This window comes from Bolinopsis microptera, chromosome 9 (assembly GCF_026151205.1).
Source record: "Bolinopsis microptera isolate Bmic1 chromosome 9, MBARI_Bmic_1.0, whole genome shotgun sequence".
Taxonomy (NCBI): Eukaryota; Metazoa; Ctenophora; class Tentaculata; order Lobata; family Bolinopsidae; genus Bolinopsis; species Bolinopsis microptera.
Genome location: NC_087080.1, coordinates 14,478,605 through 14,539,552, shown reverse-complemented (window position 1 = coordinate 14,539,552; position 60,948 = coordinate 14,478,605). Strand labels below are relative to the sequence as shown.

At 38.7% G+C, this 60,948-nt stretch overlaps 5 protein-coding genes and 1 long non-coding RNA gene across 9 annotated transcripts; all 6 read left to right on the top strand.

The window, feature by feature from the left end:
• Positions 1-274: 274 nt before the first annotated feature.
• LOC134821223 (putative sodium-coupled neutral amino acid transporter 10) lies at positions 275-7,367 on the top strand. 2 transcript variants are annotated; one of them, XM_063831922.1, is made up of 9 exons: positions 275-488; positions 967-1,084; positions 1,409-1,454; positions 2,348-2,438; positions 3,304-3,457; positions 3,653-3,819; positions 5,057-5,275; positions 5,440-6,468; positions 6,499-7,367. In XM_063831922.1, the coding sequence occupies exons 1-9, from the start codon at positions 402-404 to the stop codon at positions 6,673-6,675; spliced, it is 2,088 nt and encodes a 695-aa protein (XP_063687992.1). In that variant the 5' UTR covers positions 275-401; the 3' UTR covers positions 6,676-7,367. The 2 variants fall into 2 exon arrangements, with proteins under 2 accessions (XP_063687992.1, XP_063687991.1); XM_063831921.1 differs by having other exon boundaries at positions 5,440-7,367.
• A 2,077-nt stretch (positions 7,368-9,444) lies between these two features.
• On the top strand, positions 9,445-11,919 carry LOC134821015 (uncharacterized). Its single transcript, XM_063831680.1, has 5 exons — positions 9,445-9,523; positions 9,670-9,842; positions 10,822-11,055; positions 11,310-11,428; positions 11,592-11,919. The coding sequence occupies exons 1-5, from the start codon at positions 9,445-9,447 to the stop codon at positions 11,797-11,799; spliced, it is 813 nt and encodes a 270-aa protein (XP_063687750.1). The 3' UTR covers positions 11,800-11,919.
• Positions 11,920-25,217: 13,298 nt separating this feature from the next.
• LOC134821014 (uncharacterized) lies at positions 25,218-26,898 on the top strand. Its single transcript, XM_063831679.1, has 5 exons — positions 25,218-25,296; positions 25,444-25,616; positions 25,852-26,085; positions 26,340-26,458; positions 26,628-26,898. Exons 1-5 carry the CDS (start codon positions 25,218-25,220, stop codon positions 26,833-26,835), a joined length of 813 nt encoding a protein of 270 aa, XP_063687749.1. The 3' UTR covers positions 26,836-26,898.
• A 4,867-nt stretch (positions 26,899-31,765) lies between these two features.
• LOC134820977 (uncharacterized) lies at positions 31,766-33,320 on the top strand. Its single transcript, XM_063831643.1, has 4 exons — positions 31,766-31,906; positions 32,140-32,270; positions 32,617-32,804; positions 32,989-33,320. Exons 1-4 carry the CDS (start codon positions 31,821-31,823, stop codon positions 33,055-33,057), a joined length of 474 nt encoding a protein of 157 aa, XP_063687713.1. The 5' UTR covers positions 31,766-31,820; the 3' UTR covers positions 33,058-33,320.
• A 1,400-nt stretch (positions 33,321-34,720) lies between these two features.
• On the top strand, positions 34,721-35,300 carry LOC134821256 (uncharacterized). Its single transcript, XR_010161000.1, has 2 exons — positions 34,721-34,784; positions 34,969-35,300. It is a non-coding gene; the product is annotated as an uncharacterized LOC134821256 (long non-coding RNA).
• A 2,338-nt stretch (positions 35,301-37,638) lies between these two features.
• Positions 37,639-40,361, top strand: LOC134821222 (uncharacterized). 3 transcript variants are annotated; one of them, XM_063831920.1, is made up of 6 exons: positions 37,639-37,725; positions 38,032-38,097; positions 38,915-39,118; positions 39,149-39,263; positions 39,405-39,508; positions 39,937-40,361. In XM_063831920.1, exons 1-6 carry the CDS (start codon positions 37,660-37,662, stop codon positions 39,985-39,987), a joined length of 606 nt encoding a protein of 201 aa, XP_063687990.1. In that variant the 5' UTR covers positions 37,639-37,659; the 3' UTR covers positions 39,988-40,361. The 3 variants fall into 3 exon arrangements, with proteins under 3 accessions (XP_063687990.1, XP_063687989.1, XP_063687988.1); XM_063831919.1 differs by having other exon boundaries at positions 38,918-39,263; XM_063831918.1 differs by having other exon boundaries at positions 38,915-39,263.
• Positions 40,362-60,948: the final 20,587 nt, after the last annotated feature.

Genomic DNA, 60,948 nt, shown 5'->3' with positions numbered 1-60,948 from the left:
GGCATTCCCTTTTACTTACAATTATTATTGTATAGAACATTACTGTATTTGTAGATCCCATGTGCACGTTTTCAACGGAACGCGCGAAAAGACGATTTTTATTTACGTGTCGTCACGTGCGCTGAAACGTACGAATATTATTACAATTTGTAGAAATTAGGCTGCGGCACTTTTTACACGTATGCAATTCGGGAGTTTTACACCCTAGTCCCTACTACTTACTAGCTTTATATTTCACGGTTTTAACCTATAAGTATTAAGTAAACTTACAAACTACCGCTTAACCGCCTTACTTTGTATAGGTAACATGAATAGAAGAACGAGTTGAACGAGGTTTGAATCCATCTGAAGACTGAAAAGTGAATCCTCTTGTAATTTCTGATCCCAGTCCTAAAAGAGCCATGTCTACAAACTGGTCCTCAGTTATAAACATGGCGAACAGCATCATTGGTGTTGGTATATTAGCGCTACCCCTCTGCATCAAATCGGTAAGTTCATTGTTTGTTTATTGAGTGACTTTAGAGTTTAGGTGTGGTTACTTGTCGAAATTCTGGGTCAAATATTTTCAGAAATTAGTTTTCCGTATCCCTATATCGTACTTTTTAAAACTGTTAGCAGGGTTAGTCTGAATTTGGCTACAACAAGTTAAACGATCCTATAAGTTAGTTTGGAGTCGATTACAAAATAAACGAAACTGCTTATATTATTACATTTAAGGATGTTTCAAAGCAGTCCTTCAATTCTCTATCGTGAAAGCATGTAAAATTCTACTTCATCACTACAACAAATAATTCAAGGAAGAAATATGAGGATATATGATAGTTAGGCCTAACAATTGTAAAACTAGTCCAAGTTACCAGCCTAGCCAACACACGCACTCTAAAGTGAACCCCAATTTATAGCAGCTTACTTGTTTTCATGCCTCTGATTACCCTTAAATTGCCTCTAATTACCCCTTATTTTCAGTTGGGATATTTTCTGGGCACAGCGACACTCCTCATCTGCGGTTACATCACAATTAATACTTCCTACCTCCTTGTGCTGGCAGCTTACAACCTGAAGGCTAGGAGCTACGAACAACTGTGTAAGGCATTGGGAGCGTGTTTTCGTTTAAAATATTATTTAGTTATTTGGTGTGCCATTATCAGATAGCAAACAGAGGCACCATACATCAAAATATAATGAGTTATGCGATCCTGCAACTTTTCTGATTTTTATTGCAACATTACACCCAGATATACACGAAATATAAGGCAAATTATGCGACCCTGCCGTAACCGCCGCAACTTAATACTGCTTGTTGTCATAATTTATTAAATGCTGACAAATGTGTGCATTTCATGTCGCACAGAATATTCAATTTGACACAATTTTAAAGGTTCTATCCTCCTGATCGTATTTTTCCCAGCGATGAAGACATTTGGAGTGAGAGGGAAGATGGCGTGCGAGCTAGGGTAAGTTACCAGATTGTAGCATTTTTACTTTTTTTAGACCCCTGAATGTCCACTTTCCGTAACAACTCTTACTCAAAGATACTCGTGTAGAAATTACACTAGGGTATGGTAAGCATTTCGAAACCACCTCCCCTTATGTCACTAACGTAAAATGTGAACAATCTTACAGACATTAGTTGCAAAGTGCCAGATCAGCTCAAATTGTTCTAAATCTGAACAAGGGATAAATAGCTGTGAGGTATTTGAAGATACAGAAAATAGTGGAGCTTTCAGCTTTGTTTACTTGATTGAAATATCTCTCAGCTTTTTGGGAGAGTGCTCAGTGAAGTTGGCCCCTGCAAATGTTTGGGTTTCTAGTAGTATTATTATTATAAAACAGAATCTTACCGACGAAAAATGATTCTTAAAAATACCTTAATGCGGTAAACTGTACCCTTGAAAAAGATTTTCCCAACATCTGTTGCATGCAGCTATATCTCTAATTTCGTTCAATTCATGCGAGTTGTCCATTTGCAATGTAGTATGGAGAAATAAAATACATACCGTCCTGATTGAGAAATGCATCACATCAAGAAATACAATTAAACTACAGTTACGGAACTACTACACAGCTTAGCAATGTAACGCTGAATATTAAAACTCTCCTCTCAAAATTAACTGCAGATTATGTAAATAAGAAAAGATTACAACTATAATAGTTACACATCTAATGATTACAAAAAGCTTAGTAGACGAACTTTATTAATAGAGTTTCATAAGAATTAACTAATGATATTTCATAACTTCTATGTAGCTAATAACACAATTCCAACATGTAAAAAGTTAATAAATTAATATATAAGTTAATATAAATAAGTTAATATAAATAACTAATAAGTTAACCCGATCTCCAGGATTAGCGGAATGTTATACGGGGTGCTGGTTGCATTTCACGGTGTTATTGGTGACTCCAGTGGTATGATAGCTGAGATAATCGGCATAGAGGTTAGTTCAATCTGATTTTTTAATAGTTTGTCGTACTGGACTGATTTTAAGACAGTTGTTGTAATCGCCCATTTTAGTTTTTACCTGTTTTTTCGCGATTAAAATACGTATATTTGTTGTTTATGTACAAATTGAAAAGAGGGCGTACTTTTGAACCACCAAATTTAAATCGTCCACAATAACAAGCCTCTCATTCAATATTGAAATACCACAAAGTTTTGAGAGGATTTGTCTGTATACTGGTTAATAATCTATTACATGTCATATACACTGTATTTTATCACATTGATATGAACGGAGACATTTTATTTGTATCTGTTTTAACATATCTGTTAGTTGATGTGGAAATTATGATACATCCATTTTAAACATTTTAAATTATATAGTGTAAAGTTTCAGTATAATGAGAAAGTATAAACATGCATCGTAGCCGCAACTTTTGTACATTAATACACTTTTTTGATGAAGTGTTAACAGTGCCACTAAAATGTGAATTCAAGAATCAATATTTCCCGGACTCAGACAGCGAATGAGTGTTATACTTTCAATAAAATGTTTATAACATTGGTAGAATGTACTCACTGTAAAGAAATTAAATTAATTGATCAACTTTAAGGTTCAAAATCCAAACAAAGTCATCGTTATCAAATTTAGAGCCAGCCATTTGGAAAATTAACTCGCAGCTGGTACAATTTTTCCAGATGAAATCAAGCAATATGAATTGTCGGGGCGATCGTTGAAAGTTGACACATTAAACAACGAGACGTGTAATGAAACTTTTTGGATTTAAAATATCTTGAATTCCTACGAATTCGACTACAATTAAGTCATTACATAATTAACTAAACTAACAACAAAACCTCAGAACACAGCTAACTGGAGACTAACAGTACAGTTGTTGGCAGTGCTGACAATAGAAATACCTTTCTCTTTACTCCGGAATCTATCGTCTCTTAACATGCTCTCTGCAGTTTCTCTCTTCATCTACTCCTCCTTCACACTGTTCGTCTTCTCCAATGGTAAGTTTACAGCGCATGCAGCTTACAGGGGTTATAGTCACTGTTGACAACTGTTCAGCTGATAAACTTGCGTCAAATTGTTATAAAGCGCTTCCGTGGTCAATTAGTCTTTTGAAGCACCGGCCGGTGAATATGACTGGGGCAAATAAAGTTCAAAACAAATAACCCGAATATATAAACTAAAGTCTTATGTAGGAGTGGGAGAGTGGCTGCTAGCGACAGAAAGTAGCGGGGTTCAGATGGTAAACATGAGGGGACTCCTGAAATCCTTCCCGATAATAGCTCTAGCGTTTAACTGCCAAACTACACTCTTACCAATCTATAACGAGCTTCCCAATCCTACTATCAAGAGAATGTCTAAGGTAAAGAACTTGAATTTCTAATAAAAACACACTCTTACCTTTTTAAATCATTAACTATTGTGGATAGATACGAGGCACCGGCGAGTCGCGAGAAGAAAATAAAACGTTTTACAGTTTAAGTAGTAAGTAAAATAGCTAGATAAACTATTTGACAAGAAAGATGACCAAGAATTTATCCTAGTCATTCCTCAGAATTTATTTTATCATTAAAAACATGTCCAATTTGTCATTGATGGCAAATGTAATTTTGCATCCGATTCCCGGGTAAGAACGATTTATCAATTACATATTTCTAATATGTTTAATCGTCCAATTATAGGATTAACGAAGCGTAAAAGAAACGGCTAAACAAATGGAAAATTCAGACAGCGGAATTGCCTATCAAACCCGACTTTTCACAATTGCAACTTAGACGTTAGACCGACCATCACTACACCATTGTTTGATAATCGACCGAAAAAATGGCATAATTTCTCATACCTTGGTTAAATAAAGCCTAATACAAACATAACAATTCACGGTAAACGGGGAATTAGACATGGTATTAGTCGTATTTATAAAAAGGTGGAAAGATTTGGTATTCATGAATACCAAAATTTTCCAACTGTTTAGTGTTTATGAATACGACTTATATCGCTTTCATCTCGGATCAATTTCAAGCTACAATTATCTCGTCCGTCGCACCAAAAACTTGTATACAAGTTCAAGCCTCCAGTAGGAAGAGTGGATTGTAATCAGTTTAGAATGTTAAGATGTATTCACAGCAGGTGAACGGTTGCGCCTTATCATCGCCTTGCAGAACCATAGGCAAGTAGCTAGCCTTTCATACAAGACTTAAGGAATAAGGACCGTGAGATTTACACGATATAACCTATTTAAGATATTTATCTTCAAACAAGGTGTCAGTGCAGGAGAATGTAGAAAACGAATGACGTATATCACATGTATATTGTATACCATGTTTAAATCGTAATCATTTATATTTCATTCAGCAAATTACTACGCTGCAATTAATGCTAGTCGTAACTAATTACATCCAAGATACCTGTACCACATTTGAATCGTAATCAATAATTTCACCCAACAATTTACTACGCTACAATTAATGCTATAATAAAATAAGGAACTTTGAAGCCTGATCAGTGCAGTACAACTGTCATTAAATCATAACCACTAACTTTCCCCAAATATCAAAGTATTCACCTAAAAAGTACATACATAAACTTCGCTATCCCAGGTAAGCGTATACGCTATTTCATTTGTCGGAGGACTCTACCTTACCATTGGAGTCTGTGGCGCTCTAGCGTTCGGAACAAAAATTGACGGAAATGTTCTGAACAACTTCCCAGTATCTCCCATAATTGTGTTGTTCAAGTGTGGTTTTCTGCTCTGTATTGCGCTAAGTTTCCCGCTTGTTATTTACCCCTCCCGGATATCCCTCAATTCTCTTTACTTGGTAAGTGACAAAGAATATTTTAAAATGTACATTTCATTGATTTGTCTGAGAAGGATGGGAAACAATTAAAGCCCTTAACACGAAGAATTTATACCTTAACCTGAATATGATCTCGCTGTTTACATTTCGCGGTTACAAATCACTATAACACGGTAACCTCCCAGGGAGACAAAGGAGATCCTAACCACATGACGAGCAACATGTTTAACGGGATCACTGGTGGTCTCATCTTCTCCAGTCTGGGCATGTCCATCATGTTCCCCAAAGTCGACACCATCCTAGCTCTGTCCGGGGCCACTGCTGGTTGCCTAATCGGCTTTATTTTACCGGCTCTTATATACTTGAAGGCATCTGATCCTGGGGACAGCTGGAGGGGTTTCGCTAAGTTCGTGCTCGTTATGGGGATGTTGACGACTGTTGCAGGAGTGTTCAACATTGTGTTTCCTCAGGGTGCAGCACCTCAAATCTCCAGTGACTCTCTCAATCCTAAACACATTATAAACGGTGATCAGCAGCTCGGACAGAGGATACAACTCGATGTTCCTAATCCGGACCAGGTTGAACCTGCTAAAGCTGAACAGTTGGGACATGGTGACATTGTGGCCATGCTGGCAAAACTCCAAGCTGAATTAGACGAGACGAAGCGGGAGCTTCGAGCAGAAAAGGCTCTACGGATAGAAAACGAGATAAATGAATTAAAGGAGCAGTTAAAGGCTCAAAACCTGGCTGTGGAATCTGAACAGAAAGTTGTGGCGGTAGAACAACAGCCGCAGGAAGTTGAGGCCCCGAAAGCGCCAGACCCTGTTCCAAAAGAAGAACCAACTCCAGAAGCTGAAGAAGCTAAAATCGCTGCAGAAGAGCAAAAACCAGCACAAGCTGCCCCAGTTCCTGCTCAACCTGAAGCTAAAGTGGAACCTGCCAAAGCAGCTGAACCAGCTCCGGTGGAAAAAGCGGAACCAGTCAAACTTGAGGAACCAGCTAAAGTTGCAGAACCAGTAATACCAGCTGAGCCAGTGGTTAAAGCTCCTGAACCGGAGGTGAAACCTGCTCCTGAAGAAAATAAGCCGGAAGTTGCCGCTCAACCCAAAGTCCAGGAGCAGCCTGTTGCGGCCGTTCCCCAACCAGCTCCAGAAAAAGCTGTTGAACCTGTGAAAACAGTTATAGATCAACCGGTTGTAGAAGACAAACCGGTTGTTGTAGAACCTGCACCTGTAGCAGCGGAGAGTGCAGAAGTTATGCAGGAAAAGTTAGAACAGATCAAGAAACTGGAGAAAGAGAAGGACGAGCTGTTGGCAGAGAATAAAAAGGTAGAAGAAAAGCAAGTTGAAGAGGTGAAACAGGAGGTGAAGAGAGATGATAATAGTAAAGAAGAACTTCATGAGGTTAAAAAGGAAATTTGAACAATTAGAACAGTAATATGAAAATTTATTTATTAGGTTGCTCTAAACGTAAAGAAAATGAGAGTGGGAATTCCTCAAGTGCAGAATACGTTGCACATGTTTGGAGTTATGTTTTGGAAATGTTTACTTGTGTTCAGAGTTTCACAATTGTATTCATTTTAATACTCATAGTGAGGGTTAAAAACAGAATAAATTAACGTTTTTGTGATTGTTTTTAATGAACTGGTCTCATTTTATTGTTTTGGGGTATTAGTTTGTCTTTTTATTTTCAGACTAAGGTACTTCTGTACAGTTTTTATTCTTCTGACCGCATATTTCATGCTACCTTTAACAATTATATTAGAAACTTACTGGAGAATTTTATTTTACTCAGTAAAATTTTTCTGGCGGATTAAAAGGATTTGTGATTTAGATAACCAATCTGAACACTTTTTTTCCGCCAAATGTGCTATCAGTTTAAACCAATTTCGGGAAATTCTCTAAGTCTAATTTTCACATAAACTTTTCGTTACAGTTACACTTACACAGGCAACGGTGTTTTAAATGTTTCACAAATTGTTTCAACATTTAACCAACGTTTATTTTTAGATTAACGATTTTTTCTTTGGCAATAAAATTTTTTTTACTCAAGGTGATCCGAAATATTGCGCTTACAATACAGTTGTGATTGTTTTATCCTTTTTGTCATATTATATCGTTTTTTCATTTCTATTCAGTATTCTGCCATGTCACACAGTCACGTGTGATGACAATTTATAAATATAGATTGTACTAAAGCCGTAGTACATACATATTACATTACACTGAATCGAGCTATATAAACATATAATAGGCGGCGCAGACTGGAGGAAATTACACTGTGTAAGCTCCAGTGTAATGTAATATGTATGTAATACGGCTTTAGACCTAAGTGCCAAAAAGCAGTTATGCTATGGGCAAGCCGGACCTTAATTTGGAAAATAATTGAGATCATAACGAGAGAGAAAACGTCTTAAAGTCGTGGGGTGGATAAATAAAGTTATACAATTTAAAACAATCCGCGTATCGGGGTTTTTTAAAACAATTCGGAAGTTAGGATGATTTAATTAGGATGATTACCGATAATTTTTTTAGTATAGTGACCAAATTGAGTAAAATCTTCGGAATTTTGCAAATTCGTCAATATGTTACGAGAAATTCGTGAATTGACTAATTTTCGCGAATCTCGATTCGGCAACATAATCATATTGATATTGCACAGCCACAACTGACAATCATAGGGTTAAATTAGCGGACTTTTTGTTTTATATTTATGGCTTGGAGGGCCGATTGGTAAAAATGTGTAATTAGCACTAGCAGCTAGGTCCCAGCAATCGATCGAGCTTACACAGTGTATAAATTTCCTCCACTTCCAGTCTGCGCCGCGCGCCTATATAAACATACGCGGCGCAGACTAGACTGGAGGAAATTACACTGTGTAAGCTCCAGTGTAATGTAATATGTATGTACTACGGCTTTAGACCTAAGTGCCAAAAAGCAGTTATGCTGTGGGTCGACGTTATTAGTTATGTTCACATAGCCATGTGCCTACGCGTACTGCGCGACGCGCTTGTTTCGGCGGTCGCGCGCTACTGCAAGCGAGAGGGCTCTGGTTAGAGCAATCAGTTATGAGACAAGCGATGTGTGACAAGCCGGACCTTAATTTGGAAAATAATTGAGATCGTAACGAGAAAGAAAACGTCCTAAAGTCGTGGGGTGGATAAATAAAGTTATATTTAATTATTTAATTTACGCGGATTGTTTTAAATTTTAAAACAATCCGCGTATCGGGGTTTTTTAAACAATTCGGAAGTTAGGAATAGGATGATTTAATTAAGATGATTACCGATCATTTTTTTTAGTATAGTGACCAAATTGTTAATTGAGTAAAAATAAAATCTTCGGAATTTTGCAAATTCGTCAAATTCAATATGCTACGAGAAATTCGTGGATTGACTAATATTAGCGAATCTCGATTTGGCAACATAATGCACAACTGACAACTATAGGGTTAAATTAGCGGACTTTTTGTTCTATATTTATGGCTTGGAGGGATTGGTAAAAATGTGTAATTAGCCGTTAGGTCCCAGTAATCCTTACAAAACTTTCTATTCCTTTTACTTCTGAATTTAGGCCCCTATCAGTAATAATGAATAAGGTTTCCTGGGATTAATTAAATTTGACGAAACTTTCAAAAAATCTAAGTTTGAGTTTGACCCATATGGCATATCTATAATCTCTGAAATTTTCTGAAATGGGTTGCTAGTTGTGGGCAGTTACTTCTGAGCCACCCTTGACTATTATACGATACCATATTGTAATTTGTACTTGTAGTACGATGCACTACTAGTCTAGTAGTAGTAGTAGTACTTAACTGTAGTAGTACTTAACTGGGCCGCGTCTCGCATCAAATAATTCTTCTCTTCGGTAGATCAGCGAGATGCACCACTGGCACTGCATGGGCCTCACCGAGCTGCGAAGGATTGACATCGTGAATCAATATACTATTCTATTACCATCTTTAATGCCTTTAATATCTGATTTGTTTTATTCGCGTTAGCACTTAGCACGTGTTGGTTGCATTGTCATGGCGAACAAAATCGCGCGCGACAAATGTGCTGAAATCCCTGAAATGCACGCGGGTCATATTTACTTCCACCTTTGTTAATTCGTTGTATGCTATCAAATTACCTACGACAGTTATCTACCACCAATCTTACTATACTGAAAATATAATATCTTCAACTTTCAATGGGATTCCAAAGAGCAATCCAAACTGCTATTCGGAAATGTTCTCGAACAAGACGACCAGCCGAGCTCAACTCTTTAGGTGCTTATATTCAAACTGTGTTGACAATTTTCGACTTGAAGATTTTGGTCTCTTATCAGTCATCAGTCATGCTGCACACATTCTTATTTGTTTAGCATTTGATGTTTATACTGACTTAGTGAGATCTGACCAACATTCTTACTCAGAGCAAAGAAGAGAAGTAGCTCTTCAACAACTGGGGCAACTGATCGAGGAAAAGGACACTTATAAATGCCAGATATGGTTTGAAATGAACGAAAAAGGTGTTCTAAAAGACGAGATTGAAATTTTGACATCCGAGAATGACCTGCTCAGAGAGAAAGTAGAGCTCCTCGAAAAGGTGAAAGGGTTATTTTTATATCATTATCAAACCACCAGTCACCATATTAAATATATTGCTCAACAATTGTTATAGTGTTCAAGTATAAACAATCATAGGATAATCATAAAGGTTAATCAATCTGCTGTCGAACCTTATTATTTCTGAAAATACGATGATTAGTACAGGGTGGGCCAAAAGTCAGTACCCATACGTTGGCCTTTATAGCTCAGTCACTGAGTGCCCAATTTAAATACTTCTTTCTGGTATGACTTAGTACCACCACTGGTTCGAGGAATTTGTCAACTCGAAAAATATTCGCGTTCATTTTTTTCAAATGGAGGTTCATTTTCACATTTATTTGATAGTCTGTATAGTCGGATCAAGCTAAATGTTATTGAATTGTGTTTGGCCATTCGAATTACGTTTGTCCTGAAAGAATTAGAACTGTAGCTTCTCAGATGACCGAGATACGAAGCATAACGAGTTTATTCATTACGTGTGATCAGGTGATTGGTTTACCTAATCACGTGATTAGGTGACCCCCGTTAACCACCCTGTTAAACATTATGGGAATTGTTAAGGGTGCCCAATTAAGGTGTCGTGTCACGGTGTCACATAATCACCCAGTCAATTTTGTTAACGAGATACAGAAAATGCTTGATAACTTCGTCATTTCTAATCCGTTATGCCTCATGTTTTCAGATCATATGCAACATTTGATAATCTACCGTCTCTACAAAAATGAGGCGTTCAGCATGTTCAGAGAAAACAATATAGGTGTTTTAAAATTGAATGGGCGTGGTCTAAAATATTCGAATTTTCAAATTTTGACGACGGAATCCTCGAACCAGCAAGTACAGTATGCCATCTGATAAGCAACAGCTCTCAAATATAAAACACGTCGGAGCTATTAAGGCCAACGTATGGGTACTGACTTTTGGCCCACCCTGTATAAATACAATTTCATTGCAAATGCAATAACGAATTTATTCCTCAGGAAAAGTGGAGCCAGAAAGACATCATTTTTGGTCTAAGACGCCAGCTGGCTAAAGAGGAGCGATCCTTCGAAACATCGAGATCACTGATCCTACAGTCACGACTGAATAGACAAGAGGATTTAACAGCCGCTACTAAAAGAGCAGATGATTTAGCGCGGGAGTTAAACCTGGCTGTGACGAGGGCTAAAGAAGATTTAGCAGCTTACAAGGATGAAATTGACAATCTCAAACAGGTGAGCTGAAATAATGTAAAAGTTGATTGAATTTTCATCTCGGAATCTGCAAGAATGATTGGTTGGATGGTTGGTCTGTATAATGGCTTCAAAACAGACAATTTTAAATGCTTACCTAACTTTTACCTTCCTCGGACTTAATTTGAACGGAGATCAATTGGACGCTGAAGGATCTCATTTTAATGTCCGTTCAAATAATGTCCTTTTACGTTAATTTACACTAACAATAACTTAAATGATTCAACTTATTACAGGATTTTGAGATGAAAGCGTCATCTATAAACAAGGAGGTAAAAGATGTGGAATGTGCCCTCCAAGTCCAAGCTGAATTCCAAGATGCTTCAACTTGTACGACCGGCAGTACATCCTCCAGGTAGGAATGCAGGAATTGGAGACAAAATTGTGAAACGAGAATGAACCCTGATTTCCATCGGGCCAGCCACTTAATTGAAAAATGTACCGTTGGATTTTATTTTGATTCAATTTTGAAATTAAGGTAATAACAATTTGAATTACTAATTTCGGTACTCTCACAGAAGGATCAGCTGCAGGGCTGCCAACAACAAATCTAAAAGGCACAGGAGTGACAATTCTTCAAGACTGGATGAGCACAACCTCAACCATCTACCATTCCAGTGCATATCCAGTTTGAAAATCAGCAGATCAAATTGGGAGTTACCTATGCTGACCCAAGGATCGAAATTTCTTGCAGCCTACTACGCGAAGAAAAGTGGCGCACATTGAACAGATTTTCTACGTGGAGTGCCCTCGCCCAAATAAAACAAAGAAGGAGCTTTTTATTTTATATTTTAACTTCCTTTACTTCTCACGGAGCTCTGTACTATGTTAACAGTACTGTGAACGGTACTGTGAACGGTACTGTGACCAGTACTGTGAACGGTACTGTGAACGGTACTGTGACCAGTACTGTGAACGGTACTGTGAACGGTACTGTGAACGGTACTGTGACCAGTACTGTGAACGGTACTGTGAACGGTACTGTGACCAGTACTGTGAACGGTACTGTGAACGGTACTCTGAACGGTACTGTGACCAGTACTGTGAACGGTACTGTGAACGGTACTGTGACCAGTACTGTGAACGGTACTGTGAACGGTACTGTGACCAGTACTGTGAACGGTACTGTGAACGGTACTGTGAACGGTACTGTGAACGGTACTGTGAACGGTACTGTGACCAGTATTGTGAACGGTACTGTGAACGGTACTGTGAACGGTACTGTGACCAGTACTGTGAACGGTACTGTGAACGGTACTGTGACCAGTACTGTGAACGGTACTGTGAACGATACTGTGAACGGTACTGTGAACGGTACTGTGAACGGTACTGTGAACGGTACTGTGAACGGTACTGTGAACGGTACTGTGAACGATACTGTGACCAGTACTGTGAACGGTACTGTGAACGGTACTGTGAACGGTACTGCGAACGGTACTGTGAACGGTACTGCGAACGGTACTGTGAACGGTACTGTGACCAGTACTGTGAACGGTACTATGAACGGTACTGTGACCAGCACTGTGAACGGTACTGTGAACGGTACTGTGACCAGTACTGTGAACGGTACTGTGACCAGTACTGTGAACGGTACTGTGACCAGTACTGTGAACGGTACTGTGACCGGTACTGTGAACGGTACTGTGACCGGTACTGTGAACGGTACTGTGACCGGTACTGTGAACGGTACTGTGACCGTTACCGTGAACGGTACTGTGACCGGTACTGTGAACGGTACTGTGAACGGTACTGTGAACGGTACTGTGACCGGTACTGTGAACGGTACTGTGACCGGTACTGTGAACGGTACTGTGAACGGTACTGTGACCGGTACTGTGAACGGTACTGTGAACGGTACTGTGAACGGTACTGTGAACGGTACTGTGAACGGTACTGTGACCGTACTGTGAACGGTACTGTGACCGTTACTGTGAACGGTACTGTGACCGGTACTGTGAACGGTACTGTGACCGTTACCGTGAACGGTACTGTGAACGGTACTGTGACGGTACTGTGAACGGTACTGTGAACAGTACTGTGACCAGTACTGTGAACGGTACTGTGACCAGTATTGTGAACGGTACTGTGAACGGTACTGTGACCAGTACTGTGAACGGTACTGTGAACGGTACTGTGAACGGTACTGTGAACGGTACTGTGACCAGTACTGTGAACGGTACTGTGACCGGTACCGGAAACGGTACTGTTCACAGTGTGCAGGGTTTTGGGAGAAATAGTTGTGACGAGATTTTTTAAAATTCATTATTCATGAATCATGTTATTGTTCATATTCTTCCAAAAAAAAAGAAAAAAAAAGAAAAGAACAGTACCAAACACTGACTACAATTTTGAATTTCGGGACCCGGTATTCCATTGTTTCACTTTGTCTTGAATATTGATTGTTGATGATGATGCAGTTTCAATACTTAAATATTTTATAAAATTAATATGGTTGTTAGCGTTACGTTACAAGATATTCCTATAATTCATTTTTCAGTCTGAGTTTGATCATATGTCAAACGTGCGCACCTTTGTGATCTTGGAGTTGGATTAACGGGTGATACTCGTAAAATATTTGTTCAAATAAGTCCGTCGACAATTGTCGACTTAAGTCCAAATCCAAAATCGGCGCTCGTCTTGGTAGGTTATAAACCTACAATTAGGAGTTGGAATAAAACAATAATTAAAATTTAACGAATTATTTGCTCTGAATAGAAATTTCCCCAGAACTGAATTATTATAAGAGACTAGTGTAATTCACTAATTCCCGTGCCTACGCCTACTATACGGCCGGGACTTCACTATCGCAGTTGAAATGCAAAATTAGTATAAATCCGCCTATTATATTCAAAACACACATTACATTTTCGTACTTAAAACGGTGCGAAAGTATGAACTCGCTCGATCTGTAAACTGCAATTTAATTCTGAGTGCCCCTCATATATATTTTACAGTAATACTTGATCGCTAGCCAATTTCCTTGTTTTCACGGTCCGTTTACCCAGCATAGTGATAATTACCGGCTACTTTAATTTTTCTCGACACTTTGTCCCTCTTTGTTGTGATATGTTTCAATCTCTATTGCGACTTGTTAACCAGTTATTAGCTTCAGCCCACTTATTATCTTCTTGTAGTCTAAATAGACCCTCTTGACTTTATAACCTCATGGTTGTGGCACTTAATTCTAGGGTGTTTTAGTCATTATCAGTTAATCTTCCGATTTTACGGTCTGCCATACGTTCACTCAGCACCTGTACTGATTACCTGTATTAATCACTAATCTCCATCTCTTTGTTTTTCCCAGCCGCTAATCTGTAGCTCACTTTTAATCGACCCAGTTTAGACCTCATGTCATTTAGATCTTCTATGTTGAGACAAGTTCTCAGATAATGGTTTTATAATTACGGTACTGAGCAGTACTATTTATCACAACTACCTATTTATATAGCACACTTCACAATCGACCCATCTCTAGACCCAATCATGCAAATGAGTTTATGTCACCATCACCTGCAACAAGAGTACGTTACCAGCATCACGGACAAAGGATAGGACAAAGAAGACACTATCTGCCACACTTATAGAGCCTGGCAAACTCTAATCAAAGGTAAGTCTGGCAGTGGTTCACACTCTGTTGATATCTAAATGAGACTTGATTGAGGCCTCTCAACTTCCCTAGTTGAGTGTGTCCCACAACCAAGCTCATTGCCTAGAAGTCCTGCATTATTATAATGCACCTGGACATATGTGGCAAGTATAAGCTCTTTAAACCAAAACTAAAACCAAAACCAAAACTAGCCAATTTAAGGTCCCCTGCCAAAACCAAATTACCTAATATAAGTATCACATTTGGGTCACAAAATGATCAATTAAACCACTTACCACCGGCCGATTTGGAAATCCTTAATCATTTGGCTTGGTCATAGTTTTGTTATGTTGCCATTATATATAGTATATTATCGCTTTTAGTTTTACTAAATCGCTCGCCCAAATTTTAAGAAAATTCTTGATCTTGTGAAGAGGCCCTATGGGCATGAAATTGATCTAAATCGGTGTATTTTTGGACGCTGATTCCGAATCACCCCCATGACGTAGGGTAAAAATGCTTCCCTGGAGAGTTATGGGAAAAAACCGTTTTGGTCACGTGACAGGCTAGTAAAACATGAATTCGATAGTTTAGGGCTCGGGTTAGGGTTAGGGTTGTGGTAAGGGTTATGGATAGCTTCGGGGTTATGGTTAGGGTTAGGGTTGGGATTAGGGTTTATGTTACTGGGCCGCGCTCAGCCTGTCATTCCGCCTAATCTGTAATCTCTATTCGGTTTGTTTATGAACATGATAGCCTGAGGTGCCCAGGTAAGGTTTATGTAAAACCGTTTTGTACGGCTGCAAAACCATAAAAACCAAAGTCACGTGAAATTTTTGGCGAGCGAATTAGTAAGAGCCCGCCATTATATTTATACCAACAAAAAAGACAGCCCCATAACTTTTAACCGCTTACCGTTTACTTGATTAAGCTGTTACTAAAACTAAAAGATAAATCGTATGATTCTTACAAATATAAATTGTACCATAAGTGCCAAAAAGCAGTTATGGGTCGAAGTTATCGGTTATGAGACATCCAATGTGTGACAAGCAGGACCTTAATATTTGGAAAAGATTAATTAGTTGAACTTGAAATCGCAACGAGAGAAAACGTAATTTAATAGGTCGTGGGTGAATTTTATCACAGTGAATCAAAACGGGGATTTTTGTTAAATTCCTAATTGTGCAATTCGTCTCCATCATAGTAGGTTAGTGTGCACTTTAGGGGTCGTTCACATATTACGTAATCAGCCAAGGGGGAGGGGGATTTCCAAATGATTACGCTAGTGTAATTTTGACACAATAGCTATTAGCTATGTGTAAAACTGAAAAAGTGATAACATAATAATATTTGAACGACCCCTAAGTGACGCAAATTTAAGGTCATTTATGTCATGTAATATTATATGCTTGAAAGTCTTATCGGTAAATTAAATCATGCCAAAGCTGATATTTAAATGTGCAGTGCACCTGTTTTAAAATGCGACTTGTTAGACCTTATCAGTTTTCCCTTGTCTTGAAGACCATAGATTTCAGGATTATTGCGAACTTTATTATTTATCGTTAATAGCTCGGATTAATGTACATTGGTTTCGACTCCCTGCTCGCTTTTATTGTGTCAATTTGAATATATTTTAGTTAATATAAGTCTCCCAATGGCATTATCGTATAATAGGGGCTACAGACATTATGTGGCTTTCTGATTATCTTTTCGATAGCAAACCAGTAAATATATCATGTCATCATGAAAACACTTTCCACTGTTTTGACACGTGACTTATGAAATATTAGTTTAAAAACTAATAGAATAATTTATTTATTAATAACTTATCGATGTGGATTCTGGTGGGGAGGTGAAGCATATTTTAAACACGTGACAGAAATTCACCAATCGGATTCCACTATTGATCAATCAGATCACATGTCAAAGAACATGCCCCACCAGAATCCACATCTACGACTACATGGTATATCACTGATAATAAACTGCAAATAGCCTTGTATATTGTCCCCAGTCCTCATATATGCTGAACACTCATAGTCACTATACTAGCAGTTTATCGAATACTTCCTCTGTGAACCATCGCTTGGTACTTTACACTTATTGTAGTCAGTAGTGGGATGGTGTAGGACTCTCTCCGACTGAAACTCCCAAACTCCTGCATATTCTAGAAGTTTTATTTTTAAATCCCAAGCTTCTTCATATCATATTATTATTATATGCGTTTCGACTTTGTGTCATAAAATTGTATATATCCCTACAACATTGTCAAAATCCCTAAACTTGAAGTTGAATAAAGAAATAAAGGTGCACAATTATTTCAGACACCTCAAAATGGAAGAATATCTCAAGAACGGGAAAGAGATCTACGATACGTATTGTGCGTCAACAGAAACACGCCCGATCATGCTACCTAAAGCTCCACAACACACGTATATTGACGTATACCCAGATGAAGATGAGCCTGGTCCCAGTTTTAGAGATGATAAAAAACGTCAGCTAGATTATGAGACCGAAGTTGTAGTTTATAGAGCACTGGAGGGGCTTATAGATGAAGATATTAAAGTTCTACACAGTTTTGAATATACACATCATCAATATCGTTTGTGTAATAAAAGTCATGTTAGAAAAGGGTGTACGGCTTGCCGAAAAACACCTAACAATCGCGAGGGAGAGTGCGATTTTTTGATCATAGGAAACAACTATTTTGTCATCATTGAAGTGAAGAATATGACAAGTTTTAGTGAAGCAAAACAGCAGAATCCTGGATTAGATGAACAACAGCATAAATTAGGATTGCAGGGTTCTTACAAGAAAGCAGACTTGCAGAGGAAAAGAATGGTGAAATTGATCAGAAGTATTGAGAATAGCACAAATATCTCTCACTTTACAGCTTATCCTAACTTTACGAGGAAATCCAGGGCAGAATTCAACTTGAAACCTGATCAGATACCATGGATTATATTCAAAGAAGATACAGAAGATTTTGCATCTTGGTGGAAAAGCAACGTTGCGGATCCTCACATGGAAGAAGCTTTGAAACCTGACTTTCGAGCAAAACATGAAAAAGTCAGGAACATGCTGCTTGCTATTTGGTGCACGGATAATAAGGGCCACTGTGATAAATTCAAGTGCAGTTTGGGATGGTGTATACAAGATATTGATGATAAACTGCGCAGTGGAAATTTTACGTTCAAAAAAACAAATCCAAACGTAATTCCAGCCCCAGATGTCATTAGAGAGTACTTAGGAGTGAACAACGTCACTAAGAAGCAGTTTGAAGCGTACAATTTAGAGGAACGGTCAGTTCTTTTTATTGGGCCCGCAGGAACGGGCAAAAGTATCATACTGATAGCTAAAGCAATACAGCTTGCTAAGTCGGATGCAAATAGAAAAATCATATTTTTCATTGCTAACGACGTAGCTGCGAGAGGGGTTACAACTGCTTTTGAAAAAACAAGTGTACACCACTGCACACTACCCAATACTGAAACAGTCGGGATGACCACGTTGCAGATTATTGAGATGATATCCTTCAAATTATTTGATAATCAAGTTATCTTAATTCATTGTCCAATACATGAGATTTTTACCTTGCACGGTGGGAAGGCAGAGGGCTTCCTCTTACCGAGTTACGAAATCAACCGACGGTTTTCAGAAATACTAACTTCACATCTTGATTGTGATGTGTTTCTAGACGATGTGCAATTTATTTTACTTCCGAATGATGGGGACATTGAGGGAACGAATCCCATTATGAAAATGTTAGATTCTTTGATGGAGGCTAATCATGGCAATCGTTATATCTGGATAACTCACGACAAGGCACAGAGTTTTGAGTGCATGGTACGGCCTTCATCTATTCAACCATCAAATTCCCCTTTTCACACATTTATTTTATCAAAGAATTTGAGAAACACCTACGATATATCAAACAGTTTATCAGTAATAAGGTACCAAATAGAAGACGAAATAATGAGACGAAGAGAGACCATCGTTAAACAAACATCAGGTCATTATATTCGGGGACCGAAAATCAACATACATGCTTTTAAGAACGGTGACTTTGATTTGATAGGCACTTACCTAAATAAAGAATTACACAAGCTGAAGCGGGGAAATGTCCTTAAAAAGTTAAGTACAGCTGTGGTATATCATGTGTATACACAAATCACATTGGACCCACTTCATGAAATGATAGAAACACAACTAGCAAAATATAGGCGTGCTGATAACATATTATTGGTATATTGCCATGACGCTCCTTCAGGAGAATGGCCATCAGTTATTGCTATAATTGAGTTTGATGGACTTTACCTGAACTCTCTGTACTTAGCCATGTCTCGAGCTAGAGTTTACTGTTCAGTTTTGCTATATCAAGTACATCAACATAAGACAACGTTAGAAAAGATGGAACAATTCTTATCAAGTGATCTCAAACAATGTGCTAATATTACGAGACATTATTGAGTATTTATTCCAGGTGCACACTTATAAAATAACACACTTATTAAATAACAGACTATATTTTATAGTATTTTTTATATAAATTAAAACAGCTTTATTTCTCGTATGTAATATCTATTTCTCGTATACTGGTATATAGTATCTTAAATATATTGATCAGATTCACTGCTGTTTAAATTAAGAATGATTCTGTATTAATTGAGTATTGATTCCATGTTGCAGGTACAAAATACAAATCAAACTCCCAAAATATGCAGTTTTTATTCATTATAAAACAGTTAAGTTATGCAGGAAAAGTTAGAACAGATCAAGAAACTGGAGAAAGAGAAGGACGAGCTGTTGGCAGAGAATAAAAAGGTAGAAGAAAAGCAAGTTGAAGAGGTGAAACAGGAGGTGAAACAGGATCAGGTGAAGAGAGATGATAATAGTAAAGAAGAACTTCATGAGGTTAAAAAAGAAATTTGAACAATTAGAACATTAATATGAAAATGTATTTATTAGGTTGCTCTAAACGTAAAGAAAATTTGGGGTATTAGTTTGTCTTTTTATTTTCAGACTAAGGTACTTCTGTACAGTTTTTATTCTTCTGACCGCATATTTCATGCTACCTTTAACAATTATATTAGTAACTTACTGGAGAATTTTATTTTACTCAGTAAAATTTTTCTGGCGGATTAAAAGGATTTGTGATTTAGATAACCAATCTGAACACTTTTTTTCCGCCAAATGTGCTATCAGTTTAAACCAATTTCGGGAAATTCTTTCATTTTCCCATAAAATTTTCGTTACACTTACACAGGCAACTGGGCAACGGTGTTTTAAATGTTTCACAAATTGTTCCAACATCTAACCAACGTTTATTTTTAGATTAACGATTTTTTCGGCAATAAAATTTTTTTTACTCAAGGTGATCCGAAATATTGCGCTTACAATACAGTTGTGATTGTTTTATCCTTTTTGTCATATTATATCGTTTTTTCATTTCTATTCAGTATTCTGCCATGTCACACAGTCACGTGTGATGACAATTTATAAATATAAATTGTACTAAAGCCGTAGTACATACATATTACATTACACTGAATCGAGCTATATAAACATATAGGCGGCGCAGACTGGAGGAAATTACACTGTGTAAGCTCCAGTGTAATACTGTAATGTAATATGTATGTACTACGGCTTTAGACCTAAGTGCCAAATAAAAATGCAGTTATGCTGTGGGCAAGCCGGACCTTAATTTGGAAAATAATTGAGATCGTAACGAGAGAGAAAACGTCTTAAAGTCGTGGGGTGGATAAATAAAGTTATACAATTTAAAACAATCTAATCCGCGTATCGGGGTTTTTTAAAACAATTCGGAAGTTAGGATGATTTAATTAGGATGATTACCGATCATTTTTTTAGTATAGTGACCAAATTGAGTAAAATCTTCGGAATTTTGCAAATTCGTCAATATGTTACGAGAAATTCGTGAATTGACTAATTTTCGCGAATCTCGATTCGGCAACATATTGATATTGCACAGTATGCCAACAAAATTAACTTGCTCAAATTATCAAAAAACATGGTTTTTTGGCCTATTTTTGGCCCAAAAATCGTTTTTTTGCGATTTTAACCGCGCTAACTCAGTCTAATCATCTTGAAACCACTTTTAATCGATTCTACGGTCAAAAATACGTCTAGTAAGGTGTATCTGGGGTCCCTAGTAGGTAGTGCGCCATTGACAGTGAGCCGCGCGTGCCGACTGTAGGATGGTTTTTTAGCGCTAATTTCGGCCAGCACAATTTTCTTCAAACAAATAGATATTTAGTATTTTACCAAAACCCATAATCATGGGTAGAGTGGACCGCTGTCAGTGTCTCTCTTTCCCAAACAAAAGGAAATGATATTACTTTGATTGACCGTTCTCAAATGCAAAATGATACCGAGAATGAAATCGGTCGCTCGCTTTTCCCATTCATTCACGGCTTACGAATTGTAATAAGTTTCGATTGATTACATCAATCAGATGCTGTAAAAATCTCTTTGGGTTGCGTTCGGGTCGATACCTAGTATTTCGGGGTAAGGGTGGTAGTTATTAGTATTACTTATTGAATTAGCTGAAGTTTATTGAATCTTCATTGCCGAGTACAGCTGCCTTTGGGTAGTTTTTCTTAATCTATTACAATTGTAAATGAATGGGAAAAGCGAGCGACCGATTTCATTCTCGGTATCATTTTGCATTTGAGAACGGTCAATCAAAGTAATATCATTTCCTTTTGTTTGGGAAAGAGAGACACTGACAGCGGTCCACTCTACCCATGATTATGGGTTTTGGTAAAATATCATCTCTTTTTTATTATAATGTCAGGGTACTTTATAAAGTCGAAATATAAACTGATATTTTCATATCATTAATAAGGAGGAAGTTTCAACGATTTCGAAATCTATCCTTTAAAAACATTTCCTTGTGTTTAGGGAAGCATATCGGTCGATCACTGACTGAATATGCCACTTAATACTCATTCAAGTTGGCATTAAATTCATATATAATGACATTCAACTGTCGTGGCAAAGCAAAATTTGTTGGAAATCACGAATGAGCAAAATTCTCACCTTTCGCACGTGCAAACTTTGACCAGACGTTGCGTGCGCATCCAATATTGAATCGCCGTAAAATTTTGCATGTAATTGTTTTATATATAGCTTAATAAGCATGCAAAGTTTCAAAGTATTTTAAGAAGAACTGTAATCACAACGGCACTCTAAAGTTGACAGAAAATGACGAAAACAGCAATTTTCAGTGATTTTAGCGATTTTCTATCAATTTGGGCGTGTCCCAATGTGTGCAACTTTTCGATTTTCAACTTTAAAACTAGCCTAATACACAATTTATACCTATAGGAAGCAGAACTGAGCTCCACAACCCAAGGCATGGCCCAACACTAGAGAATACTAAATCGCAAAATTGACGTTTTTATAAAATAATTCTTCAAAAAAGCACAAACTTCAATGACGAATATCTTTATGAAGGAGCAAGCTAGAAAAACTTTTCGGTAGATTTTCAGAATGCTTGAACAATTATCTAAGATAAAAATTTCCTCAGATTTTGAATAAAATTACTCCTTAATGGTTTAAAATTAATTTTAAAAGTTATTACTTTGTCAAAAATCAAGTTTTAAAAACGGTTAACTTGATGACGTCATCAAGGGGTGTTTATGACGTCATATAATTTTTTTATACAATGTAAACTAAAGTATAAACAATTATTTGCAAGACCTGTGGTCGGAAATGGCTGTATCTTTTATACTTTAGAATCTATGGACAATTAAATACAGGCTACAATTGACTGGCAAAGCGTCTATCCCTGAATATATGTATATATGTATCACGACAATCTATCGTAAAACAGGGGTTCTAGAAAACCCACTTCCCGATGCTCCTGAAACCTGAAACTTTTTTTGCAGTCGATTTGGTCAACGTCTAGACGCCCTGAAAAATTTCAGATCTCTAACTCAATTTTAACATGGTTTTTAAGGCACCTGAATATGGCGATTTTGTGTTTTTTACCGAATTTCGTATAACAGTGCTGCAGCGAGTATTTTTACTATTTTATGCAAATTTCTTAAAAATCTCAACATAACTATTTTTATTCCTGTCATCTTTGACATCAAATTAGAATGTTTTGAACTAAAAATAAATCTGCTGAACGACTTCCGATGAGTCTTAATGCCTGAAAAACTCCTGCCGGAGGCGGCGGCCTTCGGCCGCCGCCTCCGGCCGGAGTGCACGCTTCGCGTGCACGAAAGAGGCTTCCGACGAGTACCAAAGGGGTTATAATAGTAAAGGGGGTATAATAGTAAAGGGGGTACAATAGTAAAGGGGGTACATAGTATACCCCCAATAAAGACTTAGACACCGCTCGTGCTTGCCAGCACTGTGATTCTTCCCGACCTCCGATTGCAACACAAATTGGTAAGCTTACTCATAGACTTACAAGGAAGGTGTCCGAAAAGTTTAAAGCCTATCCAACCATCAGAAATTATGTTACAGCTAAAAGCAGCGTATTTTGCCCCATTTTGATCACTATATCAACTCCGATATTCACCAAATTTTTCGGACAGTTGTAAAAGTCCTATTGGAAGGTCGTCGCCAATTTTCAGAATGATCTCATTCAAGGAACTGAAGATATATCCAAATAATACGACAAAAATCAACGAATTTGGTCAAATTTGGTCAAATTACGCGACTTTTACTGCTAATTTTGCTCCAAAAGCCGCGCACCATCAAATATGGAACCTAGGCGACACTCACTGATCTTTCCAAAAAGGTATGACAAATTTGGTATTGTGAAAATTCTCACAGTCTCTAGAAAACAATGGTACAAAAATTTTTAAAATCCGAGCAAGTTTATTTTTATGGTGTACCTGGCCTCCTATCCCTAGCGTATCGAGCAGACAATGCCCGTAAGAGCCTCTACTAGTACTACAGCCACAACTGACAATTATAGGGTTAAATTAGCGGACTTTTTGTTTTATATTTATGGCTTGGAGGGCCGATTGGTAAAAAAGTGTAATTAGCACTAGCAGCTAGGTCCCAGCAATCGATCGAGCTTACACAGTGTATAAATTTCCTCCAGTCTGCGCCGCCGCTCCTACTAAATCGCTCGCCCAATTCTAAGAAAATTCTTGTGAAAAGGCCCTTTGGGTATGAAATTGATCTGGATCGGTGTATTTTTGGACGCTGATTCCGAATCAACCCCCATGACGTAGGGTAAAAATGCTTCCCTGGAGAGTTATGGGGAAAAAACCGTTTTGGTCACGTGACAGGCTAGTAAAACATGAATTCGATTGTTTAGGGCTCGGGTTAGGGCTAAGGTTGTGGTAAGGGTTATGGATAGCTTCGGTGTTCGGGGTTATGGTTAGGGTTAGGGTTGGGATTAGGGTTTATGTAAAACCGTTTTGTACGGCTGCAAAACCATAAAAACCAACGTCACGTGAAATTTTTGGGCGAGCGAATTAGTAAGAGCCCTGCGCCGCGCGCTTATATAAACATACGTGGCGCAGACTAGACTGGAGGAAATTACACTGTGTAAGCTCCAGTGTAATGTAATATGTATGTACTACGGCTTTATATCTAAGTGCCAAAAAGCAGTTATGCTGTGGGTCGACGTTATCAGTTGTGAGACAAGCAATGTGTGACAAGCTGGACCTTAATTTGGAAAATAATTGAGATCGTAACGAGAAAAAAAAAACGTTTTAAAGTCGTGGGGTGGATAAATAAAATTATATTTAATTTAAAACAATCCACGTATCGGGGTTTTTTAAAGATTTCGGAAGATAGGATGATTTAATAATTAAAATGATTACCGATCATATTTTTAGTATAGTTGATAGTGACCAAATTGTTAATCGAGTAAAAATAAAATTTTCGGAATTTTGAAAATTCGTCAATATGCTACGAGAAATTCGTGGATTGACTATTGCTATTATTAGCGAATCTCAATTCGGCAACATAAATTGCACAACTGACAACTATAGGGTTAAATTAGCGGACTTTTTGTTTTATATTTATGGCTTGGAGGGATTGGTAAAAATGTGTAATTAGCAGTTAGTGAGTTAGGTCCCAGTAATCCTTACAAAACTTTTTATTCCTTGTACTTCTGAATTTAGGCCCCTATTTGTAGCGCGATGCACTACTGGGTCGCGCGCGCGCATCCAATAATGCTTCTCGCAACCACAAATGTTCTCGTATGCAGATCGGCGAGATGCGAAGGATTGACATCGTGAATCAACGAGATGCACCACTGGCACTGCATGGGCCTCACCGAGCTGCGAAGGATTGACATCGTGAATCAATATACTATTCTATTACCATCTTTAATGCCTTTAGCTTTAATATCTGATTTGTTTTATACGCGTTAGCACTTAGCACGTGTTGGTTGCGTTGTCATGGCGAACAAAATCGCGCGCGACAAATGTGCTGAAATCCCTGAAATGCACGCGGGTCATATTTACTTCCACCTTTGTTAATTCGTTGTATGCTATCAAATTACCTACGACAGTTATCTACCACCAATCTTATTATACTAAAAATATAATATCTTCAACTTTCAATGGGTTTCCAAAGAGCAATCCAAACTGCTATTCGGAAATGTTCTCGAACAAGACGACCAGCCGAGCTCAACTCTTTAGGTGCTTATATTCAAACTGTGTTGACAATTTTCGACTTGAAGATTTTGGTCTCTTATCAGTCATCAGTCATGCTGCACACATTCTTATTTTGTTTAGCATTTGATGTTTATACTGACCTAGTGAGATCTGACCAACATTCTTACTCAGAGCAAAGAAGAGAAGTAGCTCTTCAACAACTGGGGCAACTGATCGAGGAAAAGGACACTTATAAATGCCAGATATGGTTTGAAATGAACGAAAAAGGTGTTCTAAAAGACGAGATTGAAATTTTGACATCCGAGAATGACCTGCTCAGAGAGAAAGTAGAGCTCCTCGAAAAGGTTATTTTTATATCATTATCAAACCACCAGTCACCATATTAAATATATTGCTCAACAATTGTTATAGTGTTCAAGTATAAACAATCATAGGATAAAGGTTAATCAATCTTATTGATTAACTGCTATATCTTATCTGCTGTCGAACCTTATTATTTCTGAAAATACGATGATTAGTATAAATACAATTTCATTCATACAATTTCATTGCAAATGCAATAACGAATTTATTCCTCAGGAAAAGTGGAGCCAGAAAGACATAATTTTTGGTCTAAGACGCCAGCTGGCTAAAGAGGAGCGATCCTTCGAAACATCGAGATCACTGATCCTACAGTCACGACTGAATAGACAAGAGGATTTAACAGCCGCTACTAAAAGAGCAGATACTTTAGCGCGGGAGTTAAACCTGGCTGTGACGAGGGCTAAAGAAGATTTAGCCGCTTACAAGGATGAAATTGACAATCTCAAACAGGTGAGCTGAAATAATGTAAAAGTTGATTGAATTTTCATCTCGGAATCTGCAAGAATGATTGGTTGGATGGTTGGTCTGTATAATGGCTTCGAAACAGACAATTTTAAATGCTTACCTAACTTTTACCTTCCTCGGACTTAATTTGAACGGAGATTAATTGGACGCTGAAGGATCTCATTTTAATGTCCGTTCAAATAATGTCCTTTTACGTTAATTTACACTAACAATAACTTAAATGATTCAACTTATTACAGGATTTTGAGATGAAAGCGTCATCTATAAACAAGGAGGTAAAAGATGTGGAATGTGCCCTCCAAGTCCAAGCTGAATTCCAAGATGCTTCAACTTGTACGACCGGCAGTACATCCTCCAGGTAGGAATGGGAATTGGAGTCAAAATTGTGAAACGATAATGAACCCTGATTTCCATCGGGCCAGCCACTTAATTGAAAAATGAACCGTTTGATTTTATTGTGATTCAATTTTGAAATTAAGGTAATAAAGTAATAACAATTTGAATTACTAATTTCGGTACTCTCACAGAAGGATCAGCTGCAGGGCTGCCAACAACAAATCTAAAAGGCACAGGAGTGACAATTCTTCAAGACTGGATGAGCACAACCTCAACCATCTACCATTCCAGTGCATATCCAGTTTGAAAATCAGCAGATCAAATTGGGAGTTACCTATGCTGACCCAAGGATCGAAATTTCTTGCAGCCTACTACGCGAAGAAAAGTGGCGCTCATTGAACAGATTTTCTAAGTGAAGTGCCCTCACCCAAACAAAAAAGGAGCTTTTTATTTTATATTTTATCTTCCTTGTACTTCTCACGGAGCTATGTACTGTGAACGGTACTGTGACCAGTACTGTGAACGGTACTGTGACCAGTACTGTGAACGGTACTGTGAACGGTACTGTGACCAGTACTGTGAACGGTAACGTGACCAGTTCTGTGAACGGTACTGTGAACGGTACTGTGAACGGTACTGTGACCAGTACTGTGACCAGTACTGTGAACGGTACTGTGACCAGTACTGTGAACGGTACTTCGACCAGTACTGTGAACGGTACTGTGACCAGTACTGTGAACGGTACTGTGAACGGTACTGTGAACGGTACTGTGACCAGTACTGTGAACGGTACTGTGAACGGTACTGTGACCAGTACTGTGAACGGTACTGTGAACGGTACTGTGACCAGTACTGTGACCAGTACTGCGAACGGTACTGTGACCAGTACTGTGAACGGTACTTCGACCAGTACTGTGAACGGTACTGTGACCAGTACTGTGAACGGTACTGTGACCAGTACTGTGAACGGTACTGTGACCAGTACTGTGAACGGTACTGTGAACGGTACTGTGAACGGTACTGTGAACGGTACTGTGAACGGTACTGTGAACGGTACTGTGACCAGTACTGTGAACGGTACTGTGAACGGTACTGTGACCAGTACTGTGAACGGTACTGTGAACGGTACTGTGACCAGTACTGTGACCGGTACTGTGAACGGTACTGTGACCAGTGCTGTGACCAGTACTGTGAACGGTACTGTGAACGGTACTGTGAACGGTACTGTGAACGGTACTGTGACCAGTACTGTGAACGGTACTGTGAACGGTACTGTGAACGGTACTGTGAACGGTACTGTGAACGGTACTGTGAACGGTACTGTGAACGGTACTGTGACCAGTGTGCATGGTTTTGGGAGAAATAGTTGTGACGAGATTTTTTAAAATTCATTATTCATGAATCATACATGTTATAATACTTATTGTTCATATTCTTTCAAAAAAACAAAACAAAAAAGAACAATACCAAACACTGACTACAATTTTGAATTTCGGGACCCGGTATTCCATTGTTTCATTTTGTCTTGAATATTGATTGTTGATGATGATGCAGTTTAAATACTTAAATATCTTATAAAATTAAAATGGTTGTTAGAGTTACGAATTACAAGATATTCCTAATTTATTTTTCGGTCTGAGTTTGATCATATGTCAAACATGCGCGCCTTTGTGTTTTTGGAGTTGGATTAAGTTTAATCGGGTGCGATACTCGTAAAATATTTGTTTCAAATAAGCCCGTCGACAAGTCCAACTAGCTCAGTGCTTGTCTTGGTAGGTTATAAACCTACAGCTACAATTAGGAGTTGGAATAAAACAATAATTAAATTTAACGAATTATTTGCTCTGAATAGAGATTTCCCGCTGCAGAATTAGAACCATTAAAAGTAAATTATTATAAGACTAGTGTAATTCACTAATTCCCGTGCCTACGGCTGAGACTTCACTATCACAGTTGAAATGCAAAAGTATAAATCCGCCTATTATATTCAAAAACACACATTACATTTTCGTAGTTAAAACGGTGGGAAAGTATGAACTCGCTCTGTAAACTGCAATTTAATTCTGAGTGCCCCTCAAATATTTTACAGTAATACTTGATCGCTAGCCAATTTAAGGTCCCCATGCCAAAACCAAACTACCTAATATAAGTATCAGTATCACATTTGGGTCAAAAATGATCAATTAAACCATTTACCACCGGCCGATTTGGCTTGGTCACAGTTTTGTTATGTCGCCATTATACCAACAAAAAAGACAGCCCCGTAATTTACCCGCTTACCGTTTACTTGATTAAGCTGGTCGAAATCACACGCGAACGAACGAACAAACACGTACTAACACACATCTTGAGATTATTAGTATAGATTGTTGCTGCACCTAATAGGTATAATTGGGTTACTGTTTTTTATTAATTATTTCTAGGTTCACTTAGGACGTATTGTGAAAAATAACTTACTATGGACATCGGCCTCATTATCAATTATCTGGTAACTTCAACAGTTTTGAGTTTTCCACCATTTGTACCGTCCGACTGTCTCTCGGGAAATTCAAAATTGATCACAAAATAATATATTTGTGAGAAGTTTGAAATGGGGTATGTGACCTGTAGTATGTGACATTGTGACTTGTTGGGAGCTTCATCCTGAGAACAACATGAGTCCTTTGTGAGCCACAACCTTCTCTGGGTGTGACGTAATATGGCCAATGTCTCCAACTTAGTCGGTTTGTAGCTCAATATCATTGGTTTACCCACCGTCTGATCAAACTTCACAAATAACTGAAGCTATTTTCAGAGCCACAATTACATTATAAGCCGTGTTTATTAATTAGTGGTTGAATTACAGGAGCCCGTGTATGTGTTGTGTGGGACAGGCCAGGACGTGTTTCCATGGAGTCTTTAGTGAATGGTGGAGGATCTGTCCGGTCATTACTAATACCATGCCAGATTCTTATATATCATTGGTTTGTCAGAATTTCAAGTTATTGATAACAATATTAAAAATATAATAAAATGGTTTATTCACTTTGTTGTAAAAGTTATCATTAGTATGAGCTCACGGAGCTCCTTTGTCCCTGCAACTGAGATATCTGATTGGTCCATGGTGATGGGAGCGGGGTTTCTCATTGGCTCCTGAGTCTGAGAGTTAGACATGGTTTTTTGATTAATTAACAGCAATAATCCTGAGAAAATAATCTGAACGCCAGATTCCAGACGTGTTCCAGATTAGCATGATTCTGAAATCAGGTACTACTTGGGTATTTAAATCATGCCACAATTCCATTTTTTTCAGAATCCATGCTGTTTATGTTATGGATCTCCATCTCTACCTGACGTGTTCTCCCAGAGACACGTTGTACTGATGTAGCTACAAGCTCTAGTACTACTAGAGATTGTGTGGAACCTCAAACCTGCAATTCCACATTTATTTATTTTATAATCATTTCTAGCCTTTGGAACCCCTTTACTTGCATTTTTAAAGATTTGTTTTCTTTAAAAAGATTAAAAAGATTTATTTTCTACCAGTCAGTGTCATGGCTTCCCCCCCCCACCATCATATGCCAAAGGATAATTTCATAAATATAGAATTTACTATTTAGCAATTTTTAATCTGTGTCTGGGATCGCGTCCATTTTGATGACAATTTGAATTTAATTCTGATTATAATAATGCCTATAATTATCTGCGTAAACTGTGAAGTTGAGCTTGTATCCACATTAATTTCCCAGCGTATTAAATAGTCGTAAAATAATTTAGGAATTAATCTTAATTCTTAGCAGCTGTTTCCCAGACTTGATAAGTGAAGTTTAACTAAACTCAATTACTAGGCCACCTTGAGGGCCATCTAGTTTGAGTACTCTTAATTCTCCACCGAGTTGGCAGATCAATCAAACTATCGACACTTTAATTATCTGTCATTTGACTCAAATCAGCCCAACTGGATTTGGCCTTTGGGTAAAACTAAAGGGTTCTGATCCCGTTACATGATTAAATCCAGTAAACACGCGTGATCACTGACCAATTCTTTATAAGTCCGTGCAGCAGCAAGATCGGGTCATTCCCATTCCCTGGCGACTAATTGCACTTTAAACAGGCTTCTCAGTCGTGATACCCTAATTCTGCTTTCAACTTTCATACTCAGTCGCTGTTAATCTAAGGAAGCTTCATCTTGTTGAGTGCGTGTCAGTGCAGTGATCTTTCAACTCAGTTATACCGATATAATGGTGATCACTGTGATCAGGTCGAATAAGAAACGAGAATTAAGAAAGGTAAATTCGTCACGGTTCAATATGATATTGAGAGATTCAATGTGTTGACTCGTAAATCTCTTGCGACCTTTCCCCCGTCCTACTCGTAACTCGTAGAACTATTAATATACTGACGCTCTTAAAAGTATGATATTACCTAAGTTTGAATCTACTGTCTTGGGTAATGGAACTAGCAGCAGTTATAGCTTTATAGCACCTTGGTTTGGATATGCCGTACAGGACGTGTGATTCTAAAACTAATTTCTAAACTTCGTCTGACTATGCACCTGCAAAAAACCATACCATTAGTTTGACTAACGACGAAAACGCGGCCGGCTCTGATAATTAATCCAATATTAATGGTCTGTTCTTCCTGACTCCTTATACCTTCAGACTTCTGTTGAGAGATCTGTTGCTATTTTCAACTAACTGTATGGCTGTCTATGATGATTTTCATTTATGGTACCCATCGCCCATTTCTACCCAGCTTTTAATAAAAATTCGTAATAACCAACGTCCAGTTTCAACTTATCATTAGTATGTAATCAAGCTGTCAAGATTAACAGGACCAATATTCAGTATTAAGTTAATTAAAGTGCTTGGGAGTGGTTTAATTATCAACTGGTGCTTAGTCTAAGTCTCCAGTATTTAAGGGTGGAAACTTAGCAACAACAGTGTACTTAACTTTCACTCAGTCTCAGTCTTACTTGAAGCAGCTCCAGTGGAAACAACTTGACTTTTCGGCCTAATTCTAGTAATCCTGACAGTAGATCACTCGCTGGGGCTAAAATATTTGGGCCTTTTTAGAACTCTGGGGCCAAAATATTTGGGCCTTTTTAGAACTCTGGGGCTTTTTAGAACTCTGGGGCCACAATATTTGGGCCTTTTTAGATCTCTGGGGCCACAATATTTGGGCCTTTTTAGAACTGGGGCCACAATATTTGGGCCTTTTTAGAACTTCTGATCATAATGCACTAAGCTTGTATATATCACGAACTCTTTTGTAAGTCAAAGTGTACATGTGCCCCTGTTTCATAGTACATAGTTATACAAAATTAATAGTTATACAAAATTAATAGTTATACAAAATTATAACAGATTATAATTGTAGCGAAACTTTTGTTTTCAACAATCAACATGAAGATCTTCATACTTCTCGGATGTGTAGTTGCCCTCGGACTGGCTTTTCCTTCGAGCATGGGTGATTTCTGCTTCTTCAACCAGTGAGTATTACTTACTTAACCTCTTATCAATCTTGATTAATGCAACAATTTTGACATTTTAAAATCTTTTATAACAAATTCAATAATTATGTAACTACTGTAGGTTGGTTCGTTTTTCAGTCACCCACAAAACTCGACTAATTTAAGAGTATCAAGATTTACAGCTTCAACTAGAAACTCGAACATCACAATAAAGACTAAAATGTAAAAATAAAACATTGTTAATATTACAGGCAGATTTACAACGCAGGAGACAGCTTCATGGATGGATGCAGTAGCTGCACCTGTAACCAGGGAGGTGAGGTGAGCTGTGATCACATGCTCTGTCCTCCTTGTCACTACATGGACGGTTCTGGAAAAACAAGTGAGTTCTGTCTATCAGGACACGTGTTTTTGTAATATCTGAGGTTTTGTAACCTTAGTAACCTCAGTAACCTTAGTAACCTTAGTAACCTTAGTAACCTTAGTAACCTTAGTAACCTTAGTAACCTTAGTAACCTCAGTAACCTTAGTAACCTCAGTAACCTTAGTAACCTCAGTAACTTTAGTAACCTTAGTAACCTAAGTAACATCTGAGGTTAACCTTACTTACTGAGCATTAAATTAATATCTATAGCTGAAATGTACATATTATTAATATTATTAGTAACCTTTACTTGGTTATTTTCAAAATAACACATCTAATTATTGTAACCATGACTCCCCTGCAGTGCGAGCATGGGGCCCCTACAGTGACGGCTGCAACCAGTGCATCTGTACCCACGACGGACTGGCTCTCTGTACCTCCATGTGGTGTCCTCACAAATGTCACGTGACTAACGACGATGGAGCTGCTGGCTGGGTCGACTTTGACACAACTCTCATCCACATGCCTGAGGAAGAGGATGCTTGCCCCAAGGTACGGCTCTGAGATTGCAGGCCAACTTTCTTCCTTCGTTATTTTGTCGTTTAATCTCGTTCAACAGACAAGCTGCTAGTAGAAATAATATACTTTGAACTCCTAAAATGTCATTTAAGAATAAGTAATACAACTGAATAAAATATATAACTGACAAGATAAACTAACCCCTGATCCCGCCCAGGTGTGCACCTGCAAACCCAACACTATGTGGCTAGGAACTGCTTCTTACGAGTGCGAGGAGGCATGCTAGAGAAACTGAGACCCGGAACCAACGTCCTTCTGTTGGATTCTCAATCCAAGGACAAGGCGATGAACATGTTTTTGAGAATGTAGAAACTTTTAATCTTTACAGTGACTTGTAAGAATTTAAAATGTTGACAAATGCAACTCTCAATATTAAATTTTTGAATGATTTTTTCACGTGAACAAACGTTTAGAATTTTAAAACTGTTGTGTAAGGAAAAATAGTATTAATTATATAAACTATTTTCATTAGCAAAATATAAAAAATTACAGCGTTTTATTTTGTTTGTACGCCACATTACATACCTTAATAGGCACACAAAGTGAGATAAAAAATAAAATAAACCTATCAATTGTCTTGGGTGAGTTAGAAAAGCCACAAAACAGAGGTATTCTGTAGTTCAACCGTCAAGTCAAACACTGTTTTGATTGGCTGCCGACAAAGTAAGATGACCGGGCCTATTCACGCTTTTACACTGGTTTTCGAGCACTACCAATATTGATTATCCCTTCACCGAGCATTCATACATTTCCCCGAGAGGCGCGGTATATGTAAGTTTGATTACCTATAAATGATAAAACTAACGAATATACTTATTATACTTATACTTATAGCGTGAAGATGACAATGTGTGATTTGAGCCAAAACTCCAATTATTTTACCTAATTTTATAAACTCAATAGGAGTAAATCAAATAACTCATGTAAGTTTAACCATGAAATGAACTGAGTATCACCACTGAGTATCACCACTGAGTATCACCACTGAGTATCACCACTGAGTATCACCACTGAGTATCACCACTGAGTATCACCACTGAGTATCACCACTGAGTATCACCACTGAGTATCAACACTGAGTATCATCACTGAGTATCACCACTGAGTATCACCACTGAGTATTACCACTGAGTATCACCACTAAGTATCATCACTGAGTATCACCACTGAGTATCACCACTGAGTATCATCACTGAGTGTCACCACTGAGTATCATCACTGAGTATCACCACTGAGTATCATCACTGAGTATCACCACTGAGTATCACCACTGAGTATCACCACTGAGTGTCACCACTGAGTGTCACCACTGAGTATCACCACTGAATGTCACCACTGAGTGTCACCACTGAGTGTCACCACTGAGTATCACCACTGAGTGTCATCACTGAGTATCACCACTGAGTATCACCACTGAGTATCATCACTGAGTATCATCACTGAGTATCACCACTGAGTATCACCACTGAGTATCACCACTGAGTATCACCACTGAGTGTCACCACTGAGTATCACCACTGAGTATCACCACTGAGTGTCACCACTGAGTGTCACCACTGAGTATCACCACTGAGTATCACCACTGAGTGTCACCACTGAGTGTCACCACTGAGTATCACCACTGAGTATCACCACTGAGTGTCACCACTGAGTGTCACCACTGAGTATTATCACTGAGTATCGTCACTAAAATATGGCTTTAATACGTCTGATTATTGGTACCAATGTTACTATATTAAGTACCGTAACATATTATGTCAGTATAAGTACCTATGTCAGTATAAGTCATAAAGACCGATAAGTACCTTTGGTGATTGTTATTTGGAAGAGTATCATACACGATCCTATGATCGTAGCTTTTATAGAAATTGAGAACAATTTAAAACTAATGGCTGGGTCGACTTTGACACAACTCTCATCCACATGCCTGAGGAAGAGGATGCTTGCCCCAAGGTACGGCTCTGAGATTGCAGGCCAACTTTCTTCCTTCGTTATTTTGTCGTTTAATCTCGTTCAACAGACAAGCTGCTAGTAGAAATAATATACTTTGAACTCCTAAAATGTCATTTAAGAATAAGTAATACAACTGAATAAAATATATAACTGACAAGATAAACTAACCCCTGATCCCGCCCAGGTGTGCACCTGCAAACCCAACACTATGTGGCTAGGAACTGCTTCTTACGAGTGCGAGGAGGCATGCTAGAGAAACTGAGACCCGGAACCAACGTCCTTCTGTTGGATTCTCAATCCAAGGACAAGGCGATGAACATGTTTTTGAGAATGTAGAAACTTTTAATCTTTACAGTGACTTGTAAGAATTTAAAATGTTGACAAATGCAACTCTCAATATTAAATTTTTGAATGATTTTTTCACGTGAACAAACGTTTAGAATTTTAAAACTGTTGTGTAAGGAAAAATAGTATTAATTATATAAACTATTTTCATTAGCAAAATATAAAAAATTACAGCGTTTTATTTTGTTTGTACGCCACATTACATACCTTAATAGGCACACAAAGTGAGATAAAAAATAAAATAAACCTATCAATTGTCTTGGGTGAGTTAGAAAAGCCACAAAACAGAGGTATTCTGTAGTTCAACCGTCAAGTCAAACACTGTTTTGATTGGCTGCCGACAAAGTAAGATGACCGGGCCTATTCACGCTTTTACACTGGTTTTCGAGCACTACCAATATTGATTATCCCTTCACCGAGCATTCATACATTTCCCCGAGAGGCGCGGTATATGTAAGTTTGATTACCTATAAATGATAAAACTAACGAATATACTTATTATACTTATACTTATAGCGTGAAGATGACAATGTGTGATTTGAGCCAAAACTCCAATTATTTTACCTAATTTTATAAACTCAATAGGAGTAAATCAAATAACTCATGTAAGTTTAACCATGAAATGAACTGAGTATCACCACTGAGTATCACCACTGAGTATCACCACTGAGTATCACCACTGAGTATCACCACTGAGTATCACCACTGAGTATCACCACTGAGTATCACCACTGAGTATCACCACTGAGTATCAACACTGAGTATCATCACTGAGTATCACCACTGAGTATCACCACTGAGTATTACCACTGAGTATCACCACTAAGTATCATCACTGAGTATCACCACTGAGTATCACCACTGAGTATCATCACTGAGTGTCACCACTGAGTATCATCACTGAGTATCACCACTGAGTATCATCACTGAGTATCACCACTGAGTATCACCACTGAGTATCACCACTGAGTGTCACCACTGAGTGTCACCACTGAGTATCACCACTGAATGTCACCACTGAGTGTCACCACTGAGTGTCACCACTGAGTATCACCACTGAGTGTCATCACTGAGTATCACCACTGAGTATCACCACTGAGTATCATCACTGAGTATCATCACTGAGTATCACCACTGAGTATCACCACTGAGTATCACCACTGAGTATCACCACTGAGTGTCACCACTGAGTATCACCACTGAGTATCACCACTGAGTGTCACCACTGAGTGTCACCACTGAGTATCACCACTGAGTATCACCACTGAGTGTCACCACTGAGTGTCACCACTGAGTATCACCACTGAGTATCACCACTGAGTGTCACCACTGAGTGTCACCACTGAGTATTATCACTGAGTATCGTCACTAAAATATGGCTTTAATACGTCTGATTATTGGTACCAATGTTACTATATTAAGTACCGTAACATATTATGTCAGTATAAGTACCTATGTCAGTATAAGTCATAAAGACCGATAAGTACCTTTGGTGATTGTTATTTGGAAGAGTATCATACACGATCCTATGATCGTAGCTTTTATAGAAATTGAGAACAATTTAAAACTAAATGTTCCATGTTTGCTGGATAATGTTACATACCTAACAGACAGTATATCAGCTGATTGGAATTTTATTTCCAAGAAACACTGACGTTTTCATACGAACCATATTTCTCAGCTCCTTTACAATCAGTAGATGGATGAACAGCAGGGGTGTAGGAAGAGGGGGGCAGTGAACACCTTAACTCGAAAGTGAAGCCCAGTTTCGTAGCGTGACGTTAGCTAACGCACTGATCGCAGTATGAGAGACGCATTTCTGAGAATCCGCCAGGGTGTTATAATTCATTCATTTTGCTGGATTCGTCGAACTCGAAGATTTAATTTTATTGTTTACAAAGGAGAACCTTCGGGCCATTTAGTTTTTGTCGCGTGCATTAAGTTTTCACAGATATTATTGCGAATAAAATATCGCGTAATAGCTTTGTTTAAGCTTAAATAAGATTTTCATTATACTCATATTAGAAATACGTTTTAATTGTGAAAGGCCACTGTAATCTGTATAAATTTACCGTTGTGGGTGGATCAACGGACCTTTCTCATTAGTCATTATCCTTGATATAGATACTTAATAATTATATTAATAGGTTACTGAACTTGGTATGAAGTTCTGTGTTTTGTTATCCCTTTGCCTGGCACATATTCTGGCCCATCCCATTCCTGGTAAGTTGAAAATAAAACTTGTTTACATGTTTTCAAGAGTCATTGTCTCTATTCTGTTTAAAGATTTTAACTTACAATTTTAGGCCGTTGTAATTGTTATACTTGAAAGTATCAAATCTATCTTCGAAATCAACGTATAAATCTAAATTCAAGACAATGAGTAATGAGTATCAGAATTAAATCAGTATATTAATATAGTAATAACTCTGAGCAGCACTCTTTAGTAATTACTAATTAATTAATGTTAATATTCTCCTAACAAATTGTATCAGCTCCGGCCGGCGCTCCCTTTGATGCACTCAACGCGATGCAAGGGGAACTTTCTCTATTGGAGGAGAAAACAACCGATACTCTTGAATCTACCCTCCAGACGGTATGTCGTTACCTTGTAACTATAGTAACCTTACCTTGCACTCTAATTGATTGCACCCTAAAAATCAGTATGTTATTTCTTTTACTATTTCAATTTGGTTAAGGAGTGGTGAGTTGGACGTGATATTAAGGTTGAAATTATATATGATAAACCTCTAAGTTTTACTTCCTTGGTGCTCAAGATGCACAGTGTTTTATCCATAAAATAGATACTAAAAAAATTGTATCTGAAATCAGACGACATTCATGAATTTATGAATTGGACTAAAACATATACTTTTATTTCTAACAGAATATTTTGTTTTAGATAAAGGAGTTGAGAGAGTTACTGGAACGGTTAGGACAAACTTTCAGATCTTCCGAGGAGATAGAGGTTCGTACAAAGTACAGACGTAATACTAGTAACATAGCACTTCTATTCATTTATCATTAAAGGATCCAATCATTTTGTGTGTTTTTAAACCACCAAGTCCCAACAATCGTTATTTTCGTTACAGTCAACAGTGGACCCAGTTATATTATTTATGCGAACAACTGGAGTATATAGCTTCAAGTACCTATGTACATACTAGATTCAGAAATATAACTAACGGGTTGGCTTATAATTGCTTGGGGATTAGAGCAAGGTTTACGACGATATTCATATTAAAGTTTTCTCTCAAATTTTAATTTTTCTCACTGAAATCGTGGATTGAAATATTCACTGGTAAATGGTCATTGCTATCGCGCAAATGACTGGTCACCGATGATCTCACCAAACACTCCGACGAAAATCCACTAGAACGAGACCTCATGATCTGAGGTGTGATAATGATTAACGATCTGAGAAAATCCAAATCATTGTTTACCATGGTTACATGAAACTGTAATTCAGAACTGTGAAAATAACCCCGGTCTGCGGCTACAAGTCAGCAAGTCATGGTATGCGAAACTCGGAAGGATAAAAAATCAGGCATGACCATTTAGTGATTTACCAAGTTTATTAAAACGCTCCAAAATCCTTAAACTTATAGTTATAAACAAAATTCCGACTTTAGGTTTTCTCCAAATCAGTCCAAACCATATTATTATGAAATTTGCGCTTGATTTCCCCCCCCCCCCCCCCCCCCCAGCGTACGCCTAGTCGAAACTTGGTTAAAACTATAAATCTTGAATTCCATCCAACTTATACGCCAATTCCCTTCCACAAGCAGGTGCAGGTTGTGATAGAAGAGGAAATCGATGACACAACATTCGAGAACGAGTGGTGGGAGGCGGAAACTGAGGTAGAAAAGGAGGATGAACTGATTACAGAGGTCGAAGGGGAGCAGTTTGAGAGAGAAAGTGAGGAAGAGGTTGAGGGTGAAAGTGTTCCGGAACAATGGGAGCAGTTTGAGGGTGAGAGTGAGGAAGAGGTTGAGGGTGAGAGTGAAGAAGAGGTTGAGGGTGAAAGTGTTCTGGAACAATGGGAGCAGTTTGAGGGTGAGAGTGAGGAAGAGGTTGAGGGTGAAAGTGTTCTGGAGCAACTGGATGAAATGATTGATGATTATGATGATCAAGGTAATTTATATACAAACGATTGTCTTTTATTTTCAAGTGGTCGTACAAGATTTAACATATAAATTAACCTGGTCTATCCCTAGATAAATGGTACTTTAACAAGTTACTCTAACAAAAGTATTCATATCATTTTTATCACAGAGAAGTCAAGAAACATTGAAGAAATGGTCGTCGAACGGGTTATCGAGGAACAAATAGTAGAGTCTAAAGTAGAATCGAACGTCGAGGAATCAGATTCTAGACAGGTTTGATACTTCGAGTTTTGTATCATATATTTTGAAATATATATATGTATATATATATATATATACATATTATATTATATATACAGTACTAATGTAACTCGTGCCTACGGCCGGGACTTCACTATCGCAGTTGAATTGCAAAAGTACAAACGGTGCAAAAGTACAAACGGTGCAAAAGTATGAACTCGCTAAGTCGAAACCGGCGCACCGTCAGAGTTTTGTCGCACTATACCGAAAAAAAACCAGTCCCATATCTCTTACCGTTTTCTTGATTAAACTGTTCATAAATTACAAACAGACACACGCATAGACACACACACACGTGCACAGATTTATTGGGATTATATATGTAGATAACGACTAGTACTACATAGCAATTTCAACATACCAGGACTAAACTATTTCTATCAAGTGAAATCTGTTCACAGGTCGAGGAAAGTGCTGCTGAAGAATACCTGAAAGAGTTGGGATTCGCATAAATATCTCAGAATTAATTAATTTAATTAATTAATTAATTAATTAAATTAAGGAACAATCAACTGATTTTTATTTGGTTCTAGTGCAACCACCAAAGATTTATTATTTAACATGCTTAAAATGTTCTTACGTTACAAACCTATGAAGCAAATTTAAAATAAAAATCGTCAATCGTAGACGATGAAATTGAATGTTTTGACTGGGTTGTATATGAATAATGAATCCTTGCTTTTGATTTAAATAAATCAGTCGATTGCTATAAATTGTGATTATTTTTATTAATGATTACTAATCTGCATGTTTGTCTCGAATTTAATATGCCTGTTCTTTTAAAAACAAATTGTTATACATGTACTTACTGCTTACATTTCAAACATCTATGTTCTCTCTGCTTATAAAAATAACGAAAATTAGATCTGTCATATCACCCAAACTAAATGGTTAAGAAAATATTGGACACTTGAAAATTACCGCGATAAATTATACTTAATGTATATACAGTAACAGTTACATTATGAGTAAGGGGCATTATTATATGATAAAGGGCATGTATAGTATTAGTTAAACTGGAAATAACACACAAGCTGAATTGGTAGCTCTGATACATAGGATTAGAACCTGTTAGACTCAAGACTGGCCTCCAGCTCTCCATTTTTGAGATTCCAGCAAATCGAGGATGTCCAAAGGGTGCAGGATGTTCAGCTCAACAAAATTAACCGGTGGAAATTATTTCGTAGGCCCTTAAATGACTGGTCCAGATCAAGTCTTAACCTTAAATTGGACATAACTCACTAGCTGACTGCTGAAGTTACTAAGCTTGCTTTGCTGGTCTATAATTGCAGTATTGCTCGCTCCTCTCACGTATGATCAATTAATATACTAGGAGAGAAGCTCGAAAAGAGAGCCGCGCACAGTGATAGGCACGAGTACGTTTGATTTGCCTCATATCACGAGACTCATACATACATGTTACATGTTACATGGTAAGGTCTCCTCCTAGTCGTTCGAGTGGCCTGTGCATCACACACATCGCGTTGGCGGCGTAACATATGTCTCCACTGTACTCGGTTGGTAGCCAAAGCTTCTGTTGTGTTGTTGTCGATGTTTTCAACACCTGTAAACTTAGCAGCACCTTCGAGTACGCAGGTCTTCCAGTTCTTACGGGGTCTGCCCCTTGACCTCTTTCCATAATTTGGCTTCCAGTTCAACAGAAACCTCGGTAGTCTAGAGTCTGGCATTCTAACTACATGTCCATACCAACGTAGCCTGGCAGCACTGATGAAAGTCTCAACTGACTTGATGCCAGCCCTCCTAAGAACTTCTTCGTTGGAAACATGAAAGAACCATTTAATCCTAAGGATCCTTCTCAAGGAGGTCTGATGGAAAACCTCGAAGCGTTTTATCTGCTTTTTGGTGGTGTTCCAGACTTCAGCTCCATAAACCAAGATGGTGAGGACAGCAGCCCTATAGATCCTGATCTTGGTCGGAGTCTTTATAGTTCTGCTATTCCAAATGTTCCAGAACCGATGAAAGGCGCCATTAGCCCTCTGAATACGGACATTCAGGTCTCTGTTGATTGTCCTATCCCCACTGATAGTTGCACCCAGGTAGAAAAAGTTGCTAACCTGCTATGTGCTCAATGGGTTCACCCTCAACCAACAGCTCAATACAATCATCGTTGATGAAAGGACGCTGGGAGGCGCACTTGCTTACAGCCATGCATTGGGTCTTCTTTGCTTTTATTCTGAGCCCAGCGTAGGAGCTGTAATGAACTAATAGATCAGTTGACTCCTGTAGGCCTTCCCCTGAGTTGTCCATAATAGCCATGTCATCAGCATAATCGGTGTCCAGAATGACCTTTTCCTCGACCGTCTTCCTCTCCTTCTGCAGCACTGCGCCTTGACTGATGGTCTTGTTGGTCTCAGCCAGAAATGCAGAAAAGTTTAGGCAGAAATTAAAGACAGGAGGTGCTTGAATGTCACCCTGACCTGTGCCTGAGTTAACATTAAACCAGTCTGTCAGCTCCCCATTAAATGGATCATATACTGAGTCTAGCAAGCTAGTTGACGTGGTGCCAATCTCTTTTTCTTCTTTTATTTGGCAGTACGGACAAGGTTGCGCGTGCGGGTCATTTCATGGTACAGATTTCGCTGCAGCATAATAGCATAATGAACTCGTATCATTTTCGCAGCTCTTGTCAGAGCCATTCACACCATGGTTTGGTGAGTGACCTAGATGCCCTTCAGTTTTTAAATCTAAGCCTTCGCTGCTTCAGGGCCAGTAGACAGGTGGATTAACCAACTGTGCCACTAAGCCATTACACTGACATACTATTAATTGATCGAGTGCCTCAGTATTTTGAGATATAGGCAAAAGGTAGCAACGTGTCACTTACCACACGCAATGATCACGCAATGTGAGATCTTATTAATGAAACTTGCTACCCGTATTAGATATTTAGGGGAGATATTTTACTGATCATGATACGTTGTGAATAAAATATGCTTTTCTAATTGGAAGTTTATCGGCTAAATTTTAACTTCAAGAGTGTCTACAAGTACAAATATTCTTCTTGGTCTCCTTTTTTAGATATCTTCGTTAAGTGAAACTTCTAAAGACCTTAAGGGGAGATACACCAAAAACGTTTTTGCTCCGAACATCGATTTTATTTCATATTATGGTTAAATAGAAAAAAAGAATAAGATTGCACACCTTCAAAATTTTCTAAAAACATTCCCTCATCGAGAAAAATTTTTTTTTCTTTTTCGAAACTTTTTAAAATTTGGAGAAGTCTGTCACTGTAATACAAATAGTTCGGCCATTTTAAAAGTTTTTTGGCTGATTGTTTTACTGAAAATTACTTACAATCCGTACAAGAAGCCATTGAAAGGATTATATAATTAAACGATAAATGACGAAGTTACAGACCAAACAAGGTCGAAAAAATAAAAATTGAAATTTTTCCCACTTCTAAAGTTGTACATTTCACCAATCACCCGGGTCAGCAGATATCGCTTCAAAAATTCTTGTGAGTGTAGCTAATGATCATATCAAACTTTTTGGAGTAGAATTTCTCTCAAATTTGAGTTTTAAGCTATGCAATGTGGCCTCAAACGACTTAGTAAAATTCATCGTAAAAAAGGGCAAAAAAGGCAGATTTAAGGCTTAAAATGCCTATAATTCAAAAAGCATCAGTTTTTTTGAAATAATTTTTACAGGATTCGATCGTAATCAGCTCGGTAAGACGAATCTTTTAGTACCAAATAGGTGCTTTTAGAAGACAAATTATCTTAAATAATTTTCTAGCTCGAACACAAGGGTCCCCCCTTGTATAAATTTTGTACAAATTGTACACATTTTTTTACAAATTTTGTGTCTTTAAATATTATAAACTAGAAACCCGCTAGTCGAAAGCTTTGTTCGAGGAAATTTTAAAAATCAGTTATGTTTTAATTTCTCTTCATCATACAGCTCTGTTATACAGTAGACATAATGGAATTTATTTAACAATGGCGACAGCGTTGTTAGTATTCGGATTCCCAAAACGATACTTATACTTTTTACCGCATCAAAAAATACCAATCACAACCAAAGTTATGAATATAAGTCATAGCGTGAGCGTAAATGTGAGCTAGTTTTGAAATTATGACGTAGCATACAGCATAACAACTATGTAAAAGGGGATCGTTGCTAGCGTCGAGATTGTCTTAACCCTGCCTTAGTCAGTTGAAAGTCTGATAGCATATGTTCCGTTTGATTTGACCAATCTGCGCTGCGCTCCATAAAGATTAACTATGTATTATTATAATCTACAGTACTGAAAACTCACCTAATTCTACACAAGAAGGAGTTGTGGCACTGGAGAAGGTGGTGCCCTCAATACAGGTGATAGTGTTGCTGCCTCTCAGTAGGAACCTTTTTTCACATGACACTGTCAGCACTGCAGTTCCTGCTTCTACCGGGAATGTTGCTTCTGTTGTGAGCTGACTCCAGCCTGGATCCAGACCAGTGCATTGTACACTTTCTGTGGGACGTGTTGCTTCAGCGAAATTGAAAAGTTTGAGACGGGTTTATTGAATTGAAATCTTCAAAGTAAATTTTTCGTTCAAAAGATAGCAAGTGATTTTATCGAATCTTATCAATGTAGAGGTCAAAACGCTACAACAATTATGATAGTAATGCAAACAAATTACCGAGTCCATATCTGTAGTGTGAGGATACTTTATCGATAATATTAGAATCGAAACCATGAAATCTTAAGCCGGCCAAGGTTTTCCTCATAGTACACATTTTTGTCTCACTGTTATCCTCATAGACCCATGTCACCTCCAGGACATCATCAAACCAGACTTGCAGCTGAGTGGTAGTCTTCAGGAAGGTCAGAACACCAGCTCTTTGGAAGAACCCTTCAGCTCCTTTGAATGTGTAGCCACCATTGCACCATTTACTATTTATCAACCCTGTTGAGAACGTAAACCAGTTTATTTCTAATTCTCCCAGCGTCCATCTGATGTCGTTACCTGCATCTATCTTCTTATCAGTCTGCATCTGAAACTTCTTACCCTCCACTATTTCGTTTATAAGGGTGCCTTTGTCCTCAGGAACTAGGATCCACTCACTGTACTGAATTCCTGAAAGTAGGTGGAGTTGTAACTTTTCCTATTTGAAGATAATTGACACCTTAAAGATATAGTTAGCTCCACTTGCACGGTCAGGCATTACAATTTTAAAAATTTCGGCCAACCTTAAACTTTAAAATTGTATATTTAGTTAAAACATACCTTCAGTAGTGGTAATCGAAAGCGCAGTCAACACTGTAGCTATCAGTAAAGAAACTGATATCGTACCCATTCTAAGGAATAGTATATCAAATTTTATCGTTTTCTGTTGATTCAAAAAATGTCATTCATTATACCCATTCACTCTAATAATAGACCTAAGCGTATTGTGGAATACAAATTTAAGGGCTCAAAACTGGTGGATGACGGATGTCCTCATATTGTGGGCGTGACTGTATCAATTTATCACAACGAGCGTGATAAGCTGATCATTATCATCTGCAAATAAATACCAAATCAAAAATGGCGCCTGAATCCGGGTCAGGTGACCATTTATATCAGAAAACTATTAGTTTTAACTTTTACGAACATTACAATTTTGTGAAAATAATGTTAATACAAATCATTGTAAAGCAATTTAATTTGTTGAAAGTTTGGACATAAGGTGCTGAGAAAATAAAAGCCGTAATCCGATGCATTATGATATTATAAAATTCTTGTACAAATTATCGATTAAAAAAAGGGATGTTCCCAAAGTACTAACACAGCACAAACTTACTCAGATCATGCTTCCTGGTGTACGCATCCAATAAGAATCCCTCGTTTAAGTCACATTCACAAGGTACTCACGTGCTGAATGTCTTGAGATGGCAGCCAATGATATGTCTAATATTTCAACCCGTGACACTCACTTTGAGATTGAGAGTTCAACTATAAGCTAATGTTATTGTTGCCTGGTTTAACGTCAGAGAGCGCACTAATGTTTTTGTTTGCCGGGGTCATGGGAGTATAATGAGAGTTAATGATAAAGAAAGCTACAGAATTAACTGCGCAGCCCAGGTACAAACATTATATTATTGCGATGATCTTCACCACCAGATATAAATATAATCTCTTAAAAACACTGTTTAAAAGTTAAGAAAGCAGAGGACAACGAATTAGGGCTTAGTCCGCACGATATATAAATCTATATTCTATATTCTATATTCTATAGTGTCCAGTAGTGAAAATAAAGAAGATGTTAAGTTAACGTTTCAAAATTGAGAATGTAAATTAATGGGAAAATTAGTGATTTTACCAACTACTTGATTAAAATCAATTGTTTCGGAGGTGATTGGGCCTCAAGCGTCCTTTTGATGGCCGTTGAAATAAAGTCCAATAAGGTAGTTTTTTGAGCCTCTTATATTTGGATAAAGGTGGGTAATCGACAATTTTCTCTCCTTGTTGCCGTAATTAATAATTATACGTAACTAAAACTCGTGTCGTTAGTCAAAAAAATGGGAATAATTGGACAAGAAAATTGTTTTCTATTTACACGAATGACCACTTTTCGATTTTTTGAGAAATAGTAAATGATCGTAAGGTAGAATAAGAGGCAGCTACCATAATAATGACTAAAATATTACCGTACAAGTCCGCTCCTTTCCAAACTCTGTAAAGCAGTAGATTTATTAAACGAGGAAAACAGCCGGTAATACTTTAAATACCCAGACAAGTTCGGGAACGGAATCGGACTAATTTTCAAAATTCGTGGATATAATTATAATTTCCTTCCTCTTCTGATTATTGAACAACACGGGGGTGAAAACTACGGTGGAGGACGAAACGCGGTACTCCGAAAATGTCCTAAAGTGGTGGACAGCCTCGTGCAATCGTGTAAAACTCCTTTGTAAGCGACAATATATTGCTTGCGTGTGCTAGACAGTAGACAAAATCCTAACTCCTTAATAGATCGTGAGCCACTGAGCTAATGTTAGACTTATACCGACACGTACCTACAAGAAGCAGCGCGTTTTAAACAACTCCCTCAGCAAGAATCGTGCTGGTGGACTAAGTTACAGACAACTGAATGGATGAACTGCATTTGCAGGGCGCAGGTTTTTGGTAAAGCCAAAGGTCATTATTCGGTAGAAGCAAGGGTTGTAGATTATTTTAGATCGTAGGCTCATACTTTGAGACGAGTGACCAGCGACCCTCCTTCCAAAACATAAATAAATCTTTAGGCTCGGGGTGCTACTGTATAAGGGATATATGTAGTTCAGTTATAATCCCTGCACGTTAAAGAGACCCTATTAGACGTTTACAGCTACACAGATGCAGACACAACCTCCATATGATATTGATAGCAGGTGCCCCTCAAACAAGGAAACTAAAGGAAGGATCTTAGCTTGGGCTGCCGCACAGTACAGCTTTTTAAGATATAGCTAGGCAGAAGTAGAAACGTGTCACTTACTTATACTACACGCAATGGGAGTCCTATCAGATATTTAGGGATCTTTTACTGATCTTTTACTGTCATGATACGATGTGAATACAATACGATTATCCATTTGTGTAAAACCTTAAACTTTAAAATTGTATATCTAAGTTAAAACATACCTTCAGTAGTGGTAATCGAGAGCGCAGTCAACACTGTAGCTATCAATAAAGAAACTGATATCGTACCCATTCTAAGGAATAATATAACAAATTTTACCGTTTGCTGATGATTCTATAAACGTCATTCAGTAGTGGTAATCGAGAGCGCAGTCAACACTGTAGCTATCAATAAAGAAACTGATATCGTACCCATTCTAAGGAATAATATAACAAATTTTACCGTTTGCTGATGATTCTATAAACGTCATTTATGCCCATTCACTCTAATAATACTAATAGACCTAAGCGTATTGTGGAAAAAAATTTAAGGGCTCAAAACTGGTGAATGACGGATGTCCTGATATTGTGGGCGTGACTGTATCAATTTATCACAACGAGCGTGATAAGCTGATCATTATCATCTGCAAATAAATACCAAATCAAGAATGGCGCCTGAATCCGGGTCAGGTGCCCATTTATATCAGAAAACTATTAGTTTTAACTTTTACGAACATTACAATTTTGTGAAAATAATGTAAATACAAATCATTGTAAAGCAATTTAATTTGTTGAAAGTTTGGACATAAGGTGCTGAGAAAATAAAAGCCGTAATCGGATGCATTATGATACTATAAAATTCTTGTACAAATTACCGATTAAAAAAAGGGATGTTCCCAAAGTACTAACACAGCACAAACTTACTCAGATCATGCTTCCTGGTGTACGCATCCAATAAGGATCCCTCGTTTAACTCACAAGGTACTCACGTGCTGAATTTCTTGAGATGGCAGCCAATGATATGTCTAATATGTAATACCTTAATTCCCAAAAATTTGGGCGACAAAAAATTTGAGCGGGCCTCTCGCCCAAATTTTTTGCAGACCAAATTTATAGCATAAATCTTTTCCGTCTGCTAAATTTTTTGCTAACCAAACTTTTGGCATTTGGCCCTGAAATTGTAGGTTTACAACCTACCAGGACGCGCGCCGAGTATATATTTAAAATGTTAGTTTTCTAATCTGTCATTCATGGCTTGACCAATTAAAAAGGATTGAAAGCAAAATGACTGGAATAATAAGGAATAATAATGAACTAAGCACTAAGGCAAATATTTAACTGAAATTTTAGTGGAAAATCGTTCATTTTTCGAAGAATTTGTGCCCAAATTTTCGGTCGCCCAAATGAGTTCGAATTTTCTGCCCAAATTTTTCGGGCTCAAATAAATTGTGCTCAATATAATGGCACACAAATTTTTGGGAACTAAGGTAGGCCACAACAACAAAGATGTTGATTTGCTTACTTTGAAGCCTAGCAGTTAAAACCCGCTCCGATGTGGGAGTGAACGATATCAGGGAGTTTCTGATTCGTTTTGAAAGATTGAGACCGACTCCCTGTCTCTTGATCCCGTCGACTCTACCGGAATGGATGAGTAGACTGCCATTGTCCAGTATAGAGTGGTGCCAGATCCAGGCATGTGAGTCTCGGTGATCCCCAAAAGATCCAATCTGTACTGATCAATGTTTTGACTAAGTTGGTAGACTGTAGAGCTGTGTAGATGATGCATGAGCTGACAAGATATAGAACGTTCCATGTTCCGCGGAAACGTAAAACTGTTTGCAATAATTGACTGGATTGGATTTGTTGGAAGCAGGGTCAACATGGATAATCTGTTGACTCACGAGACTCACGTTGTACATATAAGGTGTGTCCCGAAATTTGGATACACATGCGCTCAGCGCTTTGATATATGGTATTGGTAAGTTTCTATGAAGTTTCAAGGAAGCAAGGAAGTACAATAGAGTACAACAAATTATTTACCGTTTGCAGTTCTCCCTTTTCTGCCATTTTTTCTATCTATACCTATTTCATGAAATGGATTTTATTTCAGCTGCTTCGAGAAGTTGTGTGTACACAGTGTTTTGACGGTAATCTACACTCTGGAAATGTTCATCATGTTCATATTAATAATAATGGTGATATTTATGTCGTATAACGTGTACTTCTGCATAGCAACTTTATTAGGAGTCGCTTTAGGATATTTCTTTTTCGGGTCGTCAAGAGTTTACGCTGGACAACACTGACCGATATTAAATGTTATGAATGCGTAAAATATATCTCATGATCAATGAAGAAGTTAACGTCAAGAAGCTCACAACATAAGTGATAAGACTGATGAAAATCACAAAGATACTGACAAGACTGTCGACTACTATCGCACGGGTTTAGATTTGTAGCGATACTAGATTAGCAGGGCAACCGTTATTGGTATCCAGATAAACCTTGCACTGCGCTCCAGACGTTGACCCCAAGAGCAGAAGAAGTCAGAACACCTCAAAGCATTCCGCTTCAGTGACCGATGGCTTCAAAACTACAGGCCCGGGTGATCTCAAGATTCAAGAAGAAGTTCGGACTTACCCCGCGTTCTTGTTTTGATATTTATGATCGCTTGATTACAAAAGAAACAGGAGAATAATTAATAACAATGTCATCAATCATGCAAACAAAATGATTCTAATCCGCATGGTCGATTGATTTTCTTCCCTTGCCTTATTTAGTAATAGTATTGTTTCCCTTCATTGTTAGTGAACTTTTAGTTTTATGTTATCTGACCGGACGAAATACCCTATAATGACACTGTTTTTCTTATTTGTGCATCTTGATCTTCCAAAATAACTTGCAGCTGCATAAAGAGATGGGTATTATTATTATTGATGGACTAAGAGTATATATAATATAGTATAATAGGTAAGGAAAATTTAGATTTTGAATTTAAACCTGTTACATGTTTAGTTGCAGTGATTGATGGAGACGAGATTAAACAAGATTCTTCTGAATCAGAATTTTTGCTCTATAAGATTTGAAGTATAACATACTATTACTTTGAAATGAAATGGCGACTGGTTGACATACTAATATTATGTCATTGGTTAATTAAAAAGACAATTAATGGAGATGACCGCTCTCCAGGATCATCAGCCAGATCAGATCCGCGGCAGTGGGACCTCTAGTTCTTTTAGACCCTGTCACACGACACGATCTAGCAGAGCTACGAGGCTGGCACGAAGAGCAAATAATTTTTAATTTTGCTCCCCCCACTGTGGCATAAGGCCGACTAAAATAAAATGACTTAGACATCTATGTTGTGGTTGCTTAAGTCTTTAAAAGGTTTTCTAAAATCCGATTTGTAGTTGTAAAATCGGTATTGAAGTTGTAAAATCCGGTATGTGGTTGTAAAAGCACATGTATAGTGGTTTCAGGTTCCGTTTCTCATTTCAGTCCATTTCCGTGATCTTTAGTCCTTATCTTTTATTCCTCGTTATCTTCTTTACCATCGAGTGGCAGGAGTTAGATTCATGAAAGGAATAAAGTTGTTCCCTCCATGACTGAACACGTCGTCAAAGTTTGTCCAGGGTCCACGACGCCATGACGGATCTGATCGTCGGAGACGTTCAATAGAGTTCTTCATGACCACCTTCAATTTATCCAAGGATGCAGCAAGCCCATCACCGAGTGATGTCGATTTACTGTCGAGTGCATACGCTGCTCGTCGACGGTAAGATTTATTCCTAAACATGTTCTTTACTTTAGTCCGAACACTTTTCTTTCGCTTCCCGTTAGGAAGTAAGTTGAAGGACTGTTCAACTTTGGTCTCTTCGGTGTAATTGAAGGAATCACTCCAATCGTTCTCATCCGGCTCATCCTCGATACTCCCAGGAAGAATAAATGAAGTTAAGCCTTCAACCTCGTTTATTTCTTCAATCCAAAACACACCTCGACCGTTGTCAGCGATCTTGTGTGTGTCAAAATTGACTGTAGAGCTGTGTAGATGATGCATGAGCTGACAAGATATAGAACGTTCCATGTTCCGCGGAAACGTAAAACTGTTTGCAATAATTGACTGGATTGGATTTGTTGGAAGCAGGGTCAACATGGATAATCTGTTGACTCACGAGACTCACGTTGTACATATATAAGGTGTGTCCCGAAATTTGGATACACATGCGCTCAGCGCTTTGATATATGGTATTGGTAAGTTTCTATGAAGTTTCAAGGAAGCAAGGAAGTACAATAGAGTACAACAAATTATTTACCGTTTGCAGTTCTCCCTTTTCTGCCATTTTTTCTATCTATACCTATTTCATGAAATGGATTTTATTTCAGCTGCTTCGAGAAGTTGTGTGTACACAGTGTTTTGACGGTAATCTACACTCTGGAAATGTTCATCATGTTCATATTAATAATAATGGTGATATTTATGTCGTATAACGTGTACTTCTGCATAGCAACTTTATTAGGAGTCGCTTTAGGATATTTCTTTTTCGGGTCGTCAAGAGTTTACGCTGGACAACACTGACCGATATTAAATGTTATGAATGCGTAAAATATATCTCATGATCAATGAAGAAGTTAACGTCAAGAAGCTCACAACATAAGTGATAAGACTGATGAAAATCACAAAGATACTGACAAGACTGTCGACTACTATCGCACGGGTTTAGATTTGTAGCGATACTAGATTAGCAGGGCAACCGTTATTGGTATCCAGATAAACCTTGCACTGCGCTCCAGACGTTGACCCCAAGAGCAGAAGAAGTCAGAACACCTCAAAGCATTCCGCTTCAGTGACCGATGGCTTCAAAACTACAGGCCCGGGTGATCTCAAGATTCAAGAAGAAGTTCGGACTTACCCCGCGTTCTTGTTTTGATATTTATGATCGCTTGATTACAAAAGAAACAGGAGAATAATTAATAACAATGTCATCAATCATGCAAACAAAATGATTCTAATCCGCATGGTCGATTGATTTTCTTCCCTTGCCTTATTTAGTAATAGTATTGTTTCCCTTCATTGTTAGTGAACTTTTAGTTTTATGTTATCTGACCGGACGAAATACCCTATAATGACACTGTTTTTCTTATTTGTGCATCTTGATCTTCCAAAATAACTTGCAGCTGCATAAAGAGATGGGTATTATTATTATTGATGGACTAAGAGTATATATAATATAGTATAATAGGTAAGGAAAATTTAGATTTTGAATTTAAACCTGTTACATGTTTAGTTGCAGTGATTGATGGAGACGAGATTAAACAAGATTCTTCTGAATCAGAATTTTTGCTCTATAAGATTTGAAGTATAACATACTATTACTTTGAAATGAAATGGCGACTGGTTGACATACTAATATTATGTCATTGGTTAATTAAAAAGACAATTAATGGAGATGACCGCTCTCCAGGATCATCAGCCAGATCAGATCCGCGGCAGTGGGACCTCTAGTTCTTTTAGACCCTGTCACACGACACGATCTAGCAGAGCTACGAGGCTGGCACGAAGAGCAAATAATTTTTAATTTTGCTCCCCCCACTGTGGCATAAGGCCGACTAAAATAAAATGACTTAGACATCTATGTTGTGGTTGCTTAAGTCTTTAAAAGGTTTTCTAAAATCCGATTTGTAGTTGTAAAATCGGTATTGAAGTTGTAAAATCCGGTATGTGGTTGTAAAAGCACATGTATAGTGGTTTCAGGTTCCGTTTCTCATTTCAGTCCATTTCCGTGATCTTTAGTCCTTATCTTTTATTCCTCGTTATCTTCTTTACCATCGAGTGGCAGGAGTTAGATTCATGAAAGGAATAAAGTTGTTCCCTCCATGACTGAACACGTCGTCAAAGTTTGTCCAGGGTCCACGACGCCATGACGGATCTGATCGTCGGAGACGTTCAATAGAGTTCTTCATGACCACCTTCAATTTATCCAAGGATGCAGCAAGCCCATCACCGAGTGATGTCGATTTACTGTCGAGTGCATACGCTGCTCGTCGACGGTAAGATTTATTCCTAAACATGTTCTTTACTTTAGTCCGAACACTTTTCTTTCGCTTCCCGTTAGGAAGTAAGTTGAAGGACTGTTCAACTTTGGTCTCTTCGGTGTAATTGAAGGAATCACTCCAATCGTTCTCATCCGGCTCATCCTCGATACTCCCAGGAAGAATAAATGAAGTTAAGCCTTCAACCTCGTTTATTTCTTCAATCCAAAACACACCTCGACCGTTGTCAGCGATCTTGTGTGTGTCAAAATTGACGGGCAGGTTATCATCTTCATCGGAACAAGAGTCCAGCGATAAAGCTCTTCTCATGAAATCAGGCTCTATCCTGATTTCCTCCACTTGGGTTATCTCGTATCGAGATCGTCTGTCTAACAATGAAAGAATCATCTTTAGATAGGTAGATTTTTTAGGTCAGGAGAAAAATTTCTGTAACTTTTTCTAGATTGACAATGCACAAAGCAATCATGCACGTGCAACGTGGTCTATTCGTACGGATCAAGCTGTTACCTAGCAATTTCATCATTATGAAGGAGCACTAAAGCATGGTCAGCCACTAAACTATACATGTGTGGTAGCTGATATCATAGGCGATTTTACTGGTAAATTAAATCATTTAAAAACAATAGATTAACCAGAACACGATTTGGAATAAAAGTATGCGCTGTGTATACGTACGTTGCATAAAGTGGGTATCCGTATGGCAGGCCGCTCCCTTTATGCTTTAGCTTTATCACTATTGGCTGAGGTTGAATTGTGCGCGTAGTTTGTGCGCGTTCGGCTTTATGTTATGGTAAATGCTGTAACTAACAACAATAATAAATCTTAGTATATGCGCCTTACGTTTACCAATATTCGTCACTGTGACCGATTCGAAATCTAATTTTCCTAGCTTAAAAATAATTCACGGATTATGATTTAATAATAATAATAATCTGTGCTTAGAAAATAGATATTTGAGTGCTATCGCTCCTTTCTTCGCTGTATTTACCTATAAATCATTATAAGTAACAAAAAGAAAAGAAAACAACTGAGACAATTCTTTTCTTAAAATGTTTATAGTAGTAACACAAATAAGGGAAGGTTTCGGTCATTGCTATCACATACTACATATTAGTAGTTTTTATCTAAAATTGTTTATCAGGCTTATCTGATTTGATACGTTTTGGGTTTTGTTGGCTACGTAACAATTCTATTTCTATGTTTTATCTGAATCGGGTTTAAAGTTTAGAGTCTGTTGTGGTGGTGGTGGTGGTGATGGGCTAGGCGTCTAAGGGTCCCTCAAGCAAGGTCTTCTTAGCAAACGCCAGGATTTCTATCGGGTTGGTGGTTAGTATGTCCAAGTTTAAGTCAGATTTTCCGAAGATTTCTTCTCTCGTCCTGATCGTTGCAGGGCACCGAATCCAGTGTGGTACTGTTTGCGAGAAGAACCACCTGAAGACTCTGCATTTGTCCTATAAGAGTGTATTCTCCACGACAATTCCTCCTTAGAAGTTGCCGGTGGTCGGGATCTCTGTTTTGTAACTTCTTGTTGGGAGTATTGACCTGGAGAGTCGGAGCAAGTCGACAGAGGGTGACAGAGGAGCAAGTCCCAGTTCCTTTTCTAGATACTGGTCTGCATCTGAAACAGAAGTTCCTATCTGAAACAGACATATTGAGATGTAACTTTGGCCAAGATGTTCCTGAGCAGCTCACTGAACTTGAGTCAAGATCCTCGGCGCGGTGACACCAGTTCCTTTCTCTTCTTTTTTTGCAGTGCCTTAAAGAAACTTAGTAGTTTTGCGGGTTTAATTAGAGTAACTTTACAATAAATCGGAAAACCTGGAGCTGTCTTCTGGCACGTCCAATAGAGGAACCAATCTTTAAACTAGATCAAATTCAAACCATGCAGCCGACCAGCGGCACTGTTTCTTACTTATTTTTTGAGGAGGAGTCCTCCAGTAGCATACAATCAGCGTGAACATATTCTAACGGCAGTATCCAAGTAGCCCGACACACGTTCCCCAACAGGTGTTTTCGAACAGGGTTAGGGTTAGGTTAACCCTAACCCTAACCCCTAACTAAAGTATAAGGCCGTATTCGAGTTTGTTACAAAGAAAAACAACGTTTAAAGAATTCAACTATAGGTGTATCTTCCCAACACAATTCTCAGTAAAGTCAAAAAGACCCCGTGTGCCACGTTGCACAGATATAAAAAGTCTTGATCACGTGACTCCTAGTGAGATCACGTGATGCAAGCGTTTAACCCTGACGGCCCTAGGAGGGTGATAAGATCTAATTAACAGGAAGGAAGGGAGTGCAAAAGGGATACCAGAAGTGTAAACAAAAAGGGTGAAGTAGACAACTCAAAGGGCTCTAAGAAAACATTGCCTGGGAAAGGGGAAGAATGTGGTAAACTTCAAGAACACGTTCACAACTATCAAATTAGGAAAAATATAGGAAAAGAATCTAGGCGCTAGTAAGGCTACAGTCAAAGGTAGACGTAAAACGATACAAGAGTACAATATCTCACCCCTTCAGAAAACTAAATAAAATAAGAAAAAAGAATTATTTACTGAACAGCTCTAACCCCAATTAAAAATAAAAGGTAATCCAGCGGTAGAAATATTATAAAACATGAATTACCCGTAGCCGTACAAGTATAAACCAAGATATAAACATCGATGTCGAACTCGAGAATACTCGACGTACATACCCGATAAAAGTATGCTCGCTATCATGCAAGTTAGGTTATAAGTCGCAGATCTCGAATCTATCACGACTGACAAAACAGTTTTTAAATTGTCTGATATCAAACGTAACTCTCTTACGTCTGCTCATAAAGATCATTAAAATATACAGTTCAAAAATCGTCCTAGGTTTCTCCTTCTTCGCCGTTGTGGCAGCTGATGTTGAGCGAAGATTATCCAACCATAAATCCACCATCCTGTCCCTCCAAAAGCAAGAAGTGAGTTCTTGTAACTCATTTCGCCAAGCTAGTGCAGCCATTTGTCAGCCTCTGTGGGAATATCGGTTAAACTGTACCAGTGAGGTAAATAAGGTCTGATGTCATGTGATCTGCGAACTGGATTCCGTCATCAATCTGAAAAGGGATCGGCGAACGAGATGTCTGGTACGTCATAACTATCTGTGTGAAACAGGATGAGTCAGGTGATTCGACGGTCTGCCGTGTCCAGTTAACTAACAGTGAGCAAGTTAAATGACGAAGTGGCTGGGGTACGGCATGACAAGGAGTGGGCAAGTAACTTTTATAAAGGTAGTCACCAACACACATTGTAGCATCATATCTCCTTCAGTGACGAGTCTTCGAAGTAACGACCTGATCCCAATGGCAGAAACCGAACTCCTGGACCTGAGTTTCGACGAGACTGAGCTAGAACCTCACAGTCCTTCCGAGGATCCTGAGCTGTCGAAGATTTCAAGAACAATCTGGAACAGAGATTGCAGATTTGGACCTCCACCACCGCCTGAAACTCCACATCCCGATGTGCTGAGTGCTCTGACGAAGATACCTGTTCCTGAGACTAAGCTCGACTTTGGGACGCATACGAAGGTGATACCTCTGGGCATGGTGGCTGGGCTTACAGGTGTTAATCACGCGAGAATACCCAAGATACTGCAGACGCTAGCTGACGAAGGAGTATCCTGTAGTAACGCTGATGAGTTTCTTACCCTGGTAAAGAGGCACAGATCGCGGATTCATCTTCTCGTGGTCGAAAATAGATCAACTGCTGCTGCTTACTGCAAGAGGAACAAGCTCTCATCGAAGGTCCTCCATGCATCCAAGTTTGCTGTTTTCAAGAGACTGTCGGTCTGGAGAGATTCCGTGGATGACTTACTCAAGCTGGCTGAGCGATCCGCTCAGCTGACTGAAGATAGACGAAACTTTCTGTGGCGACGTCTGATCAACACCAACTCATTCTGCTGGTATGGCATGAATATGCCAGAAACCTTCCCGCTCATATCATATCTGGATGAATAGATTGTAGACTTTCAGCAGGAAACTGTCCTCAGTGTGTAATAGAATAGCTGTTTTTAAATGATTTCACAGAATTTCCAATGTATATCTGACATTATGTTAACTCGATAGATTATCCTTTTAAAAAGTGAAATGTGTGTTTCATCTTTTGTCTGATCTCTATCTTGATCTTGGCTGTCGGCCAATTCAGCCGCCATATCTGTAAATTGTTGAACACTTCATTCAACATACCTAATTCAGCTCGTCGTTCTCAGTGTGTGTGAGAGCTGTGTAGCTGTACGAGATGAATAACTCCTGTAATGTTAGTGCCTTAAGAAGTGCACTCCTGTCACCTTCAGTCTTCCAATTTCAGCAATATGTGAAGGTGCAGTGTCGTGAAAATGTGAAGGAAAACTGATGTGGTGCTGTAATACTGGGGCTCGCAGTTTAACGACATGCTTCCCCAGGGCAAGGTCGACACTTGGCTACACAATTAGTTGTAGCTCTTCCTTCCCCAAAGCAGCTGTAGGGGGTTCGTTGGGACTCTCGATCTCTGTGGGTACCGTTGTAGCTCTTCACGAGGTCCTGTAGGGTCTGGATCGGGTGGGTATATGGCCGAGGATGGTGGATCATTTCCACCAGCTTCTGCATGCTGCTCTGCGTCCTCATGCTCAATTAAGCTCCAGTCCCCGTCCACTGTTTCAGTACGTGGAGGAGGTGTGTCGTGGTTAGTCAAGGTTGTTGTCTCCCGGCGTTGCACCGGTTGAAATGTCACTTCCAGATCACATCCTGATCGTGGAATTTCCTCATACTGAGGCTTGGTTTGGTCTGCGGTGGGCTGACTGGTTGGTGTGAACTTAGGCGCCTCCGGGTTTATTCTCTTGTCGTGAGAGAATTTGTTGGGAACGTACCTCTTCATCTTCGAGATGTTGATCACCTTCTCCTTCCCGTTGTCAAGTTCGATGACGTATAAATGATCCCCAAGTTTTTTGCAGACCTTGAAAGGTCCCTGCCAGCGTTTTGAGAACTTGTGGGCCGGGCAGTTAATCAACGTGAAACACCAATCATTCTCCTCGAAGTAAGGACCTTTCAAGTTCTTGTTATAAGTGTTGTCGGCGTATTGAAAGTCCAAAGCTGCATGTCTGCGAGCCTTTTGTACGATATTTCTGACGGTTCGGAATAATTCATAAGCTTTGCCGTATTTTTTTGATTTCTGTTCGAAAACAACAGGTTGTCCGTTCAAGGTCAGGTCCAAAGGAGTGTAGAGGTTCCGTCCAAATACGAGGAGGTTGGGAGTCACACCTGTGTGTCTCGATCTCAGTCCATTGAGTGCAAAACATACGTAGTTAAGATACAAGTCCCAGTCGTTGAGCTGTTTGTCAGTTAATGTCAAGCGTAGAGCTGTGTTAATACGCTTATTCTGTCGTTCACATTTAGAAGTAGAGGCGCATTTGTAGACTGTTCCGTGTGTCGGTTTAATGTTAAAGAATGCCAGAACAGCATTAAACAGCTCTGAGGTGAAAGAACTGTCATTGTCCGCTATTATCTCTCTGGGGTAACCGAATCGCAGAGCCCAGTGGTGCATAATGATACGGATGGTTTCCTCACTCTCTCGTGTCTTGCACGGCACTGCGACGACATATCCTGTGAACAGATCTGTCATCGTCAAAATGTATCGATTTCCTCTCTTCGTTGTGCCCTCTTTCCGAGGTACTATGTGGTCAATCACTAAGGCGTCGTTAAGTTCATGTGCTATCACGTGTTTTAATGGAGCTTTCAGGTAAGCAGCAGGCTGCTTAACCCGCCCACATTTTATGCACGACTTAACGTAAAGGTCAACTTCTGTCTTCATATATGGCCAATAGTATTGTCGGACTATTTGTCTGTATGTTTCGTCAACTCCAGGGTGTGTTGAGATCAGCGTGTTGTGGTGTTGTTCCAGTACCGTCTCTCGCATTGCTTCCGGGACCAAGACCAAAAATCTTTCAACCTCTATATCGTTTCGTTTTTTGTTGTGTGAGATCCATTTGCGGCACAATACACCGTGTTTTACTGTCAACAAGTTGAACTGTTTCCAGTAACTAACTAAGTCGGGAGGTAGGCGAAGCTTTTGTAAATCTTTAGGTTTTTCGTCCTTCTCAACCCATTTTCGAACTTCTCCTAAGATCAAATCGTTCTCTTGGCTCACTTTGATCTTATCCAGATCAATTAATGTCGGGATCTGTAGTTGCTGTGTGATAGTACTCTCCCTAGCGATAGCACGGACTTCAATATTATTCCGCAAATGATCGGTCGGATCCTCCTCCATCGCTATCTGTGGTTCACAGATACATTCCAGTGACCGTGATGAGTCAATAAGGTCGCATTCTGACAGGTTTGTGTCCCATTGTTGAATCTCGTCTGAGGTGAAGTTGTTATTGTCTAACGTGAAGAAGTCGTCTGGGATGAGTAGTTCTCCGTCTATGTCTTGTGGCGAACTTTCGCTGGGGTTGTTCGTCACAAGATTGCAATTCACAATCTCTGAGGTGTCAGTTGCAGGTACAATTTTCTCCGTAATCTCGTCAGTCTGGACGGCTCTGTTGTTGACTCTCCTTTTGTGAATGTAACGGCTCAAGAAGTCGCTCACCATATTAGCCTCTCCATCCAGATGTTGTAACCGGAACCGGAATTCAGCAAGTCGGTTAAGTTTTCGAATCATGGTTGAATTAGATTTAGCGAAGAGTTTTTCCAGTGCTACGAGGCTCAGACAATCAGTCCGAACCAAAAACTCTGTAGATTTCAGGTATATGGCCCAGTTCTCCAGTGCTTCAACCAATGCCATGAATTCCAACTTCATTTGTGACCAAGGTCTCTGGTGGTTGGGGACCTTCTTGGAGAAATAGGCTATTATCTTCCGTTCTCCATCCTGCACTTGCGACAATTCTGCACCGTAGCCATCCTGACTAGCGTCCATAGTGACGACGTAGCTTTTATTGGGGTCATCTATCTGAGGAATGGTCAGCGTGATTCCTTCTGCTATTCTCTTCTTGATCTCATCGAAGCCTTCTTGACACGCACGTGTCCAAACAAATTTCTTGCGTTTGTCTATGAGTCCATAAATCGGTTTTGCCAGTTCAGCAAAATTCTTGACAAATTTCCTGTTGTAGGATAGAAAACCCATGACCTGTTGAGCCTCCTTAACTGTGCGAGGTGGAACTATCTCCTTGACTGCCTTGATGCGGTCCTCATTTATCCTCATACCGTCCTGTGAGATAGTTAGACCGATGAACTTAACCTCACGCTTGAGAAACTCGCATTTCTTAGGCATTAGTTTCATATTAGAAGCCATAAGTTTGTCTAGTATGAGTTCAAGTCTGTCGAGGTGGGTTCGAATGCAGTTCGATGCCAAGCATAAGTCGTCTAAAAAGTAACAAAGCTGGTCCAGAGGAATATTGGCTAGGAGACGATCCATCATCCTAGCAAACTGTGATGAAGACGTAAGATGGCCCATCACCATCTTGTTGAAGATGTATCTCTTGCCGTTGGCTGTGAAGGCAGTGAGGCCTTTTGACCTGCTGTTGTAGCTCACCTGATAAAAGCTCTTACTAAGGTCAAAAGTAGAGTGCCACTTTGCTCCCCCTATAGAATCGACAACATGGTTGATGTTGGGGAGTTGGTATTGATCAGGTAGGCATTCAGAGTTTAAAGCACGGAAATCGGCCACGAATCTGAAGCTTCCCTCCTGCTTCGGTTTGGGCACCAAGAAGACCCTTGAGTTCCACATAGCGTTATCGTGAGTTTCCTCTATTATACCGGCATCTTCCATCCCTCGCAGGTGTTTCTCCATGGCCTCCCTCCTTTTGTAAGGGATCGGGATAGGCGGAACGTACTGAGGTTTGGCTCCCGGCCGAAGGTTAATTTCAGCCTCAAACATGTTGCAGTTTCCGAGGTCAAATTCATGAGTTGAGAAACAAGTGCGTCGTTCCCACACTATGTCCTTTAGTCTCTCCTTGTCTGCTTCTGGGATGTCGACTTCCTCAAGTCTCAGCTCTCTGAATAACCTC

What these genes read in the sequence shown, in the direction of transcription:
- LOC134821223 (XM_063831921.1), top strand. Translation starts at nt 402, where the DNA reads ATGTCTACAAACTGGTCCTCAGTTATAAACATGGCGAACAGCATCATT. An exon ending in CTGAGATAATCGGCATAGAG is followed by an intron (nt 2,439 to 3,303) that starts GTTAGTTCAATC and finishes ACAAAACCTCAG; the next exon opens with AACACAGCTAACTGGAGACT. An exon ending in CTATCAAGAGAATGTCTAAG is followed by an intron (nt 3,820 to 5,056) that starts GTAAAGAACTTG and finishes TCGCTATCCCAG; the next exon opens with GTAAGCGTATACGCTATTTC.
- LOC134821015 (XM_063831680.1), top strand. Translation starts at nt 9,445, where the DNA reads ATGGGATTCCAAAGAGCAATCCAAACTGCTATTCGGAAATGTTCTCGA. An exon ending in AGCCGAGCTCAACTCTTTAG is followed by an intron (nt 9,524 to 9,669) that starts GTGCTTATATTC and finishes ATTCTTACTCAG; the next exon opens with AGCAAAGAAGAGAAGTAGCT. An exon ending in ACCGGCAGTACATCCTCCAG is followed by an intron (nt 11,429 to 11,591) that starts GTAGGAATGCAG and finishes GTACTCTCACAG; the next exon opens with AAGGATCAGCTGCAGGGCTG.
- LOC134821014 (XM_063831679.1), top strand. Translation starts at nt 25,218, where the DNA reads ATGGGTTTCCAAAGAGCAATCCAAACTGCTATTCGGAAATGTTCTCGA. An exon ending in AAGTAGAGCTCCTCGAAAAG is followed by an intron (nt 25,617 to 25,851) that starts GTTATTTTTATA and finishes TTTATTCCTCAG; the next exon opens with GAAAAGTGGAGCCAGAAAGA. An exon ending in AAATTGACAATCTCAAACAG is followed by an intron (nt 26,086 to 26,339) that starts GTGAGCTGAAAT and finishes AACTTATTACAG; the next exon opens with GATTTTGAGATGAAAGCGTC.
- LOC134820977 (XM_063831643.1), top strand. Translation starts at nt 31,821, where the DNA reads ATGAAGATCTTCATACTTCTCGGATGTGTAGTTGCCCTCGGACTGGCT. An exon ending in GATTTCTGCTTCTTCAACCA is followed by an intron (nt 31,907 to 32,139) that starts GTGAGTATTACT and finishes TTAATATTACAG; the next exon opens with GCAGATTTACAACGCAGGAG. An exon ending in GGACGGTTCTGGAAAAACAA is followed by an intron (nt 32,271 to 32,616) that starts GTGAGTTCTGTC and finishes ACTCCCCTGCAG; the next exon opens with TGCGAGCATGGGGCCCCTAC.
- LOC134821222 (XM_063831918.1), top strand. Translation starts at nt 37,660, where the DNA reads ATGCAAGGGGAACTTTCTCTATTGGAGGAGAAAACAACCGATACTCTT. An exon ending in TTGAATCTACCCTCCAGACG is followed by an intron (nt 37,726 to 38,031) that starts GTATGTCGTTAC and finishes ATTTTGTTTTAG; the next exon opens with ATAAAGGAGTTGAGAGAGTT. An exon ending in AGGAATCAGATTCTAGACAG is followed by an intron (nt 39,509 to 39,936) that starts GTTTGATACTTC and finishes ATCTGTTCACAG; the next exon opens with GTCGAGGAAAGTGCTGCTGA.